Below are 72089 nucleotides of genomic sequence, written 5' to 3'. Positions count from 1 at the left end.
AAAAGAAAGAAGAAAAAAGACTACACATAGGTATATTATATTCAAAATATAGAAAACAAGAGAAAAGAGAAATTGATGGAATCCAAAGAGGGATAAACATATTGTTTATAGTGGAACAAGGATATGAATTATATCAGACTTCTTGTCATAAGGCATGTAATTAGAAAGAGTGAAGTGAAATATTTACCATGTAAAGAAAAACAAAACAAAACAAAAACAAACAAACAAAAAACCCAAACAAAAAAAATTAACCTAGACTTGTATGTTTAGCAAAATTATCCTCCAAGAGTGTAGGTGGGGGCAGGGAACATTTCTTAGAGAAAAACACTGAAAGAAAAACACTCATTCTTTGAAGACATAACATTCCTTAGTGTGCATTCTCCTAATAACAGAGCGTGAAAATACATGAGGCAAAACCTGATATAAATCCAAAGAGGAAGAAACAAATATACTATTATAGCTGGAGACTTCAACTCTTGGTTTTCAATAACCGATACAACCAGAAGGCAGAAATTTAGTAAGCACATAGTTGTTCTCAAAAGAACCATCAGTGAGCTTGATCTAATTTACATTTATAGTCCACTTCATCCAACAATAGCAGAATACACATTCTTTTCCAGTCCACATGGAATGTTCAGCAAGATAGACCACATTTTGGGTCATAAAATACACCTTAATAAGTTTAAAAGAGTAGAAAGCATATTAAGTATGTTCTCAAATCACACTGGATTTGAGAACAAAACTAAAAATCAATGGAAATATAGCTGGAATATTCTAATATATTTGGAGATTAAGCAATACACTTCTAAATAGCACATGGATCAAAGAGTCACAAAAAGTATTAAAAATGCCTTGAAATGGGATGCTTGGGTGGCTCAGTGGGTTAAGCCTCTGCCTTCAGCTCGGGTCATGATCTGGGTCCTGGCATCAAGTCCTGCATGGGGCTCTCTGCTGGGCAACGAGCCTGCTTCCCTTCCTCTCTCTCTGCCTGCCTCTCTGCCTACTTGTGATCTCTGTCTGTCAAATAAATAATAGTAAATAAAATCTTTTAAAAAATGCTTTGAACTACATGAGAATGAACTACAACTTATCAAATTTTGTCAGACACAATTAAAAAAGTATTTAGAGGGAAATTTATAGCATTGAATTCATATATTAGAAAAGGATAAGGAGCTAAAGTCAGTAATTTAAGCTTACATCCTAGAAAACTGAAAAAAAGAACAATTTGTTTTTAAAAAAGAACAAGTTAAGCCTAGAGCAAATGAAAAAAAAAAGATATAAATATTAGAACAGATATCAATAAAATTTAAAAAAGAAAAACAATAGAAAAACTCAAAAACAAAAAGGTGTTTTTTCCCCAAAGTAGTTGAATCATCATTTATTTGTGTTATACTTTCAAAGAAGTCTGATATGTATTCCATATATATTTTTTAAAAGATTACATAGCTAGAAAAATGATTTTTTTTCTGTCTCATGAAATTTTTTTTTATTTCTTTTCAGCATGACAGAATTCATTGTTTTTGCACCACACCCAGTGCTCTATGCAATACATGCCCTCCTTAATACCCACCACCTGGCTCCCCTAACCTCCCACCTCCCCGCCCGCCCCTTCAAAACCCTCACATTGTTTTTCAGAGTCCATAGTCTCCATGTTTCACCTCCCCTTCCGATTTCCCTCAACTCCCTTCTCCTCTCCATCTCCCCATGTCCTCCATGTTCTTTGTTATGCTCCACAAATAAATGAAACCATATGATACTTGTCTCTCTCTGCTTGACTTATTTCACTCAGCATCATCTCTTCCAGTCCCATCCATGTTGCTACAAAAGTTGGGTATTCATCTTTTCTGATGGAGGCATAATACTCCATCGTGTATATGGACCACATCTTCCTTATCCATTCATCTGTTGAAGGGCATCTTGGTTATTTCCACAGTTTGGCAACAGTGGCCATTGCTGCAATAAACATTGGGGTACAGATGGCCCTTCTTTTCACTACATCTGTATCTTTGGGGTAAATACCCAGCAGGGCAATTGCAGGGTCATAGGGAAGCTCTATTTTTAATTTCTTGAGGATTTGCCACACTGTTCTCCAAAGTGGCTGCACCATCTTGCATTCCCATGAACAGTGTAAGAGGGTTCCCCTTTCTCCACATCCTCTCCAACACACGTTGTTTCCTGTCTTGCTGATTTTGACCACTCTAACTGGTGTAAGGTGGTAGCTCAATGCGGTTATAATTTGAATCTCTCTGATGGCTAGTGATGATGAGCATTTTTTCATGTGTCTGATAGCCATTTGTATGTCTTCATTGGAGAGTGTCTGTTAATATCTTCTGCCCATTTTTTGATATGATTATCTGTTTTGTGTGTGTTCAGTTTGAGAAGTTCTTTATAGATCGTGGATATCAACCTTTTGTCTGTACTGTCATTTGCAAATATCTTCTCCCATTCCATGGGTTGCCTCTTTGTTTTGTTGACTGTTTCCTTTGCTGTGCAGAAGCTTTTGATCTTGATGAAGTCCCAAAAGTTCATTTTCGCTTTTGTTTCCTTGGCCTTTGGAGACATATCTTGAAAGAAGTTGCTGTGGCTGATATCGAAGAGGTTACTGCCTATGTTCTCCTCTAGGATTCTGATAGATTCCTGTCTCACGTTGAGGTCTTTTATCCATTTCGAGTTTATCTTTGTGTACAGTGTAAGAGAATGGTCGAGTTTCATTCTTCTACATATAGCTGTCCAGTTTTCCCGGCACCATTTATTGAAGAGACTGTCTTTTTCCCACTGTATATTTTTTCCTGTTTTGTGGATGGTTATTGGACCATAGAGTTGAGGGTCCATATCTGGGCTCTCTGCTCTGTTTCACTGGTCTATGTGTCTGTTTTATGCCAGTACCACGTTGTCTTCGTGATCACGTTTTGTAGTAAAGCCTGAAATCAGGTAACGTGATGCCGCCAGTTTTTTTTTTTTTTTTCAACATTTCCTTAGCAATTCGGGGTCTCTTCTGATTCCATACAAATTTTAGGATAATTTGCTCTAGCTCTTTGAAAAATACCGGGGTAATTTTGGTCAGAATGGCATTAAAAGTATAGATTGCTCTAGGCAATATAGACATTTTAACAATGTTTATTCTTCCAATCCAAGAGCATGGAATGGTCTTCCATCTTTTTGTGTCTTCTTCAATTTCTTTCATGAGTGTTGTGTAGTTCCTAGAGTACAGATCCTTAACCTCTTTGGTTAGGTTTATTCCCAGGTATCTTATGGTTCTTGGTGCTATAGTCAATGGAATCAATTCTCTAATTTTCCTTACTGTATTTTCATTGTTAGTGTATAAGAAAGCCACTGATTTCTGTACATTGACTTTGTATCCTGCCACGTTACTGAATTGCTGTATGAGTTCTAGTAGTTTGGGGGTGGAGTCTTTGGGGTTTTCCATATAAAGAATCATGTCATCTGCGAAGAGAGAGAGTTTAAGTTCTTCATTGCCAATTTAGATACTTTTTACTTCTCTTTGTTGTCTGATTGCTGTTGCGAGGACTTCTAATACTATGTTGAACAAGAATGGTGAGAGTGGGCATCCTTGTCGTGTTCCTGATCTCAACGGGAAGGCTGCAAGCTTTATCCCATTGAAGATGATATTTGCTGTGGGTCTCTATCCCTATACTTTTAAGCGTTTTAATCAGGAACGGATGCTGGATTTTGTCAAATGCTTTTTCTGCATCAATTGAGAGGACCATGTGTTTCTTTTCTCTTCTGTTACTCATTTGTTCTATCACATTGATTGATTTGCGAATGTTAAACCATCCTTGTAACCCAGGGATGAATCCCACCTGGTCATGTTCGATAATCTTTTTAATGTGCTGTTGGATCCTGTTTGTGAGGATCTTTTTGAGAATCTTAGCATCCATATTCATCAGTGATATTGGTCTGAAATTCTCCTTTTTGGTAGGGTCTTTGCCTGGTTTGGGGATCAGGGTAATGCTGGCTTCATAAAAAGCGTCTGGAAGTTTTCCTTCTGCTTCAATTTTTTGAAACAGCTTCAGAAGAATTGGTGTTATTTCTTCTTTGAAAGTTTGGTAGAATTCCCCAGGGAATCCATCAGGTCCTGGACTCTTGTTCTTTGGGATGTTTTTGATCACAGCTACAAGCTTGTTACATGATATCGGTTATTCAGGTTGTCAATTTCTTTCTGGTTCAATTTCGGGAGTTTATAGTTTTCCAGGAATGCATGCATTTCATCTAGGTTGCTTAGCTTGTTGGCATATAACTGTTGATAATAACACCTGATGATTTTTTCTACTTCCTTGTTGTTAGTTGTGATCTCTCCCTTTCATTCATAATTTATTAATTTGGGCTTTCTCTCTTTTCTTTTGGATTAGTGTGACCAATGGTTTATTACTCTTAATGATTCTTTCAAAAAGCAGCTTCTAGTTTCATTGATACGTTCTACTCTATCTCTAGTTTCTACCTCATTGATTTATGCTCTAATCTTGATTATTTCCTTTCCTATGTGTGGAGTTGGTTTAATTTGTTGTTGATTCTCCAGTTCTCTAGAGACAGCTGGTGTATTCTGGATTTTTCTTTTTTTTTTTTTTTTTTTGAGTGAGGCTTGGATGACTATGTATTTCCCCCTTAGGACCACCTTTGCTGTATCCCATAGGTTTTGGACTGAAGTGTCTTCATTCTCATTGGTTTCCATGAATTGTTTAAGTTCTTCTTTGATCTCCCGGTTGATCCAATCATTCTTAAGCAAGGTGGTCTTTAGCTTCCAGGTGTTTAAGTTCCTTCCAAACTTTTCCTTGTGATTGAGTTCCGGTTTCAAAGCATTGTGATCTGAGAATATGCAAGGAAAAATCTCAGTCTTTTGGTATCAGTTGAGTCCTGATTTGTGACCCAGTATGTGGTCTATTCTAGAAAAGGTTCCATGTGCACTGGAGAAGAATGAGTATTCTGTTGTTTTAGTGTGGAATGTTCTGTATATATCTATGAGGTCCTTCTGGTCCAATGTGTCATTCAATGCTCTTGTTTCTTTATTGATTTTCTGCTTGGATGATCTGTCTATTACTGAGAGTGGCGTGTTAAGCTCTCCTACTATTAATGTATTCATATCAATATGACTCGTTATCTTGGTTAATAGTTTTCTTATGTAATGGGCTGCTCCCATATTGGGGGTGTAGATATTTACAATTATTAGATCATCTTGGTGGATAATTCCTTTAAGAATTATGTAGTGTCTGGGGAGGAGTCAAGATGATGGAGATGTAGCAGACTGAGACTACATCAGATAGCAGGAGATCAGCTAGATAGCTTATCAATCCATTGCGAACACCTCCAAATCCAACAGGAGACCGAAGAGAAGAACAGCAACAATTCGAGAAACAGAAAATTGACCACTTCCTGAATGGTAGGACTGGCAGAGAAGTGAGTCCAAAGCGACTGAAAGTTAGACCGTGGTGGGAAGGTCCGGCTCCCGGCAAGCAGCAGAGCAATGGAGCACAACATCAGAACTTTTAAAAGCCTGCTCCTTTGAGCACATTGCTCCAGAGACTAAACTGGGGTGAAGCCCATGCAGGGTCAGCATGGCCCCACGTCCCACAGGGTCACAGAAGGATCGGGGGTGTCTGAGTGTTGCAGAGCTTGCAGGTATTAGAGTGGGGAAGCCGGCTACAGAGACAGAGCTGAGGAGGGAGCTCTCAGCTCAGGGTTACCTTGAACCGGTCACAGGCTGTGTGAGCTTGGAGTGCAGCCAGAGGCCAGGGACACGGGAGTGATTGAACGCTTGTCTTTGAGGGCATACTGAGAAGTGGGGCACTGAGATCTTGGCTCCTCTGGGCCGGAGATTGGGAGGATGCCAATATCATTCCCGTCCTCCGGAACTCTACGGAAAGCATTCAGGAAACAAAAGCTCCCGAAAGCGAACCTGAGCGGATTACTTAGCCCGGCCCCTGGTAAGGGCAGTGCAATTCCATCTGGGGCAAAGACACTTGAGAATCCCTACAATGTGCCCCTCCCCCAGAAGATCGACAAGAAATCCAGCCAAGAGCAAATTTACGTACCAAGGAGAACAGCAGATTCCAAAGGAGGAGAAAGCAAAGCATGGAATTCATGGTTTTCTCCCCATGATTCCTTAGTCTTGCAGTTAATTAAATTTTTTTAATTAAATTTTTTTCTTCTTCTGAATTTTTTTAAACTTTTACACTTTCCTCTTTTAACGTTTTTTAATGAGTTTATCTTAATATCTTTCATAATGATAATAACAATAACAATAATAATATTTCTTGAACATTCATTATTATATCATATTTTATCCTTCATTGTATCTAACTTTATTTTTCGTATACACATAGGGTTTTTTCTTCTAAAAAATTTGGGGTACAACTTCTTCTAATAGATCAAAATATGCCCTAAATCTAGCTCCAGTCTTTTCCTAGTCTCCAGCCCCAGCAAAATCTCTCCACTTTCTTTTTCTTCAGTAGCCCAACCAACTTACTTTATTAACTCCTTTTTTAAAAATTAAAAAAAAATTTTTTTCATCTTTATAGGCATATTCCATCCCTTCATTGTGTTTACCCTTATATATGTTTTTCATTCTTTAAAATTTTTGGAGGGAGTTTCTTCTAAGAGACCAAAATACTCCCAAAATTAAGTGGGTGACCCTGTTCTAGTCACCAGTCTTATATACATATATTTTTTTTCTTTTTTATATTTTTTTAAATTTGTTTTTTTAAATTTTTTTTCTGACTTCTTTTTATCCCCTTTCCCCCCCCCCCCATGATTTGGGGTCTCTTCTGATTTGGCTAAAGTGCATTTTCCTGGGGTCTTTGCCACCCTATTAGTATTTTATTTGCTCCTTCTTAACAAATTGACAAGGCGGAAAAACTCACCACAAAAAAAAGAACAAGAGGCAATACCAATGGCTAGATACCTAAGCAATATGGACATTGGTAATATGTCAGATCTAGAGTCAGAAAGACGATCCTCAAAGTTCTAGCCGGGCTAGAAAAAGGCATTGAAGATATTAGAGAAACCCTCTCTGGAGAGATAAAAGCCCTTTCTGGAGAAATAAAAGAACTAAATCTAACCAAGTTGAAATGAAAAAAGCTATTAATGAGGAGCAATAAAAAATGGAGGCTCTTAATGCTAGGATAAATGAGGCAGAAGAAAGAATTAGTGATATAGAAGACCAAATGATGTGGAATAAAGCAGCAGAGCAAAAGAGAGACAAAGAAATACTGGACCACGAGGGGAGAATTTGAGAGATAAATGACACCATAAGATGAAACAACATTAGAATAATTGGGATTGCAGAAGATGAAGATAGAGAGAGGAGAGCAGAAGGTATATTGGAGAGAATTATTGGAGATAATTTCCCTAATATGGCAAAGGGAACAAGCATCAAAATCCAGGAGGTACAGAGAAACCCCCTCAAAATCAGTAAGAATAGGTCCACACTGCATCACCTAATAGTAAAATATACAAGTCTTAGCAACAAAGAGAAAATCCTGAAAGCAGCCCCAGAAAAGAAGTCTGTAACATACAATGGTAAAAATATTAGATTGGCAGCAGACTTATCCACAGAGACCTGGAAGGCCAGAAAGAACTGGCATGATATATTCAGAGCACTAAATGAGAAAAACATGCAGCCAAGAATACTCTATCCAGCTAGGCTATCATTAAAAATAGAGGGAGAGATAAAAAGCTTCCAGGACAAACAAAAACTGAAAGAATTTGCAAACACCAAACTAGCTCTACAAGAAATATTGAAAGGGGTCCTCTAAGCAAAGAGAAACACTAAAAGTAGTAGATCAGAAAGGAACGGACAATATACAGTAACAGTCACCTTACAGGCAATACAATGGCACTAAACTCATATCTCTCAATAGTTACCCTGAATGTTAATGGGGTAAATGCCCCAATCAAAAGACACAGGGTATCAGAATGGATTAAAAAACAAAACCTATCAATATGCTGCCTACAAGAAACTCATTTTAGACACAAAGACACCTCCAGTTTTAAAGTGAGCAGGTGAAAAAAAATTTACCATGCTAATGGCTATCAGAAGAAGGCTGGGGTGGCAATCCTTATATCAGATCAATTAGACGTTAAGCCAAAGACTATAACACGAGATGACGAAGGACAGTATATCATACTCAAAGGGTCTGTCCAACAAGAAGATAGAACAATTTAAAATATCTATGCCCCTAACATGGGAGCAGCCAACTATATAAATCAACTAATAACAAAATCAAAGAAACACATTGACAATAATACAATAATAATAGGGGACTTTAACACTCCCCTCACTGAAATGGACAGATCATCCAAGCAAAATATCAACAAGAAAATAAAGGCCTTAAATGACACACTGGACCAGACGGACATCACAGATCTATTCAGAACATTTCATCCCAAAGCAACAGAATGCACATTCTTCTCTAGTGCACATGGAACATTCTCCAGAATAGATCACATCCTGGGTCACAAATCAGTCCTCAACCGGTATCAAAAGACTGCAATAATTCCCTGCACATTTTCAGACCACAATGCTGTGAAACTAGAGCTCAATCACAAGAAGAAATTTGGAAAGAACCCAAATACATGGAGACTAAACAGCATCCTTCTAAAGAATGAATGGGTCAACCAAGAAATTAAGGAAGAATTGAAAAACTTCATGGAAACAAATGATAATGAAAACACAACTGTTCAAAATCTGTGGGACACAGGAAAGGCAGTCCTGAGAGGAAAATATATAGCAGTACAAGCCTTTCTCAAGAAACAAGAAAGGTCTCAAACACACAACCTAACCCTACACCTAAAGGAGCTGGAGAAAGAACAACAAAGAAAGCCTAAACCCAGCAGTAAAAGAGAAATCATAAAGATCAGAGCAGAAATCAATGAAATAGAAACCAAAAAACAATAGAACCAATCAACAAACCTAGGAGCTGGTTCTTTGAAAGAATTAATAGGATTGATAAACCCCAGGCCAGACTTACCAAAAAGAAAAGAGAAAGAACCCAAATAAATAAAATCATGAATGAAAGAGATCACAATCAACACCAAAGAAATACAGACAATTATAAGAGCATATTATGAACAACTCTCTGGCAACAAATTTGACAATCTGGAAGAAATGGATGCATTCCTAGAGACATATAAACTACCACAACTGAAGCAGGAAGAAATAGAAAACCTGAACAGACCTCTAACCAGTAAGGAGATTGAAATAGTCATCAAAAATCTCCAAACAAACAAAAGCCCAGGGCCAGACGGCTTCCCAGGGGAATTCTACCAAACATTTAAAGAAGAATTAATACCTATTCTCCGGAAACTGTTCCAAAAAATAGAAATGGAAGGAAAACTTCCAAACTCATTTTATGAGGCCAGCATCACCTTGATCCCAAAACCAGACAAGGGTCCCATCAAAAAAGAGAATTACAGACCAATATTCTTGATGAAAGCAGATGCAAAAATTCTCACCAAAATACTAGTCAATAGGATCCAACAGTACATTAAAAATGAATGGATAAAGAAGATGTGGTATATGTACACAATGGAATACTATGCAGCCATCAAAAGAAATGAAATCTTGCCATTTGTGACGACGTGGATGGAACTAGAGGGTATCATGCTTAGTGAAATAAGTCAATCGGAGAAAGACAACTATCATATGATCTCCCTGATATGAGGACATGGAGATGCAACATGGGGGGTTAGGGGGATAGGAGAAGAATAAATGAAACAAGATGGGATTGGGAGGGAGACAAAGCATAAGTGACACTTAATCTCACAAAACAAACTGAAGGTTGCTGGGGGGATGGGGTTGGGAGGGAGGTTGGGGTTATGTACATTGGGGAGGGTCTGTGCTATTGTGAGTGCTGTGAAGTATGTAAACCTGTTGATTCACAGACCTGTGAATGCTAATAATACCCCTCAGGATAAAAATACATTATATGTTTATAAAAAAATAAAAAAAAATTAATATAAAAAAAGATTTAGGTAGTGTCCTTCTGTATCTCTGACTAGAGTCTTTAGTTTGAAATCTAATTTATCTGATATGAGACTCACTACCCCAGCCTTCTTTTGAGGCCCATTGGCATGAAAGATGCTTCTCCATCCCTTCACTTTCAGTCTGGGTGTATTCTTAGGTTCAAAATGGGTCTCTTGTAGACAACATATGAATGGGTTCTGTCATTTTATCCAATCTGCAGGCCTGTGTTGTTTTATGGGCGCATATAGGCCATTCACATTGAGAGTGATTATTGATAGATAAGTTTTTATTGACATTGTGTTACCTTTGAAGTCTTTCTGTAGATCATCTCTGTATTTCTGTTCAATTATATTCTTATGGTTTTTCCTCTTTTATAGAACCCCCCTTAATATTTCCTGCAGTGTCGGTTTCATGGTTGCATAGTCTTTTAAGCCTTGCTGGTCTTGGAAACTCTTTATCTCTCCATCTATTTTGAATGTCAGTCTTGTTGGATAAAGTATTCTTGGCTGCAGGTTCTTCTCATTTAGTGCCCTGAATATATCTTGTCAGCCCTTTCTGGCTTGCCTGGTCTCTGTGGACAGGTCTGATGTTATTCTGATGGGCTTTCCTCTGGACGTAAGGAGTTTCTTTGTCCTATCTGCCTTCAAGAGGGCCTGCCTACAATTATAATTCTTCATTCTTACTATTAGATGTCTCGAGGACTTTCAAGAATCTGTAACCTTGGGGGGATACCGTTCTGCCTCTAGGACATGAACGCTGATTCCATTCGCAAGATTGGGAAAATTTTCATGGAGAACTTGTTCCACTATATCTTCTAGAATTCTTTCTTTCTCCTCCCCTTCAGGGATTCCAATAATTCTAACGTTGGAACATTTCATGGCATCATTTATTTCCCTGATTCTGTTTTCATGGCTTCTATGTTGTTTGTTCCAGGTTTCCTCCTGATCCTTTCTCTCTATCTGTTTGTCCTCCAGATCACTAATTCTATCTTCTGTCTCAGTTACCCTAGCTTTTAGAGAATTTAGATTAGATTGGAACTCATTGAGAGCATTGAGAACATCATCCCTGGTGGCTTTCAGTTCTGCCCTAACATTGTGAACATCATCCCTGGAGGCTTTCAGTTCTGCCCTAATCAATTCCATTCAGTCATCCATGGCTTTCTCCAACGTAGCTATTGCCTGGATAACTGTTAGCCTGAATTCCCTTTCTGACATATTGTCTATGTTGATAGCCATTAGCTCTGTGGCAGAAGGCCCATCCTCTGAATTTTTCTTCTGTTGGGACTTCCTCCTCCTAGTCATTTTGGTGAGAGATGGCTGAATGGATGTAGCTGGTTGTATCGACCCTATCCCTAACTTCTCACAATTTCCCCGCATGATCCTTTGCTCTTTTTGAGTGTTTTCAACCAGACTCCAAGTTAATGCTGGTCACCAGACGCAGGGCACTCTCTTATTGGGGTATTACTTTCCAATTGGTCGCCTCTGGTGGCTCCCTCCCCCTCTTGTTTATCTTCCGATATCAGTCGGAAGTTACCACTCCTCTTTACCTGCCCACTGGTGTTTTCTGCCCCTGTAGTGATCCAGATGTGTATAATTCTGTTCTCAGGCTGATTTCATGGGTGATCAGAGTTCTTTGGTAGGTAATCAGCTCACTTTATGGTACAGGTTGAAAGTGTCCCCTCCTACTTCCCCGCCATCTTGTCTCCCCCCCTAGAAAAATCAAAGGTGGTTATTTGAAAAAAAAAAATCAATAAAAGCAATAAACTTCCAGCCATGGCAACCAAGGGAAAAAGAGAGGAGACACAAATACCAGTATTAGATATAAAAGAGGGGTCATTACTAATGATTGGATACTAAAGGAATAATAAGGAAATACTATGAACAACCTTAATCCCATGAGTTTGTTACCTTAGATGAAATGGACCAGTTAATTCCTTAAAAGGTACAAACTACCAAAACTTAAGTAACGTAGAAATAGATAATATGATAAGCCTATATGTAACAAGAAACATGAATCAATAATTAATGACTTTGAAAAAATTCAGCTGGCCCCGTTGGTTTCACTGGTGATTTTAGCAAACACTTATAGAAGAAATGATATTAATTCTCTATAATTTCTTCCAGAAAATAGAAACAAAGAGAACACTATATAATTCACTTTATGAGGCTAGCATTATTCTTTTTCTTAACTAAATAAGTGCTAATTATTTGTTATTTTTATTATCATTTATTACTGCTACTACTATTGCCATCATCATATATACCTCCCTAGTGTTTTTTTTTTTTTCAAGTTTTCATTTAAATTCTAGGTAGTTAACATAGAGTGTAATATTGGTTCAAGAGTAGAATTCAGTGATTCATTTTTTACATGTAACACCCAGTGCTCATCCAATAAGTGCGCTCCTTAATGCCCATCACCCATTTACTCATCCTCAGCCCACCTCCCTCCATCAACCCTCAGTTTTTTCTCTACCTTTTAGAGTATCTTATGGTTTGCCTCCCTCTCTTTTTTTTTTCCTTCCCCTATGTTCATCTGTTTTGTTTTTTAAATTCTACATATGAAAGAAATCATATGGTGTTTTTCTTTCTCTGACTTTCTCTGACTTATTTTGGAGGCTAGCATTATTTTTATACCTGAAGCAGGTAAAACATTCCAAGAGAGAAAAACTACAGAACAATATCTTTCATGAACATGCAAGTAAAATCCCTAACAAAATATTAGCAAATCAGTATCCAAAATCTATAAAGAGCTTAGCAAATTCAACACCCAAAGAACAAATAATCCAATCAAGAAATGAGCAGAGGACATGAACAGATATTTCTGCAAAGAAGACATCCAGATGGCCAACAGACACTTGAAAAAGTGCTCCACATCACTCAGCATCAGGGAAATACAAATCAAAACCACAATGAGATACCACCTCACACCAGTCAGAATGGCTAAAATTACAAGTCAGGAAATGACAGATGTTGGCGAGGATGCTGAGAAAGGGGAACTCTCCCACCCTGTTGGTGGGAATGAAAGCTGGTGCAACCACTGTGGAAAAGCATGGAGGCTCCTCAAAAAGTTGAAAATAGAGCTACCCTATGACCCAGCAATTGCACTACTGGGTATTTACCCTAAAGATACAAACATAGTGATCCGAAGGGGCATGTACACCCGAATATTTATAGCAGCAATGTCCACAATAGCCAAACTATGGAAAGAACCATCAACAGATGAATGGATAAAGAAGATGTGGTATATATACATAATGGAATACTATGCAGCCATCCAAAGAAATGAAATCTTGCCATTTGCAACAACATGGATGGAACTAGAGAGCATTATGCTTAGCGAAATAAGTCAATCGGAGAAAGACAACTATCATATGATCTCCCTGATATGATGAAGTGGAGATGCAACATGGGGGGTTTGGGGTAGGAAAAGAATATATGAAACAAGATTGTATTGGGAGGGAGACAAACCATAAGAGACTCTCAATCTCACAGAACAAACTAAGGGGGTCTGGGGGGAGACGGGTAGGGAGGGGGGAGTGGGGTTATGGACACTGGGGAAGGTAAGTGCTATGGTGAGTGCTGTGAAGTGTGTAAGCCTGGCGATTCATAGACCTGTATCCATGGGGTTAATAATACATTATATGTTTATAAAAAATAAAAAATTAAAAAATATATATTAGCAAATCAAAATCATCAATATTTAAAAAGATTATACCCAAGACCAAGGGGGAGTTATTTTTATATTACAGCAATCATATTAAAAGGAGGTAGTATAATGTAGGGATTAAATTCATGCATGTTGAAATCAGAAAATAATTGTGTTTATATATTAGACCTGATTCTAGTGTAGTGACCTTGGCTGACATATTTAATCTTCATGGTATATAATATTAGTATCTCTAAAATGGGGGTGGTAATTGTATAAATGAGATAAAAAGCAGGTACAGTGTTTCCACAGATAGTCCGTGAATATCTTCTAAAAGAATTCTAAATAATTCTTAATAAGTTTGTTAATAACTATTTGTTTTTCACTTGTATTAATATAAATGATAATTTATAAATAGACATTAAAATGTTAAAAGCTACTGCTTTTCCTTGAGGATATTTTTATGTTATATTTTATTATACAATGCATTATTATACATTGTTTTCCATTTACTTATTTAACCAATCTTCTGATACTTTTTCATTCTCTTAATTCCATACCATGAGAATTAAAAGTAAAACTCCCATGATGAATGGTCTGGGGACTCAGGTCATGGAATCATCAAATGGTCACCAAAAGCTGTTAAGTTACTGTTAGAGTTGGAGCAGTTGTAAGAAGCACTACCAATATAGCACCAAAGAAGGAAATATTTTTTAAAAGATCCAATAACAGTAAAAACATTGCTTTCTGGTTTTTGTTTTTGTTTTTGTTTTGGCCAGGTAAGTGGAGATGATATACATCAATAGCCTGATGAAAATATTGGCTATTTTTTCATACTGGTAATGCATACATTTATGGCACAACAGTATAAAGTTTCTCTCTCTCTCTCCTTCCCTTTTTTTAAATTTGCATTTCTAATTTTGAATTCAACAAGCACTTATTAAGCACCCAGTTATGCCAGTCTCTCCAAGGGAAGTGAGAAATTTCATTTCAGGTTGTATGCATTGCTCCATATGCTTAGATTAGGTCTTAATATACAGGGAAATTTCTGAGTCTTGATTATATTACATTTGGATAGGGACTAGAAAGGACCTTGGAAATTGGTTTTAATGTGAATAGCCTTATACCTGCCATATGTTCACAGAAATTTCTAGAGCAGTGATTGTTTTTTATTCTGTTGGCATTAGTTTTAAATAGAAATAAGATGCAAAATAAAAGTCTTTACCACAAACCATTATTATCAGTTACCCATGTACTTATATACATACATATGCATGCCCACATCCATCCAACCACTCATCATCTTTCCCAAACTCTTAACACTTACATGGGTCAGGTTTTAAGACTAAGACACAGTCCCTTCTCTCAAGAAGATTATAGACCTAGTAGGGGAGATGGAGAGACTATTTAATTGTAAATTATACTATTATGAAAAGTTTATTTTCAGAAATTGGCAAGTCTGACATGAAAGCATAGAGGAGGAGTATATAATCCAGACTGGAGGGGAGAGAGACATCCTTGAGTAATTGTTGCATAGGTGGAATGAATTTTTAGAATGAGAAGTAGTTAGCCAAATGAAAACAGTCAGTACATATTTAGTGCAGAACAAAACTATGGGTAAACCTGAGTATTCATGAGAGTGCAAATGGTGTCCTTGTAGTTCATGACATGATGTTTATGAGGTGAGGGGGAGGTGGGCTGTAGACAGATCTCAAGAGTTTTTATATGCCAATGCTGTGATGTTGAGAGAGCAGGAAAAATTACTGAGGAAATTTAAGCAGTGAGTAGGCAACAGAAGATGCCTAATACAGGAGTATTATATTACAGAATAATAATTATTACAGAATAATACAGAAGTATTATATTAGTATGTATGTTAATTGCCTCTCTTAAAACCTTTATGGTATTCCTCACTTGTTTCTTTTCCTCTGTCCTTTTCCTTTTTTTCTTTGTCCCTGTCCCTTCTCTTTCTTCCTTTTTCCTGCCACTTCCTATTCTCTCCTTCCTTACTAGTATCCATCAAATAAACAATAGATATATTATTTAGAAACTAGCAATAGACTGCTTGCATGAGATTTTATCATGGCGATGAATCTCTGAGAACATTTTTAAAGTGACTGTTGTGATACTTAGTGACTATACAGTTCACATATTTGTAAGACTTTATTTCAATTTGTAAATGCTTATTTGAATGATAGTGACATCATTACAATCTGAAATTGAAAGACTGCACATCTTGAACCCCTTATTTTGTGTTTAAAAAATCATACTTTTTAAAAAAGATTTATTTATTTATTTGAGAGAGAGCACATGTGCACTGGCTTGTGTGACAGAGGAGGGACAGAGGGAGAGAAACTCTCTCAAACAGACTCTGCTGAGCGCAGAGCCCTACTCAACATGCAGGGCTGCGTCTCAGGACCCTGAGATCATGACCTGAGCTGAAACAGAGTTGGATGCTTAACTGACTGAGCCACCCAGGCATCCCATAAAAAAAAAATCCTTTTTAAGTCAAAAGCAATATAAATTGTTTTAGATCATTTAAACAGTACAGAAATACTGACTTCAGGAAGTGAAAGCCACATGATATCTTACTTTTCAGAACTTATGATTTATCATATTTTGTATTCACTCTTGGATAAAAATTTTTTTATTCAAACACAAACTTTCATATTAATTTTATGTACTTTCTTGTGTCTTGCTTAAAATTTAAATCTTTCCAAGATCTGTATGTGTAGAATCATTTAGTTGATTTTAAGAGCTTCATAGTATTCCATTGTATATATGTACAAGATGTGATTGATACCTTCTCTATTGACTGACATGGGTCAACATTTTATGTATACATGTCTGTATCTGTTATAAATACATACATGTTATATGAACATATACACTGCATACTAGGAATAGATTTGTACACTTTAAATTCTAGTAAATATTATCAATTTATAATCCCTTCATGAAGGTATAAGAGTAACTTTTATATAGAAACCTTGATAGTACTGAGAGTTCTCTTTCCCTTTCTCTGTTGATCAGTAAAACAAATATCAGTGGAGGTTGATGATGATCACTGATGATGGTGAGACTGAACATCAATAAATATGTTTACTGGCCAGTCATATGTGTTGTTGTTGTTCCTGGTGTTAGTTACCTATGCATGCCTTCCCACTTTTTAAACTTAAATCTCCTCCTTGTGGAGTTAGTATAGTATTTTTCATAATACTCTGATTGATGACAGTATTTTTCCTTCCTATTGAAATACATCAAATTAAGGCAGTTTGTATTAATAAAGGAATTTTTGACATTTGGAAATTTTTTAATAAAGAGAAAAACAGGGTAAAACATCCAATTTTCCTACTAAGAAAAAAATGTTTTTTTTTTCTTTTTGCTGACTTTTCTGTTGGTTGTTAAAGTATTTTTATGTATTTTATGTAGTTGGGAACATGCCAGATGTGTATTTTTTTAATATTCCACAATATCCACATTTTAAAATATACACACATTGTGTGCTCAAAATCTTTAGATGGAGTTGATTACAGGTCCTTTTGTCATACTCACTGATATTCACCTCTGTGATTATCCCATTAGTTTTTAATTTTTAATTTTTTAATTTTGCTATATTTTATCTTAGTTGTTGGCTGTAATATTCTCCATCCATTGCTCTTGTGGTGGCTCTTCCTAGCACCACCCCTGTAGTCTTTCCTTTTAGCTACAATACTTTGTCCATGTCCATGTCCATAACCCTCAGGATTATGTTAGTGTCTGGCCTGACCCCCCAAGTCTGTTCTTGGCTATACTGGGATCATAATGCTCCCACCTACTTATGCTGCTTTCCTGCTGAGGAAGTGCAGACTTGTGACAAGCAGGAGACTGGGTATGATGTGGGGTAGCAAAGGGAGGAATGATGACAGAAGAAAGAATGATGGCGTAAGAAAGAATGTTAGTAGCGTGGGGTCTGGAGAAAAGCTTGGTGTTGGCAGTGCAAGTAGAGAACTCATGTTATTTAATTCAGATGTGAAATAAGCATCAAAATTTTATTTGGTTTAATGATAAGGTGGTTTAGAAAATTATGTAAATAACAAATAAGTTACTATATTAGATTGAAATCTGTAACATTGAAACTTATCTTTGGAGCTACAGAAAAACAATACTATACGGTTCAAACTAATAAATACACAGAGCCCAGAGAGTAACAATTTATTGATAAGCACTAAAGATAAGCATATTTCTATTTTTTTCTAAATATATAAGTTTTAAGAATGGGTTTCCTATTCATTTTTTTTCCCCTCAGATCTAGGGTTAGGGCTAAGATACATGCCTAGTATCCTGCTGTTCAGAGACGTCTGCAAAGGGTTAGGCTTAGGGATTAAGATTTCCTATTCATTTTATTTTATAACCATTTCTTTTTATATATGAAAATTATTTATATCTTTCATGGTATGAACTTTTATTTCAATATACAAAATTGAATCCTTCCTCAGGTGGAATTATTATTAATAATTTAATTCTCTATTGTGGACATTTAGGTTATTTCTAATATTTTTAAAATAAATATGGTGTTAATAAGTAGCCCTATAGCTTCTTTTTGAATTCATCTATTGTACATTTAAGCAAATTTTTTGAAGTGAGATTCTTAGTCATAAATTAAGGAAAATTAAAATTTTTTGGTATGTATTATTGTTATTTCAAAGAATTCTGCAGTTTGTTTTATTGAAGTATAGTTGATATACAACATTATATTAGTTTCAGGTGTACTGTATAGTGATTCACCAGATCTATACCTTACACGGTGCTCACCATGATAAGTACAGTTACCATCTGTCACAAAACATTATTATAATATTATTGACTATATTCCCTAGGCTGTGTTTTCATCCTAATGACTTACTTATTTTAGAACAGGAAGATTGTACTTTTTTTTTTTAAGATTTTATTTATTTATTTGACAGACAGAGATCACAAGTAGGCAGAGAAGCAGGCAGAGAGAGAGGAGGAAGCAGGCTCCCCACTGAGCAGAGAGCCTGATGTGGGACTCAATCCCAGGACCCTGGGATCATGACCTGAGCCGAAGGCAGAGGCTTTAACCCACTGAGCCACCCAGGCGCCCAGAGATTTTTCTGACCAACCAGAGCAAATTAAATTCTTTGAGTTTTATTTATTTATCTATTTATTTATTTATTTTCTAATTCTAGACTCTACTTATGCTTCAGAAGTCATGTCAGGGAGTTGCCATTTGATTCTAAGCTTTTTAAACAGCAGATGAAAGATGGGCTTTAACTCACTGAGCCATGCAGGCGCCCCAGGAAGATTGTAATTCTTAATTCCCTTCAAGTACTTGCCCATCCTGATACCTCTTACCCTCTGGTAATCAACCATCTCTGTATTTATGAGTCTGTTTCTGTTTTTTAAATTGTTTGTCTTGCTTTTTGGATTTCACATATAAGTGAAATCATTTGGTCTTTCACCTACTCTATCTTGATTCATTTCACTTAACACAACACTCTCTAGGTCTATCAGAATTGTCACAAAAGGCAAAAGACAAGATCTTATTCTTTATTATGGGTCAGTAATACTCCATATTCCAGTGTTAGTCCATATATATGTTACTTTTATTTTTATAGTGCTTTTATCTTCACACAAAAATATAAATGCATATATCTATATACACTATCCTTCTGTATCTATGTATAGCTACATGTAATATGATTTTGATCTTAATGTCTTAGTTACTGTCAACAATTTCCTTTTAATGAAGGAGGTAAAGAATGAATTTTCCAGGGGAGCCTGGGTGGCTCAGTTGGTTAAGTGTCTGACTCTTGATTTAAGCTCAGGTCATTGTCTCAGGGTTGGTTTTAGGATCTAGTTCTGCATCAGACTCCACACTGGGCATAATGCCTGCTTAAGATTCTCTTCCTCCCTCTCTGCCTCCCCCCTCCTCCTCTCTCCCTCTCCAAAAAATAAAAAAGAAAAGAAAAAAGAATGAATTTTTCCATTTTAATGTCTAAGTATTTATATATTTCTTTGTTTTTTTAACATTTAAATATCCATTAAAATTTCCTTAAGTTCATGTTGAAAGGCAAAAACCTGCACTTTTCCAAGTTCATTTCCTTATACCAACACTGTTGATCGAATAATTCACCTTGTCCACACTAATATATGATTCCTCAATGATCTCTTGAGAAATCACTAAGTTTACCTTATGGTTTTTATTCAGTTCTTTGCATTGAAGCTTTAGTGACTGACAGCAGAAATATATCAAGCTATTTCTTAAAATCCCCAATAATTTTCTATTGCTCTTAGGATGTAAGGCAAAGTTTAATTCATGGATAAAAGTTTCCATCCTGTCTGGCCTATTACAATTTTTCATCCAACCTGATTTCAATTATCCATCCTCTTGCCTTGCTAACCTTCCTGTCTCACTATCTTTGGACATGGTTTCCATAGTATGGACTCTACTTTTCAGTACTAATTTCTTGTTAAGCAGAATCTGAACAATCACCACTTGAAGAGTCATATGGTTCTTATGGTACTCTGTTCTTTTCCTTTTAATCTATTATCAGAGTTCTATCTGTATTTAAAACATTTAATGTCTAGTTCCACCATTAACCTGTAAGCTTCCTGAAGTCAAAATCAGTTTTTCACCTCAAAACTTGTCATAGTACCAGGCATATGGTAGATCCTCAATAGGATTATTACATTATCCTCTATATGTATATTAGCTGAATGGATAAATTAATACATTTAAAAAATGTTAATGTTTACAAATTTTTTTTTTTTTATTTGACAGAGAGAGAGAGATCACAAGTAGGCAGAGAGGCAGGCAGAGAGAGAGGAGGAAGCGGGCCCCCCACGGAGCAGAGAGCCCGATGTGGGGCTCGATCCCAGGACCCTGGGATCGAGCCCGATGTGGGGCTCGATCCCAGGACCCTGGGATCATGACCTGAGCCGAAGACAGCAGCTTAATCCACTGAGCCACCCAGGCGCCCCTGTTTACAAATTTTTTTTTAAGAAAATACCTTATGGCTATTACTGAAGATTTCTTCTTAAAACCATTCTTTTTTTTTCTTTTTAATTTTTAAATATTTTTATAACCATATAATGTATTATTAGCCCCAGAGGTACAGGTATGTGAATCTCCAGGTTTACACACTTCACAGCACTCACCATATCACACACTCTCCCCAATGTCCATAACTCCACCACCCTCTCCCTACCCCCGTACCCCCCACCACCCTCAGTTTGTTTTGTGAGATTAAGAGTCTCTTATGATTTGTCTCCCTCCTGATCCCATCTTGTTTCATTAATTACTTTCCTACCCCTCAAACACCCCATGTTGCCTCTCAATTTCCTCATAGCAGGGAGATCATATGATAATTATCTTTCTCTGATTGACTTGCTTCGCTAAGCAGTCTTAATAAAAGCTCACATCTGTTTTTAAATAATAATTTTTGATAAATTCTTTCTTCATTATTTGGTTTGGTCTTTTAGGTTCACCAGGCAAAACCAATGTATGAAGCAAATTACTCTGAAGTGACTCAATTTGTATTCTTGGGACTCGCTACCTATAGACCAGTGCAGAATTTTCTTCTTGCCTTCTCTACAGTGTTTTATGTAACAATTGTTTTGGGAAACCTCCTTGTGGTGTACACAGTGACCTTTGACCCTTACTTACATTCCCCCATGTACTTCCTTTTGGCCAATCTCTCATTTATTGATTTGTGTCTTTCTACCTTAACGGTTCCTAAGATGATATCTGATCTGTACTCAGGACACAAAACCATATCCTTTCAGGGATGTGTTATCCAGATATTTGTCCTTCATGTCCTGGGTGGATCAGAGATGGTGATGCTTGTCGCCATGGCCTTGGACAGGTATGTGGCCATATGTAAGCCCCTCCACTACCTGACAATCATGAGCCCACAGATGTGCATTTTGCTTCTGTCTGGTGCTTGGGCTATTGGCCTCATACATTCAGTGGCCCAGTTAGCTTTTGTTGTCCATTTGCCTTTTTGTGGTCCTAATGAGATAGATAGTTTTTACTGTGACCTTCCTTGGTTTATCAAACTTGCCTGCATGGACACCTACAGAATGGAATTCATGGTTACTGCCAACAGTGGGTTTATTTCCATGGGCACCTTTGTTTTACTGCTTATCTCCTATATCTTCATCTTGGTCACTGTATGGAAACATTCCTCAGGTGGTTTGTCTAAGGCCTTTTCTACTCTCTCAGCTCACATCACCGTGGTGATTTTGTTCTTTGGACCATGCATCTTTGTTTATGTGTGGCCATTTCCCACTGTGTCAGTGGATAAATTTCTTGCCATTTTGGACTTTATGATTACACCTATTCTGAATCCTATTATCTACACATTGAGGAACAAGGACATGAAGATGGCAATGAAAAGACTGCATAGACAAGTCCTGAATTTGAGAATGATCTCCTAGATAACTTGCGAGAAAACCAAGTGGTGCCTTCTTAAAGTAATACTGTATGCATAAATGTTAAGGGTTATATAGTATCTTAAAACAGTTAATTTTCTTTATTTCAGCAGTTCAAAAACTGCTTGTGTAGTTTATTCCATGTTCATGGCCAATAGTGTGAAAATAAATAAATAAATAGATATATGTTAAATGTATATATATAAAACTATTTTGCATATCTTAAAATTTTATAATACTGAAAATACACATTTTGTGTGAATTTCATTTTGAGTAGTCCATAGAATCTTGGAAAGCTTTATGAATTTGAAATCACAGTACTGTGTGTAAAAAATTTTCTGTGTTATTTGGTTGGAACATATTCTCATATAAAGAGAATGATTCGTTCTTACACCTTATTTTTGGCAAGAAAAGTAGGTTTGTTTTTAAGTTGATTTTATTACTTATGTTAACAAATAGACTCTGTTACTTGAATATAATTTTGTCACAGATTAAATATTATCTGATATTAACTATGCAGAAAACAATAAAGTGGACAAAAGTAGTTAAACAGTTAATAGTATTTGACATCATGTGAGGATCTGTTTTCTAAGAGGGAAAAGTTAAATCTTCTTCCTCTCAACTTTGCTTTTAACTATTTCCTTTGAATGTGTGCTGACATTAGAAGGACATGAATTAAAGGAGTAGCATTCATTAAAGAGAATAGAACTAGGATGGGATTTTGGAAATGTTAAAGGGAAGGAATTCATATGTAGTATTACTCAACCATGGATACAATGCAGTACTGAACACCACTCCATGTTCAAGCATGAAGGCTGTGCTTTTAAGCTGGCTAGCCTGACAGTTCACCAACACACAAAATACAACCATGTGTTTTGCAGCTTTGGTTTTTGAAATTTTATTTTTATATTGAGATGGAATTTCTCTCCTTATGTATTTCATATTGTATTTCTTATTTATAGTCTAGAAGTAGATTGAAAAAACTTCCATAATGTTTTCTCCTTTCATGTTTGGAGAAAAAATGATGATCTTATATCTTGTAGCTTTAAGATAAACATTCCTTCTGAGACTAAACATCTAAAGTCTTTCTAAGAAAAATTCCCCATGTAGAAAATTCTTGAGGGTTATGTATGTATATGAATATGTAGGTACCTTTTCATGTGGTAATCTGAAATGTCAGTTTAATTTTCTGTTAAAATCTGTTTCTGTTGCAACCTGGGCATATGCTGATAATGATTCTAGCCATGAAGCAGAGAAAAATTTATGATAATATTCCATCATAAATGAAATGTCATTAAATCTATAGTACAAGATATAGAAGAATATCTGAATCAGAAATTTAAGCTCTCTGACTGGAAATGACTAATAATTTGGAAATAAGTAAGAACCAACTTACACTCAAAACAATATTTGAATAAGACAAGATCATTTCAGAAATGACTAATAAACTACTAGGTACTCAAAAGAAAGCTGAATGGCCAAAATTACAATGAAGATCACAAGAAAGATGAAAAGAAGCAAGAAAATAACACCTAATTATAGAGAAAGGTAAAAACTTTTCAGAGAGAAAGTCATATAGAGCGAGGCAAATGATATTCAATATTTGTTTAATTTTTAAATGAGACAATATAATAGAATTAACTTTTCAAACTCATATTAATGTGTCAGAAGTAAAAGAACAGAATATACATAATGAAATAGCTTCTAGTAAAGTTAGGAAATTTGGCCCCAGAGGATTAATTCCAAGGCATATCCTAATAATATTATTAGGTATTTAAAATAGAGTATCTTCTGAGCCTCCTATCAAAATAACTGAAGTAACTTAAATAGGAGAGAAAATCTGGTTTCTGACTTCTTGATCATAGCAGACAAAGAAAGGTGGCAACAAGGAGCTACATTTCCAAATCTGTCTTTCAAATATATCACGATTAAAGAAAAATGATGTCAAGTATGCAAGCTTTTGTACAATGTTTGATGTATAGCAAACAACAAAACAGGACAGATTTATTGATGGGAGTTGAAAAATAATGTTCTATCTAAAGCAGGTCAAGTGGTAAAATACAATAATTGAAGCTAATAATTATCAAAAATGTAACCACACTAAGCTATATATGCTGGGTCTATGGATGTTTATCCAATTTTTTAAACCAATAATAGAGAATACAGTTTTTCAAGTATACATGTAACATAACTGGAAACACCAGTGATTGATTATTTAATGTCTAATTCTTTCACTAAGGAGTATACTTCCTGAAGACAGGTGGGAGTTCTATGCCAGAACTTGACACAGTATCTAGTATATATTAGGTATTTTCAGTAGGTGGTCAGTGAAAGCTAATTGAATAAATGAATTCTTAGAAGCCCCTTGTGCCTGATAATGAAGATTGTTTCCAATTGCCCACAGTTGGAAACCAACTGAGATCTTCTTTAACATTTCTAACATACTGAATTTTAGTTTTTCTTTTATGTAAACACAAAATCAATGGAGAGCGGAAATTAGTTTGTGGTGGCCTTTTATAACTTTTGGACAATGCAACAATTCCTATTTTCTTTTCTATTTCTTGAAACATTTTCATCACCCCAAATAAACCTCATACCAGTTAACAGACAGTCCCAGTCCCCTTCTCCTCACATCTCATGGCAGCTATAAATCTTTCTGTCTCTATGGATTTGACTATTTTGGACATTTCAAATAAATGGAAGTGGCTTCTTTCATGTAGCATAATATTTTTAATGTTTTTTCATTCCTTTTAATGGCTGAAAAATATTCCATTGTTTGACTATACCACATTTTGCTTATCCATTTATCTGCTGATAAACATTTGCTTTGTCCTTACATTTTGGGCATCGTGAATATTGTTTCTATAAACGTTTGTGCATAGTTTTTCTTTGTTTGTTTGTTTGTTTGAACACCTGTTTTCAATTCTCTTGAATAGAACTGCAGGGTCATATAGTAAATTCATGTTTAATATTTTGAGGAACCACCAAACTTTTCCACCGTGACTACACCATTTTACATTCCCACCAGCAGTATGTACGAACATCCTAATTTCTTCGTGTCTTCACCAACACTTGTTATTTTATTATTTTTTATTATGGAAAATTTAATGAGTGTGAAGGAAAATCACATGTTTTAAAGAACTTATTCATTTATTTGAGAGCATCTGAGAGAGAGAACAAGGGGTTGGAGGGGCAGAAGGAGAAGCAGACTCCCTGCAGAGCAAGGAGCCCCATGTGGGGCCCCATCCCAAGACCCTGGGTTCTTGACCTGAGCTGAAGGCAGATGCTGAACCCATTGAGCCACACCGGTGCCCCACATTTTGGTTTTGATTTGTCTTCCTCTAGTGACTAATAATGTTGAGCATCTTTTCATGTGGTTTCTGGTTGGCCACCTGTTCATTCTCTGGAGAGAAGTGTCATTTCATATCTTTTGTTCATTTTAAAATTCAGTTGTTTGTGTTTTTATTATAGAGTTTTTAAAACACCTTTTTTTTAAAAAAAAAGATTTATTTATTTATTTTAGAGAGAGAGAGGGCATGAATAGGAGGAAGGACAGAGGAAGAGAGATCTTAAGCAGACTTCCTGCAGAACTGATATGAGGTTTATTTTGGGTGATGAAAATGTTTAAAGAACTAGAAAAGAAAATAGGAATTGTTGCATGGTCCAAAAGTTATAAAAGGCCACCACAAACTAATTTCCTCTCTTCATCGATTTTGTGTTTACACAGAATTTTGTTGTTTGAAGAATTGCAGTTCAATTTGTGAAATTAAGGGCATTGCTTTGTATGTGGAATTAGCATGCATAGAGCCTTCCAAACTTTCAGTTATTTCCCTTCTTTGTTCATTAATATGCAACATAAAGCAGTATATTGTACAAAGCTTACCCGAGGCCATCTTAGTGACCAGCCAACTACCTTATGTAAGTAAAATACATGGTACCATCTTTTTTAAAAAAATGCCTACCCTCTTACATTTTGTCTAAATTAACAAGTACATTCTCAGCAACCCTATAGGATATACAGATGAAAAAGAAGTTTGCTTGCATTCCGGTAGCTTAGTAATTTTTCACTTTTCACTTTTGTTTTTGTACAAGGGATTTTTCATATTTTAAGAAGCTCTACAGGAGACAGTAGCACATTTTATTAAAGCACCTCTGAAATTCTTAACTCTAAGGCTGAGATTTTTCACAAAGGTAGTAATGATAACCTTGGGATTAACAAAGTTGAAAAATTAGGGAAAGGGGACAAATGAGTTACTCCATAAGGAGTTAAAAATACAGCAACATATTTTTCATGCTTTTCTAAATTCAATGTTTATCCATTAAGATTTTTTATTTTTTACTTTTTTTAAAAGATTTTATTTATTTATTTGACAGAGATCACAAGTTGGCAGAGAGGCAGGCAGAGAGAGAAGGGGAAGCAGGCTCCCTGCTGAGCAGAGAACCTGATGTGGGGCTCAATCCCAGGACCCTGGGATCATGACCTGAGCCAAAGGCAGAGGTTTAATACACTGAGCCACCCAGGTTCCCCTATTTATTACTTTTTAATTTTTTTCCATTTTATATTATTTTATCTCTTTTCAGTGTTCTAAAATTCATTGTTTATTCACCACACCCAGTGCTCCATGCACTAAGATTTTTTAAATAACAATTTCCCTAAAACTGTGAGATTCTCAACATTTATGTTTTTATAAGAGAAACTTGGACTCAGAATTTAATGGATTGCCTGAGAGATACACTAGGTAAGGCATATAGGGAGAAAGTCCAAGTTCCTTCTACTAGCTTAAGATACCTTCCTTTTCTCTCAGGTTGTAGTTTTAGCTTACTTCTCTAGTAATAGAGTTTTATATAATTTCTCATTGGATATATAATCATTTTTACTTCTATTTCCATGTTAAAAGTTATCTTAGCATATAATACTGTATCCTATAAAAACTTAATTCTCCTAAATGGCAAGATCCACTTAAGCCAAGATAGCTGGAAGTTGCTAATATCCAGTAGCCATCAAAGAACAGAGATCTTCTAAAGCAGACCTGAGAACATCTCTGTGGGGCTGCAAGACGGTGGTGTCTGTAACCTTTGTTAAAGGGGCCATAACAGTGTGGAGATTCCTCAAGAAATTAAGAATAGAGCTTCCCTATGACCCTGCAATTGCACTGCTGGGTGTTTACCCCAAAGATACAGATGTAGTGAAAAGAAGGGCCATCTGTACCCCAATGTTTATTGCAGCAATGGCCACGGTCGCCAAACTGTGGAAAGAACCAAGATGCCCTTCAACGGATGAATGGATAAGGAAGATGTGGTACATATACACAATGGAGTATTATGCCTCCATCAGAAAGGATGAATACCCAACTTTTGTAGCAACATGGACGGGACTGGAAGAGATTATGCTGAGTGAAATAAGTCAAGCAGAGAGAGTCAAGTATCATATGGTTTCACTTATTTGTGGAGCATAACAAAGAACACGGAGGACATGGGGAGATGGAGAGGAGAGGGAGTTGAGGGAAACTGGAAGGGGAGATAAACCATGAGAGACTATGGACTCTGAAAAACAACCAGAGAGTTTTGAAGGGGCGGGGGGTTGGGAGGTTGAGGAACCAGGTGGTGGGTAATAAGGAGGGCACATACTGCATGGAGCACTGTGTGTGATGCCAAAACAATGAACACTGTTACGCTGAAAATAAACAAATAAAAATTTTTAAAAAAGGGGGCCATAGACGCTCCCACAGGAATAGGATGGGAGGAGAAAAACTGTATTACCCTCTTTAAAGATCAGAAGTTGAACAAGCCACACTCAAGTTGCCATGGGTGGGCATGAGCAATACAGATACATACAGATATTTTAAAAATTAAGGAAGAGAGTCACAGGGAACACAAGATAGCTTACCAAACACAAATTTTTTCTAAGACCAGATTGCTTTTTCCTCTTCTCTTCTGATGTATGCTTAAGATGACATCAACAGTTGGGTGGAGATAGTTTCTATAGAACCACTTTCCCTCAGCCTGACATATATTCACTACTAGAAGAATCCCTTGGGTGAAATTTTCCTCTTGTGTATTCTGGGCAGAACAAGAATTATAAAAATAATTTCTATTGAACATCTCTTCGGGAAGTCCTTGTCAAGAATAACCTTTGCATATTGTAGAAATCAGAACAAGGAGATAAGAAAAGTCACACATAAAGCAGCTATCCATTAAACATTAGTGAAGTTTTAAATTATTTTTCATTTAACATGTAAATACTAAAAAGATGCCTTCTGTGATCTTAACCTCTAACTAGATTTATGTCATCAAATTCAATTAAGGTTTAGTTCTAGTTGCAAGAGAAGTCATATCTCAACTAATGTGATCTATAACCACCATCATGGGTGGCTGCAAAATGAGTAGATCTCTGTATCTGCCTGCCAAATCTTCAAGTTAATATAGAGCCATTAAGTGGGATCAGCCATGTATACTGTCCAGACAGTCTCAACACCACATCACACTCTTAAGGACAGTACACATGTTGGAAGAATTTTTGAAGAATTGATCTTATTTCTCCTTTTAAAAAAAATTGGTAGAATTTACCAGGGAAGCCATCATTATCTCAGAGCAGCTTCTGGGAGCAAGGAAGGCAAGTGGAATGCACATTTTGAGGAGAGAGTGAGGAGTCTCCAACTGTCCAGCTTGAGCTCATGGGTCAACTGGTGTTTCTATCCTCTTTATGACCTCCCCTCCAATTTGCTGATTTTATATATATATATATATATATATATATATATATATATATATACACACACACACACATATACATACATACATACATATACATACATACATATATATATATATATATATATATTTTATTTATTTGACAGAGAGAAATCACAACTAGGCAGAGAGGCAGGCAGAGAGAGAGGAGGAAGCAGGCTCCCTGCGGAGCAGAGAGCCCGATGTGGGACTCCATCCCAGGACTCTGGGATCATGACCTGAGCCGAAGGCAGAGGCTTTAACCCACTGAGCCACCCAGGCGCCCCTGCTGATTATATTTTGAAAAATTATTTCTCCTTGCAACTCTATTTTTACTTCATATGTATTAAAGTTTGTTATCAGGGAAATAAATAATTAAATGTTACCACTTCCTGATTAATTAATTTCTTTCTCAATATGAAATGACATTTTAAAAAAGATTTATTTAATTTGAGAATGAGAGAGAGTACATGTGAGAGCATGAGTTGGGGTAGGGCAGAGGGGGAGAGGGAGAAGTAGACTCCCTGATGAACAGAGAGCCTGGGGTCGGGCGGCCTCTATCCCAGGACCCTGAGATCTCAACCTGAGCCGAAGGCAGGCACTTAACTGATTGAGTTACCCAGGCACTCATGAAATGGCATTCTTACCCCTGGTAATATTCTTTGCTCTGAAATATACTTTGATATTAAAATGGTCTCTAGGGGTTTATTTTGATTTGTATTCATTTGGTATATATCTTTCTATCCTTTCATTTTTTAATTTTTTAAAATGTAGCCTTTTTCTTTAGAGTGGTTTTAGACTTATAAAAAAATTGAGTGGAGTGTACAAAGAGTTCCCATGTATCTCCTGAGTCCCTCACATGCACAACCTCCCTCATGGTCAACATTCGATACCACGGTGATAATCCTTCCAATCAGTGAACCCACACTAACATATCACTATCACTCAAAGTCCATTGTTTACATTAGGGTTCATTTTTGATGTTGTTCATAGTATATGTTATCATAAATGTATAATGACATATATTCAACATTGTAGTATCATACAGAATAATTTCACTGCCTTGCAATCATCTGTGCTCTGCCTATTTTTCTTTTCCCTTTTCTTAACCCTTGGAAACTACTACTTTTATAGATTGCATAGTTTTGCCTTTTCCAGAATGGCATATAGTTGAAATCATACAAAAGGTATCCTTTTCACATTGGCTCTTTTCACCTGGTCATATGCATTTCAATTTCTTCCATGTCTTTTTGTGGCTAGATAGCTTATTTCCTTTTAGCACTAAATAATATTTCATGGTCTGGTTGTACCACTGTCTATTTATTCATTGACCTTTTGACAGAGATCTTGGTTGATTCCACATTTGGGCAATTATAAAAAACATGGCTGTGAACCTCAATATGGAGGTTTTGGTTCCAGTGCATTTGGGTGAATATTAAGAGTTGTTGGACTGAATAATTAAGAGTTTATTTAGTTTTGCAAGCAACTGCCAAATTGTCTTATGAAGTGGATGTACCATTTTGCATTCCCATTAAGATTAGAGTTCGTGTTGCTCTATATCCTTGCTAGCATTTGATGTCATCAGTGTTTTAGATTTAGTAATTCCAATGCATTTATAGTGGATCTTGTTTTTTAATTGTTAGTTTCTTGATGATATATAATGTTGACAGATAAGCATATTTTCAAATGCTTATCTACCATCTGTATATATTATTTAGTGAGGATTTTGATCAGATGTTTTGTCAATTATTTTATCATGTTGTTTTCTTATGGTTAAATTTAAAGAGATGTTTGAACATACTGGAAAACAGTCCTTTATCAAATACGTCTTTTGCAAATATTTTTCCCAGCACGACTTGTCTTCTTATTCTCTTGGCATTGTCTTTTGCAGAGAAAATGTTCTAAATTTCTGTGCAGTCCAGCTTGTCAGTTGTTTCTTTCATGGACTGTGCTTTTGGCGTTGTATCTAAAAGGTCATTGCCACACTAAAGATCATCTAGATTTTTTCTTATGTTATCTTCTAAGGGATTAATACTTTGCACTTCACAATAGGTCTGTGATCCTTTTGAGTTAAATTTTGTGAAAAGTGTAAGGTCTGTGCAGATTCTTTTGTTTGTTTGTTTGTTTGTTTTTTGGTCTCAGATGTCCAGTTGCTCAAGAACATTTGTTGAAAAGACTTATCTTTGCTCCATTACATTGTCTCTCCTCCTTTCAAAGATAAGTTGCCTAAATTTATGTGGGTCTATTTCTGGACCTTCTATTTCATTCCTTTGATATTTGTCAATTCTGCATTATCTTGATTACTATAGCTTTATAGTAAGTCCTGAAATTGAGTAGTGTCAGTTCTCTGACTTTGTTCTTCTCCTTCATTACATGTTTAACATATCTTTGTCTTTATATTTGAAGTGTGTTTCTGTGCTGTAATATATAGTTGAGTCTGCATCAATGAGAAATATTCATCTGTAATTATTTTTATTTTGTGCCATCTTTTCTGGCTTTGATATCAGGGTAAAATTGCCCTCAGAATGAGTTGTGAACTGTTTTCTTCTTCTCCATTTGCTGGAAGACTTTTTGAAGAACTGATCTTACATCTTCTTTAGAAATTTGGCAGAATTCACCAGTGAAGCCATCAGAGCATGGAGTTTTCCTTTGGAAAATTAAAAAAATACTAACAATATCTTCATTTTTATGTCTTTGAATTTTTTTTGTTTTTCTGGGCAGCATGGAGCTGAACATAGGCTTTGAATTCATGACCCTGAGATCAAGAGTCAGAGTTTTAACTAACTGAGCCACTGAAGTGCCTCAGGATTTTCTATTTCTTATTGTACATTTTTAAGCATTTGTCCATTTGATATGTTATCTAATTTGTTGACACTTAGTTTTTCATAGTATTCCTTTATTTTTATTTTTTAAAGATTTTATTTATTCATTTGACAGAGAGAGAGAGAGATCACAAGTAGGCAGAGAGGCAGGCAGAGAGAGAGAGGGAAGCAGGCTCCCCGCTGAGCAGAGAGCCCAATGCAGGGCTTGTTTCCAGGATCCTGAGATTATGATCTGAGCTGAAGGCAGAGGCTTAACCCACTGAGCCTCTCAGGTACCCCCACAGTATTCCTTTAAAATAGATTTTATTTTTGTGGGGTCATTAAAGATGTTTCTGCTGTGACCTTGACTGTGTCAAACAATCGGGCCTGGACATAGATTTTTCTGCACTGCTCTCTGAATAAAGTCACCTCCTCAGGCAGGACGGCCATGCACCTTTTGTCTTAAGTGCTCACCCTGGGCTGATCCCATACCATGGAGACAGAGCCAACAAGGTAGGTGGGAGCCACCAGTTATCAAGGCTAGCCTTGGTACTTACTACTTAAGATACAATTTTTTGGTTCCACTTCTGGATCTTGGAGGGACAGTGAGAGCTGCCTCTCCTTATGGGATGCAGCACCTGTATAGCAAAGAATTTCACAGCAGAAAGCTGGGAGAAATAGGAGAAGACTCTGGCTTAAATGTCAGACTCCCCATACTCTTATCAAGAGTTTTGAATAAACATTTCTGAATCTGCTGTATGCACTCTGTTTTGTTTTGTTTTGCTTTGTTTTTATCTAGAGACTTCAAAAAGTTTAAAGATTTTATTTTGTTTTGGGTATTTTTGTCTGAAAACTTTTTCCAGTTTTATTGTTTGCATTGAGTGAATACACAGGATTTTTTCCTATGCTCTTTGTCTCTGTAACCACATTTGCTGCCACTACTTCGAATATCTTTCCAAATTTCAAGGTTTTCTATAATCATTAAATTTCAGTTTTGTGATTATGTCATATGATACATAAAAAGAGCAAAAACCCTACTAAAAATACATATTGATCCTCTTTTGTTGTTAGGGATCCACTTTTGAGCACAATTAGATTCCTTAAAAGGATAGAATATAACTTTCTATTGCTGCTATTTTTTAACTCATATATTAATGTCATATAATACAGAGAGGACTAAAGAGAAATTGTGAATAAATCTATTCAAGTTCACAGCTAGAGAAATTCCATTGAATTGTATTTTTATCAATGAGAATTACTAGAGATGTGACAATATCCAAACGCCTTTACATTAATTCCTTATAAAATAATAACATGCATAATGTGGTTTATTATTAAACATATTTCAAACTCAAATTATTCTTTTTTAAAAAAGATTTTATTTATTTATTTGACAGACAGAGATCACAAGTAGGCAGAGAGGCAGGCAGAGAGAGAGGAAGGGAAGCAGGCTCCCTGTCGAGCAGGGAGCCCGATGTGGGGCTTGATCCCAGGACTCTGGGATCATGACCTGAGCCAAAGGCAGAGGCTTTAACCCACTGAGCCATCCAGGTGCCCCTCAAATTATTCTTAAGGAAAAAATTAATGTATGTCTGAATTTGTCCCTTTTTAAATTTTGAGTCAGAGACATGGTTTCTGAGATAGAAATAATATTGGATATTAGCAGTCTTAAAAGCATCTACAACACCTCATTTTGGAGACAACAAGAAAAATGAGTGTGCTTTGGCAGTATATACAAAGATATTAAAACAGGTTTTTTACACATGTGAATACTGACTGAAATACTAGTATTATTGAGAAAACAGAGAACTATGGGCCCACAATAAGTGCCAACTCATTCTGACTGGACAGAAAAATGATAGACTTTCTGGGGTTTCACTTTATTTTCCCTTTCAATCAATACCATGTTAATACATTGATAAAGCATATAAAGGTACTTCTCCTCAATACAAGTAAGGGTTTTTTTTTTTAAGATTTTTAAATTTTTATATAGTCCCTACATCCAATATGGGGCTCGAACCTACAACCCTGGGATCAAGAGTCTCATGCTCCAATGACAGAGCCAGCCAGCTGCCGCAAATAGAAGTGAATTCTTAATGGACAATATTTTTGAGCAGTCGGCATCATTTGAAATATATAAAGGCATTGATTTCTTTTTTGTTGGTACTATATTCAAAATATCTTTGAAGGTCTGACTTTTATAAGTCTTGTATATGACTTACTCTGTATAGGTCAATGACAGTTTTTAAAAGATGTAAAGTTTTTTTTAAAAAACTTTAAAAAACTTATTTCTATCTAAATTATATTTTTAATCTAAGTACCTCTCTAGAACTCACCAAATCATACCAGAGTTTCTTCATGACTGTCTTCATTTCTTTGTTTCACAGTGTAGATAATTAGGTTCAAGATGGGGTAACAGTGGTGTAAAATACAGCAAGGAATTTATCCACAGAGTGGTTGCTGAAGGGACAGATACAGGTGAAGATGCATGGGCCAAGAAAGAGAATCACTGATCAAAGTGGAATGAGCTTTGGATTTCTGGTAGAAGAGTGACTCTTAATGGTTATGAGGAACAGACTGTAGGAGATAAGCAAAATCATGAACCAGCTCAGAGAGATCATCCCACTGCTGGCAACAATGACAATCTGTAGGTATCTATGCAGGCAATCTTAGTAACCAGAGGGAGATCACAGGAAATGCTGTCTACCACATTGGGACGGCAGAAAAGCAAATTCACAAGAGTATCTGAAGCCCTAAATGAGGACCTAAGAATCATGAGGTCACTACCAGCAGAACATACGCCTTCCTGTTCATGATGGTTGTGCAATGTAGGGGTTTACAAATAGCTGCATATCTATCATGTGCCATGGAGACCAAAAGTTCTATTTCAGTTCCACCCAGTAAGTGAAGGAGAAAGATTCAGCAAAGGAAATGCTCTTGCGCTTTTTTTTTTTCCCTCCAAGTTTACAATCATCTTAACAGCAGCAAAGGAAGCAAGGGTCATATCTACAAAGGAGAGAGGTTTCCAGGAAGAAAGTATGGGGTGTTCAGGTTTGGGATGTAAAAAATTGTGACCACAGTCAAAAGGTAACCTGAAACTGGCTGCATGGACAACTAGGAAGAGTGCAGAGAGAAGAGACTCTATATCCTGGCAGATGATCAGCCCTGCAAAATGAATTCTGACACTTCAAGCTGATTTAATTATTCTGTGGACTCCATTGTGTGGTTTGTTCTGGGCTGACCTGTAGAGAGAAAGAAGAGAGCACTAATGCCATGGAGGTTGCCAGCATTTTCATTCATTTGGGTCCTTTAATAATCTCATTTGACTTTGAAATTTAGTGTTAGTGTGTGTTACTCTAAGAAGTAGATAGGTGTCTAAACTGTCCATCTCTAAGCCTAGCTTATAAACAACAGTCAATTCATGTCTCTTGGCTCCTCTAAGCAGTTCATGAGCTCTGAGGTGTATGTTCTGTCTTCACAGCTTACAGAGAGATATGACCATCTTTCAGAGTTTTGTGCTTTTGTAGACAGTAAGATCCCTTAGTCTGAATTCCCTGGAGGCCACAGGGGCCTGGCAGAACCCCTTTATAATTCAAATTTTGAGTTAATTGGGAGTTACTGTTTGGCCTCAACTATTATAAGAAATTGTGTTTTCATTCTAAATCAGCCCTAGAGTTTCGAAGGGCCTGTGATGCAGCAGGTACAAGCCTGCTCTGTGTAAGTAGGTCATTGAGGCTTGGAGTGACCCACAGTGCTGTCTTTCCCACCAAGCCATGAGTGGGGTTTTGATATCTTCATATTCTAGGAAAGCCTTTCTTGGCAAAAACTGTTTTTCCTAACATGATTGTCACTACCCATGATCTGCTGTGGCTGAAACTCACATTCCTAGAGAGGCCTTACAAGTCCATAAATTGCAAAGGCAGCTGTGGTGAAGCACTGAGATTGAATGTTCTGAGCCTCGAGTAGCCGCATTGCATTCTAAGAAGGGCCCCCATATTACAGTGAAGCAAGAAAGATGCTTTAAGTTCAGGTGAGGTTACTTGTGACCTCTAAAGTGTCTTGCTTCCCACATTTAGCTTCTTTGTCAAATGCTACCTGTCTTTGTAAAATGGTATGCTTTTAATGAACCAGGTTTTATAATTCATACATTAACTGTATAATTTTCACAAGACCTCCCTTCATATCCATACACAGCAACACTGACCTGGTGATAGGTGGAGCAGAGTCCCCATGTGGGAGCCCTTAGGCTGGGAATGTCACACTAATTACTTGAAACTAAATTGGTAAACTACAGTGTTTCAATCTGGATGCTGCTGCTGCAGTATGTGGGTGTACATGTGTATGGGTGCTTGTGTGGGATACTGCTAAAACCATGATCCAAGTAATAAGTAGGACAATTAATCGCACCAGAGATAAAGATCAACTTGAAGGCTGTGATTTCTGTGTTTTTATGAATTAACATGTGAAAAGAATCAGTGTTTGGCAAGAACACTGAAATAAAGCTGGAAGACTAGGGTTAAGAACCAGTTTTACCTCCAGCAACTGGCATGTATTTCTCATCGAGTCTTTTTTCTTTTTCTTTTTTTTTTTAATTATTTTCAGCGTAACACACTGTTTTTGCACCACACCCAGTGCTCCATGCAGTACGTGCCCTTCCTATTACCCACCACCTGGTTCCCCAACCTCCCACCCCCCCCACCCCTTCAAAACCCTCTGGTTGTTTTTCAGAGTCCATAGTCTCTCATGGTTCGTCTCCCCTTCCAATTTCCCTCAACTCCCTTCTCCTCTCCATCTCCCCATGTCCTCCATGTTCTTTGTTATGCTCCACAAATAAGTGAAACCATATGATAATGGACTCTCTCTGCTTGACTTATTTCACTCAGCATAATCTCTTCCAGTCCCGTCCATGTTGCTACAAAAGTTGGGTATTCATCCTTTCTGATGGAGGCATAATACTCCATCGTGTATATGGACCACATCTTCCTTATCCATTCGTCCTTTGAAGGGCATCTATTGAGTCTTTTTTTTGATGCATAAAACAGTTGAACTCAGTCTCTTGAGTTCCTTTTCAGGACCATAATATAGTAATAATATAGTAATAATATAGTGGGCTTATTATTAATACATTTCCTTTTTTTTTTTTTTGGCAGGGAGTGGGGGAAAGAAGGTGGTGGAAGGGGCAAGGGAAGAGGGAGAGAGATGTTTGTACTCAGATTACTATCTTTGGAATAAGAAAGTTTTAGTAGAAATCTGTATATGAAGAATAATGGCCCAGAACAGAAGGTTAGAAATTAATAAAATAAATATCTTAATTTTAAATGATATTATTTTGTTATAAGCACTATAAATTCGGGGAAAAATATTTTTGCTTCAGCATTGTACTGGTGGTTTCAGCCAAAAGCAATAAAACCTACCAAAAATCACTAAATATTATAAAATAAAATGTAACAAAATAAAAAGATATGCTACATTGATGGATTAGAATAACCAAAATCATAAAGTTTTTTATTTATAAATTAATCTATAAATTCTGATTTTAGTTGCTATTCAGAATTGTTTTTGAAGAATTTGATGATTTATCCTGAAATCATCTGGTAGAGTTGATCAACAAGAACTAGGATATACGTAAAGTAGAGCATTTGAGAGTGCAGATTCACTATGACAAATAAATCTTCATCATCGTGCTTATTGCCTAGAAGGTCTGTCTGGATCTGATGTGTTGGGTCCTCAGTCTATTCATAGCTGCTTTCATTTCCTGGTTTCTCAGAGTGTAAATAATGGGGTTCAGTAAGGGTGTGATAACTGAGTAAAACACAGAAAGAAATTTATCCACTGAAAAGCTACTGAATGGCCAAGCATAAATGAAGATACATGGCCCAAAGAATAGAGTGACCACAGTAATGTGAGCAGACAGTGTGGACAGAGCCTTGGAGAGTCCACCAGAGGATCGACGTCGGACAGTTACCAGAATGACAGTGTAGGAAATGAGCAGGAGTATGAAGCAGATGAAAGACAACAGTCCACTGTCAGCAATTACCAGTAACTCCAGAATATAGGTCTCTGTGCAGGCAAGTTTTAGAACTAGAGGAAGGTCACAAAAAATATTGTCCACTATGTTGGGGCCACAGAAGGGCAAGGTGATAGTAAAAACCATCTGGCTCATCGTATGCACAAAACCAACAGCCCACGAGAGCAGCACAGAGCCCACGAGGACCCGGCGATTCATGATGGATGTGTAGTGAAGAGGTTTGCATATTGCAATGTATCGATCAACAGCCATGACTATGAGAAGAGTCATCTCGCTGCCGCCTAAAAAGTGGAGGAGGAACATCTGAGCCATACAGCCCCACAAAGAAATACTTTTATTCTCCCTGAGGAAATCTGTGATCATCTTAGGGGTTGTGATTGTGGAAATAGACATATCCAGGAAGGAGAGATTTCCAAGGAGGAAGTACATTGGTGTGGAGTACAGAAGTGAGTCAAAGGTTACAGTGACCATGATGAGAAGGTTTCCTGCCACAATTGCTGCATAGGCCAACAAAAATATGAAAAAAAAGAAAATCTCAAGTTCCCAAGTGTTGGTGAGTCCTAACAAAACAAACTCAGATATTGAGCTATTCATTATATCCATCTAGTCTATGTAGGGGTTGTCAGAAAGTCATTAAAATGTAGAGTATCTGAAAAAAGTGATAATTTAAACTGTGAGAATTTTGAAGATATAGACATATAGAAAGTATTTGGTTCCTATAGAAAGAGAAAAGATGAACATTTCCTAAAGATACATTTAATTTATTAATTCAAGCAGCATTCACATTATCAAATTTATTTTCAGCCAGAAAGGAACAAAAGATAAGAAATTAATTCTAAAAATTTGTAAACAGAGTTTATAGACATAGAGTGTATCTCCACAGTAATTTGTTGTTTCTGTCATGAGTTTATGAATGTATGAACCATGAGTTCAATAGGCCAATGAGTAGAAGAGCCAAATGATCATTAGTCAAGTGATTCAATCTTTTGCCTCCTTCCCCCTCCCTAATTTAAAATGCTCAGGAGCATGGAAGTTGATATACTTTTTGGCAAATTGTTTTCGGGTAATTTCTCCATCAGCTATGCTGTATTATCACCTCTCTCTCTTTCTTTTGTTTTTAAAGATTTTTATTTTTATTAGTCAGGGAGAGAGAGAGAGAGAGAGCAAGTATGAGCAGGGGCAGTGGCAGGCAGAGAGAGAGAAGTGATCTCCCCGCTCAGCAAGGAGCCTGATGCAAGACTTGATCCCAGGACCTTGGGATTATGAGCTGAGCTGAAGGCAGACTCTGAAACAACTGAACTACCCAGGCATCCCTCCCCTCTCTTTTATCCTAAAGAGGTATAGCACTGATTTCACTTATTTCTTATTGTCCCCCAAATTATAATAAATCAACCTTCCTAGGAAGTTTCTGGACAAGATCACAATGTTTCTCAGCATCCATGTTTCTATTTTTTTTCTTTTTCTTTTTTTTTTTAAAGATTTTATTTATTTATTTGACAGACAGAGATCAGAAGTAGGCAGAGAGGCAGGCAGAGAGAGAGAGGAGGAAGCAGGCTCCCCGCTGAGCAGAGAGAGCCGGATGCCGGGCTCGAACCCAGGACACTGGGATCATGACCTGAGCCAAATGCAGAGGCTTTAACCCACTGAGACACCCAGGCACCCCAGCATCCATGTTTCTTTCTTTACTTCTTTCCCTCCCCCTCCCTTCTTTCCTTCCTCACTCCTTTCCTTCCTTCTTTTATTCTTTCTTCCTTCTTTATTTCTTTTATTCTTTCTCCTTCCTCCCCTCATCCCCTTTTGCCTCGTCATTGTTGCCCTCCTCTTCTTCCTCATTCTTCTGAATAGTGCTGTGCATCTAATACTTTGATTTCTGGACAAAACTCGTGACCTCCACTGTTGAGCCTTTTTGCCTGTTTTCCTGAATCTGTTGTTGCTGGGTTTTTGACCAGAGTTTTCTTTCTTGTCCCTTTACATTCTATATGTATATGGTCTCTGAACAACCAACAAATGTTTGGCAAAATTTTTTGTTTCCTTGGCTCCTAAATTCTTATCATCTTTGTACCTAGTGCTTTCCTCTGACACAGTATCACACTTGTGTGAGGACTGACTGGACTCTTACCTTGGCTCATACATTCTTGACACTTGTACTCTGTATGTGTTTCCACATTGACCTGATCCTGTTGGCTCACTATTATCTACTTTTCATTGTGATTTAGATATTTTATTCCCAACTTTACCCTCCACACTTATTTTTTTTCCTTTAAAAAACTATTAGTGATGTATACCAAACACACGGATCTAGACTTATATAGTCATAAAAGCACATACTTGTACCATGTTCTATCCTGGAACACCAAACAGAATGTGAAAAATCTACTCTGAAATTCCATTTTTTTTTTGCTTAAATATTTCATGAAATATTCAGATGTTACTGTTTAGCTTAACTAACAGAATTAAAAAAAAAAAACTGAGTCAAGAATGAAGAGTTAAATTCTAATCCTGGGCTCAGCATTTACTAGAGAAATATACTCTTAACTGTTGAACAGTGATTTATTTTTCCATAACAATGAAATGATACCTACACTACTACCTCACAGACTGTTTTGAGGCCCCAGGATATACGGGATATATTTGTATATTTCATTGAATATATATAGGTCCTATGTGCATTCAAATAATTCTATCTTTAGCATTATTTCATTTTCTGATGTTGTAAGGATACTCAAATCAGTAAGAACCACAGAAGAATTTTACTATGGAAGACTTCGTAAAGAAAAGATTTCTTTTTTAAGATTTAATTTATTTATTTGATAGAGAAATCACAAGTAGGCAGAGAGAGAGAAGCAGGCTTCCTGCTGAGCAGAGAACCTGATGCAGGGCTCGATCCCAGGACCATGAGATCTTGACCTGAGCCAAAGACAGAGGCTTAACCCACTGAGCCACCCAGACACCCCAAAGAAGAGAATGTTAATGAAAACATTTTTCTCTATAAAATATAAATGATATGGTTACCTAGTTGTATTCATTATAAAGACTTAATCATTGGTATATATTTCATTCAGTAATTGAATCTACATACTAGTTATGCATAGCTTTGAAACTATATAGTCCTTAACCTCAAAATACTAACAGGAGGGAAATCTTGAGAATTATAAGAGTAATTTTTTAGTTCGATTTGTAAAATTGGAAAATTAAAAGCAAAGAATTATATTTATTAATTTAGCCTTTGTTTGAAAATTTATAAGCTCCTTCATAAAATATATCCAGGATGTAGATGGATTTGATTCTATCACAATAGGTGAAATCATTTATTATGACAACTTGACATTTCTTTTATTAAAGTGTACAATTGCAGTTTGTTATTAATATTGATATTTAAACTTACCAGTTATACCTGAGGAGTGGTCTCTTCAAAGACATGCAGTTACTGTGAGATCCTGTATATATATTGTTTATCTTTTTTACCCCCATGAAGATATATGACAATCATTTGCAGGTAAAAAAAAAAAAAAAAGAAGAATCATATACATAAGGTGCTGACTGGTGATCAACCCTCAAAGGGAATTATTAAAATAAACATGTTTAGTATTCCCCAGAGTGCAGAACAAGGACTTACTCTCTCATTAGTTAAATGGATTGTGAATTCACCAAGTGTATCAGTCATGTGAACTTTCTCTAATAAAGTGCTTTGCACTAACTCGTGTTTGGTTGGACCAGGATGAGCACATTTATAGAAAATGGATCTATTATAAAATAAAGACTTGAGGAAATTATAATTCTATCAATCTGATTACATCAGTCTGAATATTTATTATTAATTTGGTAATTGAATGCATTTATTCTGTGATATTAAAATAGTGAACTGAACAAGGCATATAAGGAAATTCATGGTATAAACCAGTTCTTAACAGAGACAAATCTTTTACCATGTAAAGGGAGAGAAAGAGAGGAGAGAGCTTGAGTGAGCAAGCGTGGGATTCTTTCACCATGGTAATCAATAAATGAGTAATGGTAATCAATGCATAATTCCTTAGTGAATTTTTACAACCAACCATTCTAGAGATACAGAATTTTGCTAACCCTTTTTAATTATATGTAACTTCATGATGACTCAAAAGTATAAAGAAAGATCTGTAGCAAACCTTTATAAAACAATGCAATTAAGCAAGTAAAATTCTAAAGGCTAACAGCATAACAATATATGATTGCAGATGAGTTTATATGCTGCAGAAATTTTTCTGTATTTATTCTTATATATAACTTTTCCATGTTGCTCCAATTAAAATCCTCTTGAAAAGGTTACAAGAAAGTAACCTTTCTTGTAGAGTAGTAAAGAGAGTAGTAATATATGATAGTAGTAAATATATGATATTTATTTGATAAATAAATATGATATGATAAATATGATAAATTTGATATATTTACCTGAGAGTAGTAAATATATGATAAATGTGGTGCCACATTCATTTCCAAAGCCCATGACAGACATTGTTAATAGATTTCTCAAACTTTTTAATTGAACCTCAGAATTTTTTTTGAAGACTTAGTTCCTTATACAACCACTAACAATTAGAATTGTCATGAAGAACAAACTTTTTAAAAATACTTATGGATGGGGACGCCTGGGTGGCTCAATGGGTTAAAGCCTCTGCCTTCGGCTCAGGTCATGATCTCAGGGTCCTGGGATTGAGCCCTGCATCAGGCTCTCTGCTCAGCGGGGAGTCTGCTTCCCCCTCTCTCTCTGCCTGCCTCTCTGCCTACTTGTGATCTCTGTCTGTCAAATAAAGTAAAATATTTAAAAAAAAAATTATGGATGGGGTGGCTCAGTCAGTTAAACATAAATGAAGCAGATAAAGTCAATTATCATATGGTTTCACTTATTTGTGGAATATAAGGAATAACACAGAGGATACTAGGAGAAAGAAAGGAAAAGTGAAGGAGGAGAAATCGGAGCGGGAGACGAACCATGAGAGACAGTGGACATGGAGAAACAAACTGAGGGTTTTAGAGGGGAGGTGGGTGGGGGGATGGGTGAGCCTGGTGGAGGGTATTAAGGAGGGCATGTATTGCATGGAACACTGAGTGTTATACGTCAACATTGAATCTTGGAACACTAAAAGTAAGAAAGAAAGAAAGAAAGAAAGAAAGTCGAAAAAAAAATTTTTTTTTCCCTAGTAAATCAGGACTGTAAGCCCCAGATAGGGCTTACCACTAAACACAAGAGAGAAGTGGGGGGAAGCATCTGTCTTCAACTCAGGTCATGATCCCAGGGTCCTAGGATCAAGCCCCACATTGGGCTCCCCACTCAGCAGGGAGTCTGCTTTTCCTTCTCCCACTACCCCTCCCCCCGACTCCTGCTCTCTCTCTCTCTATTAAAAAAAAATCTTAAAAAAAATATTTATGGTGAGCAAATATATGCCATGGTTTAGTGTGGCAATTGAGGAGATGTTTGCAAGAAGAAGATTCTTAAATATAGAAATCAGAAAGATAATATTAGAACAATATTGGTGTTCTGACTCAATTACCCAAACCAAGATATGAAAGCAATCAAAGTGTCCATCACTAGATGAATGGATAAGGAAGATATGGTACATATACACAATGGTATATTACTCAGCCATAAAAGAGAATGAAGTCTTGCCATTTGCAGTAGCATGGATGGACTTCGAAGGCGTTAAGTGAAATGAGTCAGAAAGAGACAAATAACATAAAATTTCACTCAAATGTGGCATCCAAAAAATAAAACAAAAAAAACCCCACCAAAACCCACAGCATAAGGAATATAATCAGTAAAATTATAATAATGTATGGTAACAGATGGAGCTACACTTCTGGTGAGCTTAGCATAATGTATAAATTTGTCAAATCACAATGTTGTACACCTGAAACTAATGTAATATTTATTTAAACTATACTCAAATAAAAAATTTCATAATCAAAAAATAAAAAATATTAAAATGTTTTTAAAAAGTGAGACATTTAAAAATTTTTTAAAAAACATAAAAAGAGATGGTCCCCAAGATGTTCAAATAATTTGTTTTTCTATTTGCCTTTGGAAGTCTTTACAGTTTTCACAAATTCATGTATTATTATTATTTAGTTTTTCATTAAATATTATTATATTATTTAATAAATTCAGGCTTGCTATCTGAAATAGCCCATTAACAATTCCCTCTGCTTTTACTTTTGCTACATTATATTCTCTACTTAAGTGGACAGAGATATACCAAACTGTAATATATATGGGATCCCATCTTTCCCTTTATCAAAACACATTAATGGGTTTATATTGATAGTAAAAATGAATCCACTAGCCTGAAAACCCTGGCCTTTTCCCTTCTATAAAATCTCAGCATAGATCTTCTCTCTTTTATTCATCAATCTTCTTCATCAAGGTCTCTATTTAATACTCACACAAAATCTTTATCACTTAACTATGTCTAGGTACATTGGTCATTTGCCTGGAATGCTCTTTCCCCTGCTTAAATGTCTAATTCTAGAGCCTTCTTAATGTGTTCATATAAATGTCTCCCCTTAAAATGGTCTTCTGAGACCGCCACACCTAACATAGATGTCTCCCCTTGGTTACTGTCTCTGGAACAGGGATCAGGTCTATATCTATAACCATGATCTGTGTTTCTTTGGGCAGCAATTGTTACCTAGTAAACATTTTTTTAATGTTTCATGAATGATGAAATTCAGTTGAAAAAACATTGAGTGTTCATGTGATCTGGTAGAGCAAGCTCTCCCAAGTTCATGGTTTTAATCTTAATATTTCAGTTGATATTGATTCTTATAAAATTATTTGAGTACTCAAAGATATGTAGGAAATATTTGGTTTTAGGCATGTTTTTTATATTCTATTAAAGATAATTAGCATATCGAGGCTATATAGTGAGAAAGCATTCTTATCCTCAATCAAATCACAACCCCTCTGTGAAGACCCATATGGTTGACAAATATTGACAGATATTTGAACATCTATTATGTTACTTAATATAACTTCAGGAAAAAAAATTGATACTAAACACCATATAGTATGTTGTGTTACTAAAGTTACGTATTTTTACATACTGACATTAAAACTTTAAAAAATTTTGTAAAAAGACATATGCTTATGTATTTCAAACACTCATCAGGGTTGTTTCTCTGAATTCTTCTTTTCTTAAGATTTTATTTATTCATTTGAGAGAGAGAGAGAGCACAAGTGGTGGGGAGATGTAGGGGAGCAGCAGCAGGAGAGGGAGAAGCAGACTCCCCACTGAGCAGGGAGCCGATTGTAAGGCTCAATCCCAGGACCCTAGGATCATGACCAGAGGCAAAGGTAGATGCCCATACATCTGAGCCACCCAGGTACCCTTTTTTCTCTGAATTCTAAGACAAGGAAGTAATGAAGGCACACTTATTTATGTATTAAATCTGTGCTATGAAATTTTCCACTAGATTTTTAATAAAAGTGACCTTAATAATTGCATGAATTTTAAGGGAAGAAAATAGATGGTATTAATATTTTCATTTTAATTATTCCAATAAATATATAAGACTCAAAAGCCCCAAATAGCAGAGGACACAAAAAAGAATCAGACTTTACTTAGGAAGTGAGCCAGGAACCAAGATGCTGGCTGCTGAGTCTCTTAATGGCTGCTTTCATTTCCTGATTCCTCAGAGTATAAATAATTGGGTTAAGGAGGGGGGTGATTATAGAGTAAAACACAGAAAGAAACTTATCTACAGAGTAACTACTGAATGGGAAAGCATAGATGAAGATAGTGGGACCAAAGAAGAGAGTGACCACAGTGATGTGAGCAGATAGTGTGGACACTGCCTTAGAGGATGCCCTGGAGGAGTGCTGCCAGATGGTGACCAGCATGACAATATAGGATATGAGCAAGAAAATGAAGCAGACCAGGGAGAGGAGTCCACTGTTTGCAATCACCAAGAGCTCTAGGATATAGGTGTCAGTGCAGGCAAGCTTGATGACCAGGGGAAGGTCACAGAAAATGCTGTCCACAATGTTGGGACCACAGAAAGGTAGACCGGCGGTGAAAACCATCTGGCTTGTGGTATGTATGAACCCAACTGCCCACGAGAGCAGTAGAAATACAATGAGAGCCCTGCGATTCATGATGGTCTTATAGTGCAAGGGTTTACATATGGCAACATACCTATCCATGGCCATAGCTATCAGAAGAGACATCTCTCCACCCCCAAAGAAGTGCATAAAAAACATCTGGGCCATGCAGCCCCACAAGGAGATGGTCTTGCGTTTTCTAAGGAAGTCTGCAATTACTTTGGGAGTTGCAGCAGAAGAAAGACATAAGTCAAAAAATGATAAATTTGCCAGAAAGAAATACATGGGGGAGTGAAGATGGTTGTCAGCTATTACAGAGATCACAATGAGGAGGTTTCCTACTATGATGGCTACATAGACAAGAAAGAAGATTGCAAAAAAGAATATTTGAATTTCTTGAAAATTGGAAAGTCCCAGCAAGATGAACTCAAAAACACTTGATCTGTTGTTCGGGAGATCCATTCATCCTTTTATTTAAGTTTGTCAGAGGTTGCCTAGAAGAGGGAAAAAACAGGGTGTCATAGGGACTGAGAAGTCAGTAAACCTGATCTTTACTTACATGCTGTCTCATAGGTAGGCAAACAACCATTTTGGTAATATGACTGCTTCGCAGGTATTTTGCAGGAGATATTTCATAGGACCGCATGACAGTAGAAAGTGTAGAGGGCATGGAGCCAACTAAATGAAATGTGTGTGTTGGTTAGTAGGAGCAAGGTTGCTTGGACATTTGAGAAAACCTCTCCCTTGTTCAGCTGCAGATCAGACTGTGTGAAACACTTAATTTATTGGAAAGATAGAAAAGAGTTTTGGAAGGCATCAGCAAAACCGATTTTTATCTTTTTCAGGAAGTGCATTTACTGACACATTTTTGTGACAGTCTCAGTAAGCAGTAAAAAGTTTGCCATATTAGGGGCACTTGGGTGGCTCAGTCAATTAAGTATTCAGCTCTTGGTTTCAACTCAGGTCTTGATAATCATGAATGATGGGACTGAGCCCCCTGGAGGCTTTCACTGAACCCATGGAGACATCTTCAGATTCTTTCTCCCTCTCCCTCTGTTCAAACTCTCTCAAATAAATAAAATCTTAAAAAAAGGTTTGCCATATTAAATATTGCTGAAGTCACATAATCTGCATTATGCTTCTTAAATAGAACTGATTACAAATCATGAGCATAGTGTTGTTAGAAGGTTGAATATGGGTACAGTTATATATTTTTTAAAGATTTTATTTATTTATTTGATAGACAGAGATTGTAACTAGTCAGAGAGGCAGGCAGGGAGAGAGAGGAGGAAGCAGGCTCCCTTCTGAGCAGAGAGGCCGATGTGGGGCTTGATCCCAGGACCCTGGGATCATGACCTGAGCTGAAGGCAGAGGCTTTAACCCACTGAGCCACCCAGGCGCCCCGGTACAGTTATATTATTAACTGAGATTAAAGCCTATTACTAAGGGAAGATTAAGGTTGTTAGAATTGAATGACCAGATTGACTCTCAAAACTACAGATGCTCATTTACATATTGCTTAACTCTTCATGTGATTAGACGTGAAGTATATCCTATCTGTGCATACGTATCTAGTTGTTGCAAAGTTGAATTAAATATCCATTTTTATCTGGTATCCTTTTTTAAGTCATATGTTTTCACATATGTAAGGGTATAGAAATATCTAAATCACTATTATTAAGACTAGTGAAGTTTACCATTATAGTCTTGTTATTATAGTTTTGTTCCACTTAACTCCCATTGGTGAAGGGTAAAGAGTAAGGTGAATCATTGACCTTTGTAAACATAATTAAAAAAAAATTTTCAAATATGTTGGATTGTTTGAAAATAGTGCCATTTGGATTACTCAGCTTCCTGGGACCTATCCTTTCTCACAGTTACTTCCTTAAAGTTCTTTTAGCCTTTAACTTTGCCAAGATGGAAAAAGTCATATATTATGTTACTGACTGAGATGGATTCAGCTAAGCTAAATGAACTTTTAAAAAATACATACATATCAGGGGACTAGGTCAGCACTCGATGTATATAAATTCACTTTTTTAAGACCTTCCTGTTTGCCTGATTGTAGCTCTGTTTTTCAAGTCTTATTCCAGGCTTGTATTTCCTCTCCAGTCCTTTCCTTGCTTTTATAAAAGCCTAGACCCAGGACTAATGCAGATCACCAGAAAAGAAAATAGAATACATGGTTTCAGGGTGGTACCTATTAAACTTTTGGTTACATAGTTCAAATTTTAAAAATACAGTATATTTAGATAACATAATAAGCATTTAGTCATATTCTCTTTTCTATATATAGTTACTATCACTAACACACAGTTATTGTAAGTGGCTTATAATCTCCCATTATGTTTGACACCATCTTTCAGAGTAGCATAAAATCTTGCTTCTTTCAGGGGTGGCTGGGTTGTTTAGTCATTAAGTGTCTGCCTTCGGCACAGGTCATGATCCCAGGGACCCGGGAATGATCCCAGGGACCTGGGATCTGGGATCGGCCTCATGTCAGGCTCCCTGATCAGCAGGAAGCGTGCTTCTCCCTCTCCCACTCCCCCTGCTTGTGTTCCCTTTCTTCCTGTGTCTCTCTCTGTCAAATAAATAAATAAAATCTTTAAAAACAAAACAAAAAAAGTTCCTTCTTTCACAAGGAAATAGAACTGAAAATGGAAATCTTTGTTAGTTCTCATTCACAGATGTGAATGTGTATTTGTTCTTTGTGCTTCACACTCCTGCTATAAGGCAATGATCTTACCTAAGCTACAGTTTCTGGACCTTCTGTATTTGTCTGCAGTATGCAATAAGTACATTTGCAGGTGCACATGGGTCTGGCAGAGATAGAGTCCTAGACAAGATGCTATCTCTAAATTTTTTTCACCTTAAAAGTGTTTAACTACTTGGCCATTTTTAGAATGTTGCCATAGGAAAGTTGAATTTTCTCATACATTTTCTAATAATTCCTAAGAAGTTAATGATACCATTAATGTTTTATAAGTGGTGATATTCTATGATTTTCAAAGTCATAAATCAGGCACTTTATCCTTGCATTTCTATCATTTATCTCTTTTAAAATAATTGAATTTCTAAAAACAATGAAGGAACTTTCTCTTTTTGATATATATAAGTCAAAGAATAAAATCTTTCAACCTGATAAAGATAACCAAACAATTTGAACATACCTAGATTTCTTTTCTCTAAGAATAACTTATTTTGCTGGACTGTTATCTTAATTCCTGGTAGCCATTTATATAATGTTTCTGATTTTTGTATTTTTTTTTCAGTTGTGACAAAATCAGGTATATTCCAGTTTAATTTTCCCCTTTCAGCCTTCCCTTCAGGTATCTTTTTGGCATTTGTACATATCACTTATGGATACATTTAAGGTTATTAATGAAAATAATGAGATAGATATGGTATGTAAGGTAGAGTAATGGCTCAGGATTATGTAACCTACCTGTTTGCACTTGGACTTCAGAAGTAACATTGAAATGAAGTGGATGCTTAATCTTCATCATTCAGTGATTTTATTTTCTGCTCTGAACTTCAAAAGACAGCAGTATATCAGTGTATCCCCTGGTAGAAGGCACAAAGGAGAAAACTCATTTGATTGTTTTAGATTCCCCAGAGACTAGTAGTAAAAAAGCAATTGGATGTTGAAATAAATTTGTGACATTACAGAAATGAGACATCATTTTTTCATCCATAAAATTGAGAATACTTTAAAGACAATATTCAGTATTCAGCTGGGCAGTGGAAAGGTAGGACTAGAGTTGAATTATGAGAATTTTATATTATGTTCATTCCTTTGTTGGAGTTTATTTTCCACATTAATCATGGAAAATATATTTAGGAAAACATAAATATTCTAGATTATTTTAATTCTAAATTGCATTAAGGCTGAAATTTTCACATTTAAACTCTAATCTGTCTAGAATTTACTGGTAAATACTGTGAGGTAATTTTTCATCTTTGCAATTAAATAATAATTCATTCCAGTAAGAATTTGTTATGCTTTCTTTATAACCTTTTAAATTTGCTGATAGATCAGGCTCTTCTCCTGGTGTACTCATTTTCTGTTTTTTCTCCTCACAATTTTTGAGGAGATACTACAAATTTTACTACTCATTATGTTTACAGTATATTTAATGTATGGAAGGGCAAGTCTGCACTCACTCACTGCTTTATTCATTCACAGTTTTCTTGGTGAGTTTCATATGTTTTTATTCTAAATTAGATTTATTTTCTAAAGTTAAAAAATTCCACCAATATTTTGATATTACAGTATGAAACTTACAAGAAATGTAGAAAAAATGAACAGAATTACAACATTGAGTCTTTCATCCAAAAGGATTTTATTTCCTCTAAATGTCTGCCTACTTATGACACAATAAAATTTTCTCATCTTCATTATCAACCCAATTTTTGCACCTCATTTTTTGTTATAACTAATTTTGCCTATTTCCTACTTTGATGCTTTACTTAGTATGATCTTTTGCTTTATCATAATTGATTTTATTGCTCCTTTTCATTTTTTACATATTTAAGTGGTAAATGGTATCATTGTGGAAATCTCATTTGCAATTTTTTTTCCAGTTCATTGTCTTCTTTGTTTAGGTTACTTGTAAAATAACCTATGAATATTAATAACATTTTTTCTAATACATTTCTTTTGTGTTATTGTATTAACTAGAATTTTAGAGCAATGCTGAATAACAGTGATAATAACTATGGCAGAACTTGCTAGTTTCCCAACCATGACCCTTCCTTATTTCTTAAAAAGAAAGCTCATTTTCTTGGGATCAGCTGTCTGTGCACTTCCGTGGAGTCTCCAACCCACGCACAAAGTTGATCTCCCTCCCTGAGCCAGTCACAGTTTTTCATTTTCCTCACCAGTTTAGCAATGAGTCCAGACCATGTACAAGAGACTGCCGAGTAGCCTTCTTCCATTCTTCATTAGTATTGGACACCTGAATTCATTAAATGACATTGTGCACCCTTCCCTGTAAGAAAAAGTCACCAATACCATGAAAGTAAACAGTGTTATTAGGAAGCTACTTGGTGAAAATTCTTTGTAGGTGCTGACTCCTAGAAGAGTTTTATACTTTCCCTCTCCCCAACTCCATTTTTTCTCAGGTCTATTTGGAAAATTTTGAGTTTTTATACTAATGTTAAGTACTATAAATGCTTATAGTTTAATGTTATCAGTTAAATATTGTACAAACAGAAGGATGTTAAGTAATTACTCAAGTGACAAAATATCTGAGTTACTAAAAGGAAATGTTCAGGGAAACCAAAGATGAGCATCAGCTGGAAGCTACCACCAAATCTAACTAAGCTGGAGGGGCAAAAGAAGATGCAGTCATGCCATAGCCCAAGGGTGTGATCATGTATTTGTTTTCTTCTTCTCCCTTGAGAAACTTCCATGAGCATAGAGGCTTCATCCAACCAAATTTATTATCTCATATCTGCGTAGGTCCAAAATCCAACATTGGTCTCACCATGATGCAATCAGGTGGTTGGCAGGACAATATTCCCTACCAGAAGCTTTGAGGGAGAAACTGCTCCTAGGCTCATGCTGGCTATGGGCCAACTTTCGTTCCAGGTGGTTGTAGAATAACATCTCTGTTTCTTTGCTGATATTTATTCTGGGGTTATTCTTGCGGTTTAAGCATTGCCTGTATTCGTTTGCCATGTCTCTTTCCTCTTTAAAGCCAGAAACACTGCATTAAAGCCTCAAGTCTCATCCTTCCTGTATTCTTTTTGCTTTCTCTGAATCCCTGAAAGGTTCAATGCATAAATACTCATGCATTAGATTAGTCCACCCAGATTATCTAGGATAATCTCCCCATCTGAAGGTTTATAAACAATCATATCTGCAAAGGTCTTTTTGCATGTAAGGTAACAAATTCACAAGTTCCCTGATAAGGGTGTGGACTTCTTTGGGAGACCATTATTCTGGTTATAACAGCTACTATGCAAAAGTCAGAAGTGTTGTGGCCCATTTCCCTAGGAGAACTAGAGCCATGGAAGTGTGGCTGAGTTTCAGAGTGAGCTGCAGAAGTACTGCAGATGTCTGGGCTAAGGTAGTGTGAGTGTGTGTATGTGTGTGTATATTCTTTGTTGTCCTTTCCTCCTACCTCATGTTAATCTAACAGTGATACTCATTTGTAAGCATCTGGAGGTCAAGTGACCCAGAGTCCTGGAAATGCAGTCTTCATGGATTAGGGTAGCCAATGATACAGAGCAAATTTGTAGAAATGAAAAGAATGGATTGGAAGGAAAATGGACATGTGATGGCACACATCATTTCATTATTCAGTCTTTCTGGAATACAAGTGTGGTGTGTGGAATTTCTATGGACAATTTGTGACAAATTATTTTTTTAAGATTTTATTTATTTATTTGACAGAGAGAGATCACAAGTAGTCAGAGAGGCAGGCAGAGACAGAGAGAGAGGAAAGCAGGATCCCTGCTGAGCAGAAAGTCGGGTGTGGGACTCGATCCCAGGACCCTGAGATCATAACCTGAGCAGAGGCAGTGGCTTAACCCACTGAGCCACCCAGGCACCTCTTTGCAACAAATTATTAAAAAAAGAGCATACATACAGGAGGTTTTGGAGTCTCTGGTGATACTGTGGTACTACTATACAACACTGGACTAAGATACTATGATTTGTTTTACACTAACCATAGCACTGTAATCATGGTTGATTACTAGCAGACCAACAATGAGATAAAATGAGCACAAAAACCTCATTCTTTGAAGTGAGAGGGTCCTGACACATTTGTAAAGTTTTGGGGAGTTTATATAGGGCAAGTATGCTGAGACATCAGCTTAAAAGTTAAAATATGGGGCGCCTGGGTGGCTCAGTGGGTTAAGCCGCTGCCTTTGGCTCAGGTCATGATCTCAGGGTCCTGGGATCGAGTCCCGCATCGGGCTCTCTGCTCAGCAGCAAGCCTGCTTTCCTCTCTCTCTCTGCCTGCCTCTCTGTCTACTTGTGCTCTCTCTCTGTCAAATAAATAAATAAAATCTTAAAAAAAAAAAAAAGTTAAAATATGGCATCTTGTACCTCAATCACTACCACAAAGAAGAAAGCATAATGTCTGGTGGTTCTCTCTAAGTTTTAAGAGCCGTATATTCCAATGTGTGTATATTACTTATTGATTGATTGACATGAGGGTTCTAGTTTTTGTGAACTTAGTTCAGGAAAGCAACTTAGCAGATTTAGTATAGAGTGAAAGTAGCCTTATCACTAGAGCTGTATGTCCAGGCAAATTCTGCAGTATTAAACTTACCTATGTTGGGAAACAGACCATTTATAAGGTTTCCCATATCCTAATAGGAGATTCACAGTGTAGTTTCCTAAGATTATGCAGCATGGCTATGCCATGTGTAGCAGAGAACTGTACATGAGTTGGAAATCAGCTCCTGGCATTCTGCTATGCCCACATAGGAATGGACCATGGTGCATAGAACTTCTACTGACTATCGAGATGGAGGTATTTTTCATGTTTGTGTTCTTTTATATTAAGATGTACTAGAGAGCATCACAATTTTAAAATTGCATCCTGCTATCTTTGGGTGGCATCCTCTAGGATGTAGTGTACACTCTTATTATATAAATCACATTATATGTAATTTGTTCCCAATAAGAAGAATCTTCAGGCTTTTATAGGATATTCCCCATTCTTCATTCCCTGTAATACATGTGTATAATATATGCCTTCTTTTTTCACAGCTTCAGGCTCTCTAGTTCCAGAAATTCTGGGATATGTTTCCACCAGTGATGCAGTAAGATTTCTACTAACCTCAAGCTCAGTCACTTTTCAGTTTTCTTTCCCAGAGATGTAAAGGCAAGGAAAGGTGTTACCATCCTGTAAAAGGTAATTTACCTTGATCACCCGAAGAGGTAGCACTGCTACTATACAAAGATAAAGTAGGATCATGGAAAAATTTTTTTTAATCCAAATTGAAATACTATCCTATTTCTGAGGTGAAAAAATGTATTGGATGGTATTGCTTACAGAGATGACATTGCAAAAGAAAACATTAGTGAACATCGAAACATAGCAATAGCACTATACAAAGTAAAACACAAGGAGAATAAAAATAATTTTTATGATATACATCTCTTTAAAAGGTAAATGACCACACATAGCAAAGGTAATAACAGTATATTGTTGAATATATTATCTCAATATATTAACAGTAGACATTAATATAAAACAAAACAAATACCAGGGCCAAGAGAAGGTGAATGGAAGTATACTGTTGTAACTTTCTTATGATACTCGGAAAGATGTATATTGATGTTAGACTGTGATACAGTAAAATGTTCAGTATGTATTTGTAACCCTAAAATAAACACTAAAAACCTCAAGAAAAAGATAGCTAAGAGGTCAAGATTGTTCATACAAAAAAATTTAACTAAATAATTAGAAAGAAAGCAAATATAAATAATACTCAAATACCCAAGAAAATACATAAAAAAGACAAAACTGAAAAAAATGAAACAAATATAAAATAAAAACCTTGTCATTTTTAACTGAAACATGTCTATTATGATACATAGAAATGAACTAAATTAACTATTTAAAAGCAGAGATTATTGTATTGAATAGATGTATGTTGCATACAAGAAACCACCACTAATAATAAAGATCTATACAGATGAGAAGTGAAAGGATAGTGTAAGAAAAACTACTTTAATACGTTCCTGTTAACCAGACTGTGTTGTATAAATTTACTCTTTCATTGTAACAAATTACCACAAACTTAGTGACCTAAAATAACAAAAATTTATTATGCTACAATTCTTTAAGTCAGAATCTGATCCAGGTCTCACTGGGCTACACTTAGTTGGCAGAGTTGTATTCCTTTCTGGAGACTCTATGAAAGAGTCTGTTTTCTTGCCTTTTCTAATTAAACAAAATGAAGCAGAAAATGTGAAAATATATAAATATAAAACATCTGACAAGAAAGCAAATTTTAATCCAATCATATCAATAATAATCCTATTATATGTCATTCATTTTATGGGACTTGTCATGCATTTACATATATATATATATATATATATGTATGTATACACACACACACACACACACACACACACATACATACATTCACAAACCCAACAAAATATCATACTCTTTTTTGTACAGTCGATATTTAGTAGATGCTTATTCACATATATCAATATATTCCTTTTTGTGTCTTAAAACATACTAATTCATAAGATCTTTGTACCCTTGTATTGGTCATACTCCTCGCTAGAATTTTCTGTCCCCATGCAATTCCATGGGTGTATCTTTCAAGTTGTCTGGATATCTGCTAACTACTGCTCTAAAAGACCTTGCTTAGCCACCAAAAGCAAAGCAACTAGCATATCCCAGTCAAACTCTATCATAACACTATTTTTTATTTGCTTTAAAGCACTATCTCTTTCGGATATTATGGGTTGTTTTCAGTTTAGTAGTTTAGACTGTGTTTATCTACCTGACTATATCCCCAAGAGACCTGGAATCTTACCTGCCTTATTCACATAGCTAGAACAGTGCCTGAAAATTGCCAAGTATTTAATAAATGTAGTATTTGCTAAAATGACTGAATGATTCAGTGCATGAATAAGTGATTTAATCAGTTCCAACTAAATTTTCTCCATTGTTGCTTGTCTAATTCTTCTATTTCATTCAGCAAGCCATGTGACGATTCAGTAACTTCTTCATGGAAGCTTTCACTTCCTGGTTGCGAAGGGTATAAATCACAGGGTTCATCAAAGGAAAGATGACCGTGTGAAAGAGAGAAACCACTTTGTCAGCTGGGAAGGCTCTGAATGGGCGAGTATAGATGAAGATGGCAGGTCCAAACATCAGAAACACAATGATAATGTGTGTGGTACATGTGGAAAGAGCCTTATTCTTCCCTTCAGAGGAATGTCCCTGCACACGACAGAGGATGACTGCATAGGAGGTCAGAAGTCCCAGGAAGCACAGCAGGGTGAGTAGGCCGCTGTTGGAGACCATCAGGAGCTCCACCACAAAAGTGTCTGTGCAGGCCAGCTTGATGACCTGTGGCACATCACAGAAGAAGTTATCCAGCTTGTTTGGACCACAGAAGGGCAAGTGGAGAATAAGGGCTACTTGTACAATGGAATGAGTGAAGCCCCCAAGCCACAGAGCCAACAGCAAGGCATAGCAGACTCTAGGGTTCATGACTGTAGAATAGTGCAAAGGATGACAGATGGCGATGTAGCGGTCAAAGGCCATCACAACAAGAAGGAACATCTCCCCCGCCCCCAGAAAGTGCAAGAAAAAGAGCTGAGTGATGCAGCCTCTGTAGGAGATTATTTTCTTCTCAGAGAGGAAGTCCATCAGCATCCTCGGAGCCACAATGAAGGAATAGGATGCATCAAGGAAAGCTAAATTGCCCAGAAAGAAGTAGAGTGGGGCTGTGAGGCCAGGGTCTAATCTGATGGTGAGGATGATGAGGAAATTTCCAGGGAGGATGATGAGGTAGAAAACTAAGACTAACACGAAGACTAGGAGTTGAGCCTGTTGAGACTGGGTCAGACCGAGGAGGATGAATTCTGTCACCACTGTGTTATTCTCCCTCTCCATCTCTCCTCTGTCTGCAGAATAACAAAGTATTATCTGTTATAACCACCTTTTCATCTTTTCCATAGCTCTTTTCCAGGTAAATACATTTACCACATCCAATACTTGCCTAGCTGAAAAAAATGCATGTCCCATAAGTGTCTTGTGTTTTGAGTTGACCCTACTACCCTCCATTTCTTGATCCATCCCTAAGATGTTTTTTTCATAACGACACTCTCACTCTCATTTAACCATGTGCTTCTATATAATTGTGTTCCTCTAGGTCTCTGGGCTACGTTGCTTAAAGAATAGTGGAAATTTCCTGATGAAAATAGAACCTAACCATGATTAATTTGTTAGGTGTGTTGTTTTCTCAGTTAGCTGTGGTGCACTGTCTCTAATGTTTAGATTTGTTGCTGGGGTTTTGTTGCTTCTCTTCATTCCCGTAGAACAAAGTGCTTTTGCACATGCTTCTTTCCTTTAGCTCCTGTAGAATTCTTAGTTCTTGGTGGTATCTGTATGTCTTGTTTTCTAAATGTGTCTCTCACTTGCTCCCATCGCATTGTTCTGCTTTGGTGTCCTTGTGCACTTTTGTTCTAAACTGGTTTAGGGTCTCAAGCAAAAATCTTACATTCTCTTAACATAGAGGTATTCCCTTAGGTACATTATTGGTTGGATCCCAATCCTGAAACTGCTACATACCTTTTAAACCCTAATGAATACTAATCTAGTTTTATTTGCTCACCATGTGTCCATAACCTATTTTTCCCTCAGATCTCAGAATGATAGCCAAATGATATCCTGCCCACAAATATTTCCATATAAAACTTATCAGAATATATAAAATATTTTGCATATCTCAACTAATATAATCAAAGCATGATAGAGTTGGAATTGGTCATATAGGACATATAGTATGACATACTCTTTGGATAGAAGAGAAAAAGCAATTACAGTTAGGATTTACAATTCTCTTCTTCATTCTCATTCACAAGTGGTAAGAAAAATAAGACGTGTGTATTCCTCAGTTTAAACTCATTAGGACATTAGTAATCATCATCTACCCATTGATATTACCTTATTTAGGCAGTTAATTAATCATAATTTTGCTTACATAAATGTTTCCCCCTTTCTGGCTGTAATCTGGTCTAAACAAGAATTCTATTTAGAATTGTATTTGTGGTCATTTTCTAATTTGTATATTACTGTAATTGCAGAAACTTATTTTGTAAATATATACTCATATATTGTGATACCTGTACATGTTTGACTGTCGGCATGAATGACTTAAAAAATGAAAGATTGCTAATTGTAACACAATACTGTAATGTGACATATAACTAAAGTTCCCTTGATTTTGAATTACATGCAATAGTTATTTTTCAAAAGTACTATGAATACAATGGAATACAGTTTGACAATATAGAGAAATGACATATTATAACATGCTAGAACATTGATGAACTCAAAACCATTATGCTATGTGAAAGGAACCAGTCATGAAGGACCACATATTGTTCAATCCATTTTCTGAAAATCTGTAGATAAGGCAAATTAATAGATAGGAAGTAGAAGAGTGGTTGCCTAGGCCTATGGGTGGAATGAGGAATGACTGCTAATATGAGTTTTCTTTTTGGGGTGATTAAAATGCTCTAAAATTTATCATGGTGATACTTGCATAACTCTGTAAATACACTTAAAATGATTGACTTATACACCTTAAATGGTAAATTTTATATTATGTTGATTATATCTCAATAAAATTTTTTGTAAAGATTTATTTGAGTGAAAGAGAAAACGCACAGAGTGGGGAGGGGCAGAGAGAGAGGGAGAGAGGATCTTTAAGCAGACTCCCTGTGGAGCATGGAGCTGGACGCAGGGTTCTATCCCAGAAGCCCAAGATCACAACCTGAGCTGACCAGGGTTGGACACTTAAATGACTCCACCACCCAGGTGCCCCTCAATAAATCTTTTTTTTAAGTGCCATTATTTGTGGAGGGGAAAACTGGAGAAATAAAAAGTCCCAGTTGAAATTTGACAGAAATTTTTGATAGCATTCCTAGAAAGAAGATGTAGGAAGAGAGGAAAAAAGGAAAAAAAAAAAAAAAAAAGAAAAAAGGAAACATCAACCTTAAAAAGTCCATTAAAACAAATTTAGGCAATATGCTAGTATTTTAGGGCACACTTAATATAAACATCAGAGCATATGTTCTGGTGATTAGTAACATTTGTAACTAGCAGCTAAATGTTATGCAAAAGGAATTTATAACACATGGGCACATATCTGTGCATAAAGATACTTAATCACATATGTATAAACTCTATAGTGAGTCTAAGGAACAAAACAAATGAGCAACGGGGGAAAAACGAGAGAGAGGCAAACCAAGAAACAGATTCTTTTTTTTTTTAAGATTTTATTTATTTATTTGACAGACAGAGATCACAAGTAGGCACAGAGGCAGTCAGAGAGAGAGAGGAGGTAGCAGGCTCCCCACAGAGCAGAGAGCCCGATGGGGCTCAATCCCAGGACCCCAGGATCGTGACCTGAGCTGAAGGCAGAGGCTTTAACCCACTGAGCCACCCAGGAGCCCTAAGAAACAGATTCTTAATTATAGAGAAGAAACTAACTGATGGTTACCACTGGTGAAGTGGGTAGGGCATGTGTTAAATAGATGATGGTGATTAAGATGTGCATTTGTGATGAGCACCACCCTCCTATGGAAGTATTGAGTCATTATATTGTACACCTGGAACTAATACTATACTGTATGTTAACTAACTGAAATTTTTTAAAAAGCCTAAAAAGAAAAGAAATAATAAAATATCTTTGCGATCCTTGAAATTATCTGAGGAGCTTTCTTCTGTCTTTCACCCAGAATGCCTCCAAATTCATTTCTTAATCTGTCTTTAGAAACCTATAGAAACCTGCTCTTAGGAAAGTCAGTCAATAGCTTCTTCTAGCTATTCTTCGTCTTTGTGCTTTCCAGGTGCTCACTGACAGTTATTTCATGCTTTTGTGAGTTTGACAATTCCAAACCACAGGAAGCATTCTAAGAGTTACAGTCTCCCACTCTTCCTCTGCTTTGTTTTTCCAGATCCACTTCTATTCCCTGTTAGTAACAGATGGAATTGCATACCACTTCCCCCCTTTAACCCACTTTCTTCTCCCATTCTCATTTATATACCTTCTGTTCCTGTGCTTCTCAAATTGTGCTCATCACAGAGACTGAGGACAGACATGCATCAGAGGAACATTACTCTACATAAAATGAATTCCTGGGGAAAAGAAGCCCAAAACAGTGACTCTCACAGAGACCAGCATTTTGCTCTTGTCAGGGCAAAGAAGTATTGTCAATGGCGGCCCAGATCGAGACCTGAATGTTTTCACCATCCCTAACCTTCCTTGTTATGTCAACTGATAGAAAAACACATCTGGCATTGAAGATGCACAGGTGGAGAGGAGGCTCATATCCTCCCCTCTTTCTCAGAGTGAAGACAAAGCATCCACAAGGCCACACTGAGGATGCCTAGATTCCAGCTGCCATCAGATCAGCTCCTGGAACCAGGTGTTTGGGGACTGATCACCTTCCTGGTATCTTCTCCTTCATCTCTCCCCATTCATTTCCTCTTGCTTCTTTTTTTATTTTTCTCATTTGCCCATCCTCTTCCTGCTAGTTCTATTTTACACACTCATTTTCTCAGTTACCTTTTACATTTGCCTTATCTTTTATTCCTTTATTTTCCTTGCAGCTTCTCTCCATTGACCTTTTGCTTTTCCTTCCTCATTGCTCTTTCTTGTCATTCTCCTTCTCTCATTTGTCCACATTCTTTGAGTCTGAATTCATTTTCACTCTGTTTTGTGCTCGTATTCTATCATTATATTCAATTCCCATCTTTCCATCAATCCTGAGATGATAGATTATTTTTCTCCTTAGTGAATGGAACATGGCACATGCTTCCTAAGTGTTCCATTCCAATGGATTTTTCTACAGATAAGAAGCTTGACTTCCTTTCACTGATAAGACTTTGTTCCTGAACATTATCCTTTTTGAAATTTACTTAGTCTCATCCACTCATTAATTACTTCACATTCTCTTCTCAAACATTTTGTCTAACTCATTCTGACAAAAATAAATTGATATTTGTGCTCTGAAGTTAAACTCCTTAAAGCCACCCTGCCAACATGAATCCATTTAATAAATGTTTGAAAATGACAGGGTGGTTTCTGGGGCATCTGGGTGGCACGCTCTTGATTTTGGCTCAGGTCATGATCTCAAGGACATGGGATTGAGCCCTGAGTAGGGGTCTGGGCTCCACGGGGTGTCTACTTGAGATTCTCTCCCTCTTCCTCTGCCTCTCACCTGGGCGAGCGTTCTCTCTCTCTAAAATGACAGTGTGTCTTATCACTCTGTATTCATACTTTTTTAATTTTTTCCTTTTTTATTTTTAAAAAGATTTTATTTATTTGTCAGAGAGAGAGAGAGAGAGAGAGAGCGCAAGCACAGGCAGGAGGAGCAGCAGGCAGAGGAAGAAACAGTTTCCTTGCTGAGCAAGGAGCCCATTGTAGGACTCGTTCCCAGGACCTTGGGATCATGACCTGAGCCGAAAACAGACACTTAACAGACTGAGCCACCCTTTATACCCTTTTTAAAATTATTAAAATACACTCTTAAACACTTCTGCAAGTTTTGAAATATGTGGATCAAGCTGAAGAACATAAAAAATATTTAATTGATACTAAACTTGAGGATCATATAAAACTTTATTCAGTTACTCAAATCTTCACTCAGACAACTACTTATCAATTCAATAGGATAGCTAAATTAGATGATGGAAACCTCTGTCATCTTTTAATATTTTGTTTGTGTGTGTGTGTTTTTATATTTTGTGGTTTTTAGATAGTATCATAAATGTTCCAGGAAAAACTCTGCTTTGGGAATTATTCTATCTTATTTAAGCTACTATTTCTCTAATTTGATGAGCATATAACCTTAGCAAGTCATTTAGTCTTTTATAAAATCTGAATTTTTTTAATCTATAAGGGAGGAATAATATATCTACTCTTTCTCCTGCATAGGTTTGACATGAAAATCAAAGGAGCGGGTTAGTAGCCACATTATATCCACATAAACAATTAAGAAAGCACTCAGTGATTAGAAAAATTCTAGTAAAAAAATGCTAAGTGGACCTTGTGTCAGTAGATTTTTTTGTCATTGTGCTGGAGTTAATCCCAAAGTACTGACTGTGTAAATCTTAGTCATTTTGAGGTGAAAACTTGTATTGTTTCAAGGAAGAGTGTAAATTGTTTATTTGCATTGTTTCTTAAGCATAATGAATGTAGTAAGCCTGGGGCGGTTATTTTAGATCTTGTTATAGAATTCAGATAGGATTTGTGAATCAAGTCTTATTTTAAGATCCTTAACTCTGAGCCTTCTATTTGTACATGTTAGGACCATATTCAAGAGAAGAAACTCAGGCCAACTGAGTGTGGTAACCAAGAGGTTTGTAAACTTGTGAAATCAGTGAAGTTTGTTTCTGGACTCAGCCTACCCCCTCTAACTTGTGATTCCCAATTTTCTTCTCCCCCTTATCGCTGATTTACAATAGAAAAAACCTAGTCATTTATGTGATACTCAAATGTAAACCCAGGTGGTGAATCTCCCAAGGCTGTTGGCATTTTCACTTCTTTATAATAGTACAATTAAAGATTTTAACCTCTTTAATATAATACTAAACATCAGGACAGGCAGGATGTATATTTGAGGGGCAAGGTAGAAAATGCTATTTGTCTGAATTTAGAACTTACCCATTTCCTGTTTCTGCAGGATTATTTCATTCTCATGCATTTTAAGGCAGCAAATGTCTCAGACAAATAGTATGACTTTCTTTGTATTCTTCCTCTCAATTCCTTCTAAATATGAAGAATGACCAAAAATTTCACCTTCTTAGGGCTCCACTGCTACTCTCAAACAAGGGGCTGTCCTCTTCCTTCTGGTGAAAAGGAGATTACCTGGTCATTTCTGAATTTTTTGTCAAATATATGCTCTCATGGTGGGACATTGTAAATTCTGAAATCTGCTGTGTCATTCATGATGCAATAGGGAATATGCTTTGGGGTTTTTCAGCTACCTTAATCATGCAGGTGTTTCCAATGGGAATTATTAGAATGTCAAGTAGAATTTGAAGAGGAAAAAGACAAGAACATTTTAAGGATTAAAAATACTCAAAACATGTGCCAGTTAAGATCCCACTGGATCATGTCAGCATTTTAAATTTGACGTTTTAACAGTGACAGTGAAATGGCACACGTTTATTAAGCATAATGAAAGTAGTAAGCCTGGGGAGGTTATAAATCTTTTTATATAATTCATATACATGATGAGAAGGCAATAGTGTTTAGTAAGAGGTTACTAGTGACACTAAGTCAATATAAGTACGTTAGTATCTGCATATTTTAGGCGCAAAAAATTAGGTAGAGAGAGAGTATATTATGCTCCAGAAAGCTTTTTCAGGAATAATTCCACTTAAATAAGAGAACTTGATGGTGCCTTATACACTAGTTTTTTTAAAATGTATTTAATGATTGTATTTATTTGAGAGAGAGAGAGAGTGAACAAGAGAGACAGCAGGAGTAGGGTGAGAAGGGCAGAAGGAGAGGGAGAAACAGACTCACTACAGAGCAGGGAATCCCACAATGGGCTCCATCACCGGGCTCCATTTTGGGGCTCCAGGATCATGACCTGAGCTGAAGGCAGATGCTTAACTGACTGAGCCACCCAGAAACCTCTACACATATACACTAGTTCTTTTAGGAATATGCCCTCCCAAAGAAGAATTACTCTATCCTGATCTTGGTATTTATAGTTATTCACTTTTTTGAATATGTAGTTCCTATGCTCTGCCGTAGCAAATGAAGGTCTTTGTGTTTTTCAACTAAAGAATATTACTTAAAGTGTCACCTTCGTGAGGTGGGGATCCTGGTGATCAGAGCCAAAGTGATGGGGGGGCTACCGAATGATGATCAGTAGTTGCCTTTATCTCTTACAATCACTTCTTGTATACCTTCCACAAGATCCAATTACAAACAGGATATAGATTTATATGAAGGGTGTGGGCTATGTGTGAGATGAGATTTGCTTGCAGGCAATCAAGTGAGACAAGTGAACAACAATGATTATCTCTTAGCTTTAAATGACAATATCTCTTAGATTTAAATGACAAGAGCAAGTTATGGATTCTCCACACTTATCAGATCTATCTAAAGGAGGACTGAAAACACGCCAGGGATCCTCCCATGTTTACTCTGGGCCTCGACCCAGGAAGACTTTTTCCCTCCATCTCCTGGAGTAAATACCACCCCAGTCGCATTGGCAAGGATCCCGGTTGTATTCCAACAGTAAAGAAAAAATATTTAATCATACAAAAATCCATTTATTTTAGTTTCTTTGTTATACATTAAAAGAGAAGATGCAATGAATCTGACTCATATTAAAATTAGCAATAAACTTAACTTTTATAAAATAAATGCAATACACAGTCAACTATACTTCCATTCAGATTTATGTCCAGTTCAGCCAGAGGTGCAGTGGGAGATGATGAAAAGTGAAGAAAAGAGATAAAGAGATGGAGATAATATTGTTTGCATTTTTTTCCTATTAAATTTGTGCTGCAAATAAATAATTTTACTTCTTGAAAGGTTAGAAAGCTAGAAATATAAGATAATTGGAAAAGATAAAAGAGCAGAAGGAAAGAAGTGACAAGACATATATGGAAAAAAAAAAAAAACAGGGAGAAAAGATGAAGGGACAGAAAATCCATGCCTACAGAGATGCTATACCACATGTGCAGATACCAAAACAGGAGTGGGGTAGGGGCAGAGGGAGTAAGAAACTAGAGGGTGGAGAAAGGAGAGATCTTTGGAAATACAAAGTCTTTTGTTTTTCTTTTTTTGTTGTTGTGGTTTCATCTAATTACAGACTTGCTAGGATCTCACTTCTCAGAATTTACCACAATGCTTTAGAAGTAATTAAAAGTAATATGGCACTCTTAACTAATCTATAGTGAGCCTCTCCTCTCAGTGAGAAAGGTTATTCATCTTTGGCAATTTTTAATATCAAAAGAAAGGGGTGTGTGTGTGTGTGTGTGTGTGTGTGTGTGTGTGTCCTTGTATGAGAGACAAGGTGAGGGGTTGTGGAAGGAAAGGAGGGAAAAATGAAACAAGATGGGACCAGGGAAGGAGACAAACCATAAGAGACTCTTAATCTCAGGAAACAAACTGAGAGTTGCTGGAATAGAAGTGGGTGGGAGGGTTGGGATAGTGGGGTGATGGACAGTGGGGAGGATATGTGTTATGGGGAGTGCTGTGAATTGTGTAAGACTGATGATTCACAGACCTATACTCCTGAAACAGATAATACATTATATGTTAATAAAAAGAAAAAATGTGTGTGTGTGTGTGTGTGTGTGTGTGTGTGTCCATGAATGCGTTTTAAGAGTTGTATCTCATGATGACCTGAAGTAGTTTACTACACAAGGCATCCGGCAGTGACAAAAATACAAGACTAGAATTCAGAAGACAAGATTGTAGTCCTGGTTCCACTCACGATGTCTGTTCTTGGGGAAAGTGTCACAGATTCCTCAGATACTTCCCATTCAGAAACTGTGGAAAGGCATTGCTTTCTTTTACAAAAATGTTTTAAATATCTATTGTGTGGAAGGCTTATTGTATGGGTGGGTCTTCTGTTCAGCAGTGGTTCTGGTATCCAAGGGCCTTGATGTCAGGGATTTAACATGCCAGTGAGGGGAGTCAGTTAAAGACTAAAGAAGATAGGCTTTAAAAAATGTGTGGAATATAAGAAATAGCACAGAAGATGATAGAGGAAGGGGAGGAATAGAAGGAAATCTGAGAGGGTGACAAATCATGAGAGACTCTGGGCTCTGGAAAACACATTGAGGGCTGTGGAAAGGGAGGTGGGTGGGAGGATGGGGTAACTGGGTGATGGGTATTAAGGAAGGCACGTATTGTGATGAGCACTGGGTGTTATACAGAACTAATAAATCATTGAAGACTACATAAAAACTAATTATTCTGGCTAATTGAATTTAAATTTTAAAAATGTCAGAAATGAAAGGATATAAGAGAGTGATATTTTGGAGAACAAATGCAGACAAGTAGGGTGTTCTTTTAGTTAGATGTTAGAAAATATTTTTTTGAGGAAGTGACGTTTAAGTTGAAAAACTAGCTAAATCTAGCTCTGAGGAGGTCTGAGAGAAGGGCATAACAGGCAATGGGAAGAGCAAATACAAAGACCATGAAGGCAAAAAAGCTGGTGCATTGAGAAACAAAAAGGAGATTGTGGTGGTGACTAAGTGATGGGCAAACGGGAGAAAAGTATAAGATCATTCTGAGAGGTAGGCAGCAGTTGCACAGGATATGGCATTTAGTCATTATTCTATCTGTGTAATTACAATAGGGCTTTTGTAATCTCAAGGCCACTCTGGCTACTGTGGAGAACAGATATGAAGGACACAAGTTTAAAAGCAAGGAGAACAGGTTGAAGATTTTGCTGTACTATCCGCAGGAGAGTTTGGGGACTTAGCTTGGGGGAAGATGAAAGAAGGAAGTAGGTAGCAGAAAAAAATAAAGAGAACTCTACTCATATTTTTAAGGTAGGGTCATTTGGATTTGCCAAAAGACATGGTATCTGAAAAGAGGAATCAGCAATAACTCAAGAATTTAGATGGGTTAATCATGAATAGCATTACAATTTAGCAATATGGGAATGACTCAGACAATATGAGTTTAGTAATAGGAAAAAACTGTTGTTTTTAACATACATTTATTTTTTGCATAAGAAATATTTTTGCATAGATACACATGTTCTTAAAATTAAAAAAATATGTTCGGTGAGAAATCTTCCCATCACTGTCACCCATGTTACATGTTACAATAACCCATGGTACAAGTGAAGAAAAGATCGATTCCTCGTGTAAATTTCTGAAATTGTGACTGTGTGAATAATATTTATGTACATTCTTTTTCCCTCTTTTGAACATGTATTTGAAACATGTCACAGAATATCTTGTACCTTACTTTTCACTTAAAGTATATCTTGGGGAATTTTTAATGTTGATGCTTGAAGAGTTTCCTAGCTCTTTATATGGCTGCTTATTACTATTCAGTTACTTCAAATTTTCCCCTAATGAGGAAAATATAAGTTATTTATAATTTTTTGGCTATCCCAGTGTGTTATGTAACAATTAAACCTAAATGTGTCATTTTTTGACTACATAAAGGAAAAATTAACAGAAATATAAGTAGAGGGTCAATATTAAGTGTGTCCATGCATGTACATGCTATTTTGTTCTGTAATTTACTGAGTGAGTAATTTATGTACAATAAAATGAACAAACCTTCAGTATACAGTTAGGTAGGTTTTTGAGCATGTATGTACCTTCTGACCATGACAAAGGGAGGTTGTCTTTGCAACACATAAGAAAGTTCCTTGAGATCCTTTTCAGACAATGACATACCCCTAAATAACCACTATTCTTATTTTTATCAACATGAGTTAGTTTTGTATGTTTTTGAAAATAATAGAAATGATACATATTCCGTGGTCCCATTTATATGAATTGGGTTGCTGGAACATAGGATCAGGATATTTTTAATGCTTGAGAAAGGACCCTGCTATAGTGACTATAACATTTTACACTCCTACTGTCAATATATGAGAGAAACAAATGTTTTTTATCTTCACAACAATTTGTATTTTCATCGTCTGAACTTAGCAGTTCACATTAGCATGTAGTGGCATCTCCTTGATGAGGAATGATAGCGAGAAACTTGTCAAATGTTTGCTACTTGAATGTCATCTTCTTTGTAGTGTCTTTTCAAACCTTTTGCCGAGAGGACTCTATTGTGCACTCTCTGTCCTTTTTAGTCCAACATAGCTTTTGCTTTACCAGAATATTTCTCTTAAAAGCCTTATGCATATCTAAGGAATCATTTGTGTGTGCTTCATGCTCCAAAAGCCACATCTATAATTCTTTCTGAGACAGATGTTTTTCTGCTTTAAGTGTTCTTAGCTAATGTGGAAAAAACCTGTAAGATTCTTGGAGATTCTATTTTCCAGCCAAGATTCTACTAGGCACTGTCTCTGGTGTTTCTGAAGGCTTATCAAGTGGTTTTAGAGCCATGTCATTGGTTTATTCCTTATTCTGAAGTTATTTCTTTCATGAAGTTTTTTTCTGTTTGTTTTTGCCAGTGGGGGAGACTGTCCTAGGCCTTCCATATTTTCTGTAAAATCTTTTGAAAACTGATATAAGTACTTCTTCTTAGGATCTCTCTGTCTTCCTGTATTTTATCACACACAGGACTAAAATAATCATCTGGTGCTGTCAACCTTCTGTCTATAACATTCTTGAGCCATATCTTTAAGGAAATTTATACATTTTCCATATTCCATATTTATTCTGAAGACACTTACCCAAACAAGTCACTATGATACGTGAGGCCCTTCTCTTTTCCATCCTCCAATGTTTCTGGAGCAATGCCTGAGTGACCAGCTAGATTGCTACCCACTGGAAACTATATAAGTTACATCTCTCTAAATCCTAATAATGAAAAAAACCCTTCCTCTAGGATGTTATTTTTTTCTTCATTACCTTTTTTTCATGTATTAAACTTTAATAAAATGAGTTGTTTTAGTTTGAAATTTTAAAAAATAACAGTATCTCAATTTTGAAAAATAAACTATCTTCATTTTACACGATGTAATAGCAAACAGTGTATCTCTTATATTCAGGTTAACAAAGAAGGGATGACTAGGAAACAATGAGATTTCAATATTTTAGGCAAGCCTTAGAGGTCTTGACGGTATAACACAACCTGTGACTTACAGTCTTTTTTCCTTAATCATAAATTGCTGATATTGAAAGCAGAAGAAATCAATAGCCTGGAAAAAAGAGAGAGAAAAAGAGAGGGCGAGAAGAAATCTAAAAACATTTAAAGAGGTAACAGAGGATGCAGGCAAGTTATGTGGTAAGTTTGGTGTTTCACTGGCAGATTTAGTAGCTGAGCTGGAGGCAGCAGTACCAGTAGAGGAAGAGATGTGAGTCTGTTCTCTGATACCTGTTTCTCCTAGGCTACCCTGCTTATCAGTGCTTCTACTCCAGTGATGTCCCCAGGATTCAAGCTGGCTTGCTACTTTCTACCATTCCAGAAGTTTTCTTCTCTCATCTATTTTACGTCCTGACTCTGTATGTTATTTTGAATTTAATAATACTTCATAGTTCTACAATTAAGTTTGTTCTTATCCACAATGAAAAATTTAAAAAAATATCCCTGTGTAATAGCAGAGCACTGCTTTTGAAGATCATATCAGACAGTGGTCTCTTTCTAATAACTTTAACCCTAGTTATATGAAATATAGGGTAACAAAAATAAGTAGAGGTTGAGCTTGTTTTGATACAGAGATTTGATGTTAAGGTAACAGGACAAAAACAGATATTATCATTATATATATATATATATTTTTTTTTTCTTTCTCTCACTCTTTTTTTCTCTCTTTCTTTCCTTTTTATTGGATGGATGTTTGATCCTATAGAGAAGTTCATTGCTTTATAATTTCTAGGCAAAGAGGAGTCAATTCAGAATTCAGAAGTCATAACTCAAAATCAGCCTTCAAGTTCTTGAAACAAAATCCACTTTACTATTAAGGAAAGGAACAGATCATCATAGGAGATAATTCAATATAAAAGGAAGAACCCTTTGCATTACACATTGCACCTTGAGAGACAAACTGATTTCTCTATTAAAAATTAGAATGTTTTTCTAAACATTACGGATTCTAATACAAACATAGAGGAATAGAACCTCTGAGAGTCTTCTTATTAGTCACCCATTTTTATTTATAATGAAATTGTGACAGGAATCTATTTTCCTCAAAATTTTGACATGTTATCTTGTCAAATAAGAAGACTAAAGCTCTCTGTATTCATGTGAAATGACCTATAACTTTGATGACTATGTTTCTCAGTTTGAACTGAGAGGTTGATACACACTTAACAGAAATATGTAGACCAAACATCATTAGATATCTATTAATAGATATCTAGGATACCTATTAAGCCCAGTCAACCTAGAATTCCTTTTCCCCAGGCCTACTTTTACCTTAGGGCATATATTTAGACATTGGCTAAAGGAACTTACAACTGGCTAGAGACCCCTCAAGGGAGAAAAAAAGAGGTTTCTTGTAAAGAAACAAAGCAAGCATGGTGAGTGCTGTGAATTGTGTAAGACTGATGATTCACAGAACTGTACTCCTGAAGCAAATAATACATTTTATGGTAATTTAAAAAATAAATAAAAATAAAAAAATAAAGACTGTAAATCCTAGAGAAAAAAAACAAAGCAAGATATTGCTCTAAAATAATTAATATTATTTCCACAATGTATCAAAACATTTTCTTTTATTGCTAGTACTGTTGAAATGATATCATCCTGAATCCTATTTTAAACTACTTTATTTATTGCTTTTGTTCTTTTTTTTTCACTAGCCTGTTTTTAATGCCCTGTATGATATGAGAAATATCTTATAGATATTAAAATGAACTAATCTTTATGTATATATTGAATTTTTTCCCTATGCATGCATCTATGAAACTACTACACTTATCAAATTACAAAACATTTATCACACAAAAATTTCCCTTGGGCTCCTTCTCAGGAAATATTCACCATCAGGGCTGATGACTGTTCTCATTTCTATCACTAAATATCAGTTTTATCTATTTTAAAATTTCATTTAAATAAAATCTCACAATATGTACACTTTTGTTTTGAGTATTTTCTAATAACATGTCTTAGAGATGGATCAATGTTGTTGTATGCACTAGTTTAAATGTCTTTAAATTTTTTACTGAGTAGTATTCCACTGTGAATGTCCTCTCACTCATAGACTAATTTTGTATATGTGTCTCCTCAGATGACCTAAACTAACATAAGTGACACCGGGAGTGATCTGAGAAAACAGGTGATAAATAGGGATTGTGGTTTGTTTACTCACAACCTGGTGTGGGAAGAGGACTCCATTACAAGTGGTAGATGGACACAGACACATCTTGCCATAATATAAATGCCTGATTGCTTAAAACTTCAATGGTGGTGTGGCACTGGCTGGCTCAGTCAGTGGAGCGGGTGACTACTAATCTTTGAGTCATGAGTTCAAGCCCCACAGGGGGAGAGGAACCTGCTTAAAAACAAAACAAAAAAAAGCCTAAAGATTTCAGTGGTGGTGACCTGGGGAAACATCTTGGGGAAAAGGAATGCTATTGTAAGTGAATGATCCAGTTATTTGAAAGATAAGGGGAGAAAAATTCTTATAAATAGTGGAGTTGTTTGCTTATTGCTAAGTTGTATTGATGCCTTGGAATAAGAAACAGAAGACTATAACAAGAAGTTATAGACTAAGCTTAAGGACCTAAGGAATTCTTTAATAGTTTACAAAGACGTCCTTATCTCCTGTAGTGCAAGTACCATAGACAGAAGTAGACTAAAGATCTCACAGAGTTACAGAGCTCCAACAAAATATAAATACTCAGGCAAGTCGGGTGTTTTATGGTAAGGCCGAGGCACTGGAGGGAAAAGTCTAGGACTCTAAAATCTGGGCAGGATCTCCAGTGAGAGGGTGTCCTAAATTTCCTTAAATGTTTCAGTGGGCTTCGTTTTGCATTCTCCAGGGTTGCAGGAGACTTTCAATTAGTTTTTGATTGTTCTCAAAAGTAATTTTAGAGGGATGCCTGGGTGGCTCAGTGGGTTAAGCCTCTGCCTTCGGCTCAGGTCATGATCTCAGGGTCCTGGGATCGAGACCCACATCGGGCTCTCTGCTCAGCAGGGAGCTTGATTCCCCCTCTGTCTCTGCCTGCTGCTCTGCCTACTTGTGATCTTTCTCTCTGTCAAATAAATAAATAAAATATTTATTAAAAAAAGGAATTTTCACGTGAATTGTGGATGAATTGATGTGCTTATGAGGGTAAGGAGGGATTTCCCACTCTTCCACGTTGCTGATGTGGCTGTAGCATTAAATATTGATGAACACCCATGTGGTTGAGTCTTGAAAACATTAAGCTAAAGGAAAGAAGCCAGTCACAAAAGACCACATCCTTGTTTCCCTCCCCCAGCACCTAGGTAACCATTAATCTACTTTGTGCTTCTAAAGGTTTGCTTATTGTGGACACTTTATACAAATGGACTCATGTAATTTGTGGTCCTTTGTGCCTCCTTTCTTGTACATTAACTAATTTTTCAAGAGAGTCATGCATGTTATAGCATCTGTCAGTACTTGATTCCTTTTTTATTGCCAAATAATATTCTATTGTATAGCTATACCACCTTTGGTTTATCCTCTCATTAGTTGATGAATTCTGGGTTCTTTTTTTTATTATTTTTTATTTTTGTGAATAAAGTAACCATGACTATAACTGCTGTAACCATTCATGTTCAGTCTTTCATGTGGGCATGTGTTTTCATTTCTGTTGTATACATATTTGGAGTGAAATTGCTAAGTCACGTGGTAACTATATGTTTAACACTTAGATGAACTTCTAGAATTTTCCCCAAAGGGCTTGCACCATTTTTATTTTCCACCAACAGTGTTTGAGTGTTCCAACTTCTCTGTGTTCTCATCTGTCTTTTGTGATTATAGCCATCCTAATGGTTATGAAGTGGTATCTTACTTTGATTTTCATTTGTATATCCCTAGTGACTAATGATTTTGAGCATTTTTTCATGTGCTTATTGCCCATTTGTATA

The 72089-nt window shown here is 36.3% G+C and overlaps 4 protein-coding genes and 1 pseudogene across 4 annotated transcripts; 1 reads left to right on the top strand and 4 right to left on the bottom strand.

The window, feature by feature from the left end:
* Positions 1 to 21127: 21127 nt before the first annotated feature.
* Positions 21128 to 28158, top strand: LOC123944278 (olfactory receptor 4F6-like). Its single transcript, XM_046009223.1, has 2 exons — positions 21128 to 22039; positions 28129 to 28158. The coding sequence occupies exons 1-2, from the start codon at positions 21128 to 21130 to the stop codon at positions 28156 to 28158; spliced, it is 942 nt and encodes a 313-aa protein (XP_045865179.1).
* Positions 28159 to 33890: 5732 nt separating this feature from the next.
* On the bottom strand, positions 33891 to 34863 carry LOC123943567 (annotated as a pseudogene).
* Positions 34864 to 37282: 2419 nt separating this feature from the next.
* Positions 37283 to 38224, bottom strand: LOC123944280 (olfactory receptor 4L1-like). The gene has a single exon (XM_046009227.1). It carries the CDS (start codon positions 38219 to 38221, stop codon positions 37283 to 37285), a length of 939 nt encoding a protein of 312 aa, XP_045865183.1. The 5' UTR covers positions 38222 to 38224.
* Positions 38225 to 45209: 6985 nt separating this feature from the next.
* On the bottom strand, positions 45210 to 46151 carry LOC123943566 (olfactory receptor 4K13-like). Its single transcript, XM_046007842.1, has one exon. It carries the CDS (start codon positions 46149 to 46151, stop codon positions 45210 to 45212), a length of 942 nt encoding a protein of 313 aa, XP_045863798.1.
* A 9221-nt stretch (positions 46152 to 55372) lies between these two features.
* LOC123944579 (olfactory receptor 4N5) lies at positions 55373 to 56299 on the bottom strand. Its single transcript, XM_046009800.1, has one exon. The coding sequence runs from the start codon at positions 56297 to 56299 to the stop codon at positions 55373 to 55375; it is 927 nt and encodes a 308-aa protein (XP_045865756.1).
* Between the last annotated feature and the right edge of the window lie 15790 nt (positions 56300 to 72089).

This window comes from Meles meles, chromosome 6 (assembly GCF_922984935.1).
Source record: "Meles meles chromosome 6, mMelMel3.1 paternal haplotype, whole genome shotgun sequence".
Taxonomy (NCBI): Eukaryota; Metazoa; Chordata; class Mammalia; order Carnivora; family Mustelidae; genus Meles; species Meles meles.
This window is presented reverse-complemented; position numbering and strand designations above follow the sequence as displayed.

Coding starts and splice junctions, on each gene's coding strand:
- LOC123944278 (XM_046009223.1), top strand. CDS start 21,128: ATGTATGAAGCAAATTACTCTGAAGTGACTCAATTTGTATTCTTGGGA. Junction 22,040..28,128: donor TGAAAAGACTGCATAGACAA/GTCCTGAATTTG, acceptor TATTCTGGGCAG/AACAAGAATTATAAAAATAA.
- LOC123944280 (XM_046009227.1), bottom strand. CDS start 38,221: ATGGATATAATGAATAGCTCAATATCTGAGTTTGTTTTGTTAGGACTC.
- LOC123943566 (XM_046007842.1), bottom strand. CDS start 46,151: ATGGATCTCCCGAACAACAGATCAAGTGTTTTTGAGTTCATCTTGCTG.
- LOC123944579 (XM_046009800.1), bottom strand. CDS start 56,299: ATGGAGAGGGAGAATAACACAGTGGTGACAGAATTCATCCTCCTCGGT.